Genomic DNA, 72089 nt, shown 5'->3' on the forward strand with positions numbered 1-72089 from the left:
CAGGGGTTGGATGGGGCCCATTGGGGGATCGAAAGTTTTACATAAGAACATATAGAGAAAATATTTCTTCTCAAGTACAGGAAAGCTATGTTTAGTCATATTGATATGGAAGCATCCTCAGGTAGTGTAGATTCAAGTTCAAATGATGACCCCTGAGAGAGGGAGGAGCCACAATGGAGGATCAAATTTTTACAAAGGAATATATGGGAAAATTTTTTAAAAATCTTTACAAGTACAATAAAGCCATTTGTTATATTGACATGGAAGCATCATCAGGTAGTTTAAAATTCAAGCCCCCCCCCCTCCCCCCCAAACCCCAGGTAATCTTTTCAATACTGAACTGATTTGTGCTTTTGCCTAGCCAATGTACTCAGGTGAGCGATGTGGCCCATGGGCCTCTTGTTGATTTGATTGCATGACTGAGCAAGTTCTCTTTAGACACAGTCATTTTTAGCTCACCTGAGCCGAAGGCTCAAGTGAGCTTTTCTGATCACTTTATGTCCGGCGTCCGTCTGTCAGTCTGTCCGTCTGTCTGTCTGTCTGTCTGTAAACTTTTAACATTTTCGACTTCTTCTCAAGAACCACTGGGCCAATTTCAACCAAACTTGCCACAAAGTATCCTTGGATGAAGGGGATTCAAGTTTGTTAAAATGAAGGGCCACGCCCTTTTTCAAGGGGAGATAATAAAGAATTAGTGAAAAATTAATAGCATCTTTTAAAAATCTTCTTCTCAAGAACCACAGGGCCAGGAAAGATGAAACTCAAGGGGAAGCATCCTCAGGTAGTGTAGATTCAAGTTTGTTCAAATCATGACCCCCGGGGATAGGGCGGGGCCACAATGGAGGATCCAAGTTTTACATAGAAATATATAGGAAAAACCTTTAAAAATCTTCTTCTCAAGAACAGCAAAGCCATGATGAGTCATATTTATATGAAAGCATCCTCAGGTAGTGTAGATTCAAGTTTGTTCAAATCATGACCCCCGGGGGTAGGGCGGGGCCACAATGGAGGATCAAAGTTTTACATAGAAATATATAGGAAAAAACCTTTAAAAATCTTCTTCTCAAGAACAGCAAAGACATGTTGAGTCATATTTATATGGAAGCATCCTCAGGTAGTGTAGATTCAAGTTTGTTCAAATCATGACCCCTGGGGATAGGGCGGGGCCACAATGGAGGATCAAAGTTTTACATGGAAATACATAGGAAAAACCTTTAAAAATCTTCTTCTCAAGAACAGCAAAGCCATGATGAGTCATATTTTTTTGGAAGCATCCTCAGATAGTGTAGATTCAAGTTTGTTCAAATCATGACTCCCCGGGGGTAGGGCGGGGCCATGATTGACTATCAAAGTTTTACATAGAAATATTTAGGAAAAATTTTTAAAATCTTCTCAGGAACAGCAAAGCCCTGATTGATCATATTTATGTGGAAGCATCCTCAGGTAGTGTAGATTTTATTTTGTTCAAATCATGACCCCCGGGGGTAGGGTGGGGCCACAATGGAGGATCAAAGTCTTAAATAGAAATATATAGGATAGTATCTTGGAAGCATCCTCAGGTAGTGTAGATTCAAATTTGTTCAAATGATGACCCCTGGGATAGGGAGGAGCCACAATGGGGGATAAAATTTTTACAAAGGAATATATTTTTTTTGAACATCTCAAGTACAAGAAAGCCCCCCCCCCCCCCCCCCCCCCCCCCCCCCCCCCGGTGGTAATCTTTTCAATACTGAACTCGTGCTTTTGCCTAGCCAATGTGCTCAGGTGAGCATGTGGCCCATGGGCCTCTTGTTGACATTCTAGGGTAGTTGTTTTTTGAGTCACTCTAGAGCATGTCCATGTTGCAAATGACACTTCTTCATATAAATAAGTTTTCTCACGTGTACCACCAGGTTGTCTCTTAAAAGCCTGATCATGAGCAGAATATTATATTTCTTTTTTGTATATTTCAGTGTCCATTTCGTCAGCTGCTACATCTGTTGTCATTAGTAACCAGATCTGTCATGTGGACACAGTGGAGGTGTCTCTTTGTGGGGACCACAAGGGGATTGGTCTGACAGTGGATGGGGGCCCACCAGAGGGCATCACAGTGTGTTTTATACATCCTGGGAGTGCTGCAGAGAGGTGAGAAATGAAGAAGGGTGGGGAAAATATTAGGCAATGTACATGAAATGATATAATAATAGCTGGATGTGATGTGGAGACTTTTTTTGTTTTTTTTAAAATTAATGTATTTTAATACTGTGCATTCTGTAATTTTGTGATGGAAGTCAGACAAGGTTTTTACTCTTACATGTACATACATGTGTATATTATCAATCCTCATTGATGATTTTAATTTCAATCTGCCTTATTATCTTATGACTAGAGGTTATTGTATTTGACAGGTGTGGTGTAATTCAGGAGGGCGATCGAGTGGTGGGCATTAACAACATTGAAATAACCAACCAATCAGCAGAGGAGGTGAATCAGCTGATTAGAGAACACAGGCACCGATGTGACCTCACCATTGAATATGATGTCGCAGGTTAGAATGGGGCACAGCTTTGATGCATTTAAATATTTTATGTCTGGTGTATTTTTGGAGATGTATGGTGAAACTTCTCAAAACTGGCTGCCTGCCAGACCAGACAACATGACCAGATTAGAGGGTTGCTGGTTTTGTGAGGTTTTCAAAGATGTAGCCATTTTATAAGGAGCTATGTCTTTTGCCACTTAATATATATACCTGTCACTTTATATATATACATGTATATTTTTATATGTATATAATATATAACTACAAATTGAAGTTTATTACTTTTAGTAAAATTATTTTGATTATTTACATTTATTTAGTTGTATAAGGAAATTTTTCAACATTTTCAAAGCATAAATGTGCAATGACAAGCTAGAAAACGATATTTACGTTGAATTTCTGCATTCTAAAAATGCACATTGAAATTACAAGTACTTATTGATATGTAAGGTTGATTAAATAAATATTATCAGTACAGAAAAGGTGTAATATTATTTTCAATCAAAATGTAGTAAATGCCTCTTTGCAAAAATGTTTCTTATTAAGGACAGATGATACAAACGAAAAAAAAATGGATGCCTGGATTGGTATATATTTTTGGACCTATTTTGGTTGTAAGTGATGCAAATATCAAATTTCTAAAATATGAAGAAATTGTAAACTTTCTATGATGTTCAAAATACTACCTTTCTGCAAGCACCCTTATAAATCTTTTCAAATTTTTATCCCTATATAGTATATTATTATGAAAATTTGAATGAAAAATTAAAATCTATGCTGTTAAACTTTTTCAAATTACTTACATTAACATGATTAAAGTTGTTATTATCATAGTTTTTAAGAAAAGTGTGTATTATCTCTCCTAAAGTTTACTTTCTTTACTTAATATTATGAATCAGTTATAAGAATTATGATCGTATTGATGTTAACATTTGTGTTCAACGGTATATAACAGGAAAAATTTATATAGTGAGTTCATGCATGTAATAGTCATACTATTTTTTTCACCCAGTTCTTAAAAGCAATTAATTATTGACTAGATGTAACCAGTTGTGGATATACATGTTCATCATTGGTATCACCTTATTTCAGAGTCAGTGATGCCCAGTTCTGGTGTTTTTGTTGTCAAGCTTCCAAATCATCCCAGAAATCTGGGCCTCACCATTAAAAGTAAGTGTTCTTAATAATCAAAGCATGGATAGTTCCCCAACACAACACCTTGATTTGGAATGTTAACATAAAGAGCAAAAATAAGAAGCAATACTTTTAAATTTCCTCATTTTGTTGTTTTGATGACAGTTGTATATATCTTTACAGCAATCAGAAGAGAATTAATCATTACTTCAGTGAAGAAAGGCAGTGTTTCTTACAGGTAACTAAGAGTTTTCTATTCCATTTCATCTTTAAGCAGTTGAACCCAGTTATTTCAAATTGTTGTGTATTTAGATTTAAAGATTAATAGGTCAGAATTCTGTTCTTACTAGGTGTGGCTCTGTACAGCCCGGTGACAGGCTACTGGCTATTAATGACATCAGAACGGAGGGTCTGACTGTGGAGGATGCCATTCACCTCCTACAGACTCCAGAGGACATAATCAAACTGAAACTGAGGAGAGAAGAACACCCTAATGGTAGGTTTTGGAAAGGGCCAACATGGATATCACAATCAGGAGCTGTTTTCAAGTAAAACAGTGTACAGCAGTCTTTGTGACCTAACTAATCTCATGATCAGTGATTTCATTAGAGTGAGATAAATACATGTACTAGTATTTGGTGTCTCCATCTTTTATAGATATTTCAGTTTTCCTTGAGTCCTGTACTACATTTATCTACATCTACATGTAGATAAAATGTGGAACATTTATATTGTAGATGTGTATTGATGTGTCAGTGACATGTTTTCTATGTGTGTGGTGTATATACAATAGTAAATTAGAGTATCTTTGAGTCTGTCATATATGCAAGTAATGATTCTGTAGTGTGTACATTTTGAGCTGGTGTATTTTGTAATGAGAATTTTGATGAATCAGGGGTATATTTTGTAGACGAGAGTTGTGATGAGTCTGTGGTGTATACGGTGGAGCTGCACCGCCGTGGTGGACCATTAGGAATCACAATCTCGGGGACAGATAGTCCAGGTGACCCCATCATCATCTCTGATATCATTAAAGGAGGACTGGCTGAAAAGTAAGCAAATCTTCCTCATATAAAACTGCGTTTAAATGTTGAAAAATATAGATATTGGGAAGGGAAAAATATTAATTTCACAAAGAAAAACAGGTTTGATACATACATGTAAAATGCTGCTTTTCATTATTGAAGGTCCTTCGGGTTCAATGATCCCCTGACTATTTTAGGGAAAAGCCTATGCTTATTTTGGGCCTCTAACTTGTATAGTCATCATCATCATCATTGTCCTTTACACCCTGTGGTGTGTAGGGCAGCTTGTATATTGTAGTTAACACAAATCAGACAGCTTGTATTTCATCCCCTTCTCTCTACTTTTAGCACACATTTATCAAATGATCATGAATGTAAGAGAAGCTCACAAAGAAGAAATGTATCAAACAGTATAGATGTACCTATTAAAATATCCTCCAACTTTTCATAATAGAACTGGTGCCATACATATTGGAGACCTTCTGTTGGCCATCAATGGAGAAATCATGAAAGGAAGGACACTAACTGAGGCCACAGAAATGTTACAGAATACTGAAGATCTTGTCACACTGAAGATAGCTCGACCTATTGAGGCCAACAGTAAGTATGGCACAGTGAAGATCTTGTCACACTGAAGATAGCTCGACCTATTGAGGCCAACACTAAGTATAGCATGATGAAGATCTTGTCACACTGAAGATAGCTCGTCCTATTGAGGCCAACAGTGAGTATAGCATGGTGAAGATCTTATCACACTGAAGATAGCTCGACCTATTGAGGCCAACAGTAGGTATAGCACGGGGAAGATCTTGTCACACTGAAGATAGCTCGTCCTATTGAGGCCAACAGTAAGTATAGCACGGTGAAGATCTTGTCACACTGAAGATAGCTCGACCTATTGAGGCCAACAGTAGGTATAGCACGGGGAAGATCTTGTCACACTGAAGATAGCTCGTCCTATTGAGGCCAACAGTAAGTATAGCATGATGAAGATCTTGTTACACTGAAGATAGCTCGACCTACTGGGGCCAACAGTAAGAATGGCATGATGAAGATCTTGTCACACTGAAGATAGCTCGACCTATTGAGGCTAAGAGTAAATATAGCATGATGAAGATCTTGTCACACTGAAGATAGCTCATCCTATCGAGGTCAACAGTAAGTATTGCATGATGAAGATCTTGTCACACTGAAGATAGCTCGACTTATTGAGGCTAACAGTAAGTATTGCATGATGAAGATCTTGTCACACTGAAGATAGCTCGACTTATTGAGGCTAACAGTAAGTGTAGCGTGATGAAGATCTTGTCACACTGAAGATAGCTCGACCTATTGACGCTGGCAGTAAGTATAGCATGATGAAGATCTTGTCACACTGAAGATAGCTCGGCCTATTGAGGCCAACAGTAAGTATGGCATGATGAAGATCTTGTTACACTGAAGATAGCTCGGCCTATTGAGGCCAACAGTAAGTATGGCATGATGAAGATCTTTTCATACATTTAAGATGGCATACATAACGAGGGACAATTTTTATCTCTTGCAGCAGCATTTTTTTAAAATACTGTGAAACAATGTGCATGTAAATAAGGCAGAGTATTGGTTTAATTTATTCCCCCCCCCCCGAGAAAAAAAAAGACTCAGTGTATGCTTTCTTGTCAGCATTTGCAAACAATTCTGAAGAGTTGCTTACTATCAAAGACCAAAAAAGCAAATAATGCATCAATTTAATTTACTTTAACACTATGATTTCAGTTTTACATGTGTTAAAGGAGGAGTGTATGTCCTGGTCGAAATAGCTTACATTAGATGCATATTATAGTAATTATTTGTATGTTAAAGTACTGTAATGGTCATGTTTCATGAATTTGTTTACAGGATCAAGACAGAGAAAAGGGGGTCATTTTGTAAGTAGAGAAATGTCGATAATTCAGAACAAACTCCCTATTATTCATCTTTCTGCAAAATAGAAGTTTGTTTCACCGAGGATTACCTATGTGTCATTTCTTATGTTTATATTTATAGAGTGATCGATCCACAACACCAGCAGCAAGTATAGACAGTGCCATGGAATCCTGGGATAGCGAGTGTCATGACACCCAGCTGGGGGCCTCTGGGAATGGTCATGCTATTCAGCCAGTGGTTGTGTCCAGACCTCTCAGTCGATCCAACAAATACAGTACAAGTAAGTGTGCTGGTGTTCAATAATTAGTTACATCTGTTTGATGTCATACCATTGTGCTGTCTTTTCAAACATTGATTAAGAATATTTCCTTTGCATTTAAAATGCCCCCCCCCCCCCCCCCCCCCCCCGCAAGATTCAATACACTCTAAAGGAACAACTTTGAATAACAGCTTTCAATGTTTACTGTTAGTACAAGTGATACATTGTATCTGAATTAATCTATGGATGTATATTATAAGGTATCAACAGTGGTGGATCAAATAATTCCAATGTGTTGTCAAGTATGGACAGAATAGATGATCTCAGCTCTGATGACGACCTTAACAATCATGATGTCAGTCGGCATGGTCACGGTGAAAATGAGGCTGTGGAAGAATGGGTTAGGTCCTTTGAGGATTACGAAAATTCAGAAATGTTGCAGCAAATCGGTGCAAGTTTACGAGAGAAAAGCACATCTAGCCTTGATAGACGTGCCCGACCAATGACTAGGATGCACAGGAAACAGATCTCGCACAGCACAGCCATTAATTTCAACAGTGACCTTGAACTGAACAAAGTGATGTCACGCCCTAGGAAAGCCAGAAGTGCTGTGCGACCCAGCAAGTCAAACGCGGAGATGTACCAGAATCATGTCAAGACAATCTTTTCCCCAACACCAGTGCAATTACATAAAATAATGCTGATGCGGAGCACGATGGTAGAGGATTTCGGTTTTGGACTGTCAGATGGAATGTATGAGAAAGGTGTATACATCAGTGGGGTTAGGAAAGGTAGCATAGCTGACCTGAATGGATTAAAACCATTTGATCGGGTACTACAGGTAATATTTCGGCATATACATGTACTTATCATGTATATATCAATTACATGTATAAAGTCTAAAATTTGAATCTTTCATAGAAAAGTCAGTATCTCTAGTTTGGTTTTGCCTCATTTTTTGTTTAAGTTCTTTTTTTGTCTATTTTACATTAACGTAACTTTGTACACTTTAAAAAATTATCAAAAGAATTATTATTTTGCTCAGGAAAAAAAATAGGAATTTCAAAATATTATGGGTTATTTTTAGGTGAATGGCAAGAGAACAAAGGATTTTGACTGTGCACTCACTATTCCATTGATTACGGAGGCTGGAAATAGCCTACATCTCATCATCAGCCGCAACCCCATCGCTAAGTCGGCAAGTCTGGGTCACAAGCGATTCGCTGGTTCCCAGCCCTTCAGAGATTATAATTCATACGATGACGAAAAAGTGTACGAAAATTCCAGTGTGTCGTCAGCCAGTGTATATAGTCCCAAGACTGTCTGATATTATTTCTAAGCAATGTGATAATTTATTTTTTATTATTGAGAGTGGTTGAAGCTTTACATGTTTGTAGTAGAATTTGATGATGTTTGATAGACAGATTTACATTTACAAATATATAGGTTGTAGGTTTACTCTAAACTGAATGATAAAAAAAGTAATACGTGTGGATATTATTTACAGCAAAAATTTTCAGAATTGGAAAAAAATATCAGGTTTTCTTTTTATATTTAAAATTTGATTCATATTTAAACAATTTAAAATGAATTCAAATTGAAGTATTTTGATATTCTATTCAGGTACCATAAAAAATATGTAAATACACATTATTTTTTCATATATCTTTTACCGAGTATTATAAAAAAAATTATATAGCTCTACCGTTTGAGATTACTACAGTAACTTAAATCATTAGATGTTAGTTTTGTCTTCCAACATAGCTGCTTACAAGTATGCTTGCACCTTCATTGACTAGCATTTCAAAACATAAATTTAACACAGTACTCTTCTTACATGTTAATGTTGAATTCATTGCATTCCTCGACCCTTCAATCAAATATTCACTCAAAATACTAGAATTATTTTTAAGTTGTGTTCACATTTATAAATCATGTCTGCACTTTATTCGACAAAAGATGAAGGCATCTTTTTATTTACATGTTCATGCCTTCCTATGATACATGGACTTGATGTACACAATGCAATGGTCAAAAGTAATGAATTGATGTCATTTAGTGTTAATTCGTTACTGATCATATTATACTGGTGTCATAATATTCTCCAATCCTTCTTAATCCCAGCTAATACAGATCATGTTAATTGTCAGTGAATTTATGCTTTATCTCATTATTATTATATAATGTTGCCAATTTTGCAATGCCAATTGCATTTAATAAAAGTGCAGTTTTTCAGGTTATGCTGTTTCAATACACTTTTTCCCAGAAATGATCTTTTTTTTGATGGATTGGCACATTTCTTACTCTGAATATTTCTTATAGAAGCTTGAGTATTTGTGATGGTACCTAAATGTAACTTTGCATAATCATTTTTTCCCCAGGTATGCTCATCTTCTATTGTGCTTTTATTATACATTTAATACATTTAATAGTAAAACAAAAATATAAGAATCTGTTGGAATTGGATTGCTTTTAATTTATTGAAATCTAAGTGAATGACAGTTAAATGTACTTATTCTATATATATATATATATATATATATATATATATATATATATATATATATATACATTTTTCTTTACTTTAAAAGAATTCTTAAACTTTTAAGACCTCCCTCTTTTAAAGCGATAGTACGGCTGCAAAATGTGTGCTATTTCATCCAAATTTACCCAATATGTCATTAAGAAATAAGGTATAAAGTTGATGTAAGCAGTTTGAGAAACAGAAATATTCTCTACTCAAACAAAATTAACGTAATTAGAATCTGCCGGAAAATCAAGGGTCGTACGAAGTGGAGCAATCTTAGATCTGTTTATTTGTACCACGTGAATTCTAAAACAGCACGTGCCTACACTGTAGAGTTTACAGTTATAATGAATATTAGGTGAAAGCAATTTTCAAAAACACAAATTATCATAACTTTCTGATAAAATAATCTAAAATAATAATCGTAAAGATTTTAGTCTGCATTCAGGCGAATTTAACAGAATTAAAAGTACAAATGTTTACGTTTTGTGTATTGGGGTTCGAGAAAGGGAAAACCAACTAATCATACGTTATCGCGGCAAATGTCAAACAAAATATTTTTCTGCACAGTTAAAAAAAATTAGCATTTCAAATGGCAACAATGTTTATAAGTCAAAGATGTATTTTTAATGTTGAGTTTACACTATTTTTTTTCTTTGAAAGCGACGGAAAAAATGAGAAATGATAACAAGTATCAACAAACCTGTCGAATAGAACCTTCGAGAGCCCTGCGTGAGTGTCGCCGAGTTCCCGTTTCTTCCTTATCCAGCGATTTTATTAATCCCCAAACTAAATTTTAGTCATGAAAGTTGCTTTTTCAAGTTCTATTTTCAGTTTCTTTTTCTTTTTGGTCGACTTGGTCAATGTAGCAGGCCTACCGGGATTCCCTCTCTAACCATGCTGTTTTGTTTATGAAAACTACGCATGCGTGCATAGCATGGAATGTGGAACCCCGAACACGTTGCGATGTATATATTTACGTCCCATAAATAACTATTAATTTTAATGAAATAATCCAAATTATTTAATTGTAAAAGTTGTAATTTTCTGAAAGTTTATACATTTATGAGTAGTAAAAAAATTCCAAATCTTGTCAGAAAATTTTATTTAGTCAGTTTTTTGATGAGATGCGCCGTACTGTCACTTTAATATATTATTTACTATTTTCAAATGAAACATAAAAAAAATCACTTTAAGAGCAAACATTAAGGTCATTGGAGTGCTTAACCCCATTCCAAAAAATAAAATTTTTGTTGCTCAGTATCAGGTATATTTACTGTTAAACAAAATAATTACCGGTGCACATTAACAAAACTGAAATTAGCAATATATAATCATATATAATTTAATTATTTAATTCCATTTCCATGTATTGTTCATCTTTTATTACGTTTATGAAATATGTACACGTAAAAAAGTTGATTCCTTGATGCAAAAATTGATACATGTATTAATACTTCTGCATTCCTTGCTACCTGGGCATAAACTAACTACAAAGAAAGCAAAATTTACCTTACACTTTGAACATGTTGAACAACATATGTATATGATATACTTACCATTTACAAGTATTTTTTGCCATGTATATCCAAAATTGAAGTTTAGTTACATGTATTATAGTGATGGACTGCAATAACAAACATGTGGAGTAGTGCATGTAACAAATTTACAGGTTTTTTGCATAATTTTTTTTTCTTTTTTCTCAACTGATTAGCATAATAAAAATAGTTTATGTGCCACCTAGTGGTGACATACAAAGGTTGCAAAATAAATGCTTAAAATTTTTATGCATTTCAAATTATTTTTGTTGGTGCTATTTGCAAAATATTGAAATATTGTTTTTTCAATCTTGCCAGTGCTAGTATTTTTATAGACATAGATGGTATTGTTTGCAAGTTTTTGTACAGGTTTTAATAGTGAAGGGTTGTATGTTTGTATAGAAGATTGTATTTTCATTTGTTTTCATTCTCATATTTAAGAATTCAAAGTACAGTAAAACTCATTTAGTACGAACACAGATATTGCAAATTCACAGATATAGCAAAGCTTTCTTGGATACCTAGTTGTATACATTTTTATGAGTTCCTTGTAATGAACTATGGATATAACAAAATAATTTCACAGGTCCCATTGGCTTCGTTAAAACTGAGTTTTACTGTAATGTTGCATGAGTAGTTACTTCTAAAATTACTGAAGTTCATAAATTACTGAAGTTCACTGAAGTGTTATTTCTTATAGTCAAAGCACAATTTTCAGTCTGTCAACATGGTCAGTTGCATTTGAGCAAAATTTGATATATATGTGTTTTTTTGTAGAACTAGAGTGTTCCAAGGAACTTGTGTTGCCTGTGACAGAAACTTTTTATCTCACAGCTTTGATGTTAAAATTTTGTTGAATTGAAAAGGACAGTTAACATGAATATTATTTTATCTTATAATTGAACCAATGATCATTAATTACCAGCTTATGAAAATTATAGACAGTATGTTTGTATTTTTTTAAAATATGAGGTTACAGATTAAAGTCATAAATTGTTTAGGAACTCTTAGTACTTTCAAAAGGCCTGGTAACAAAAATAAAATGCATTGTAATATACTGGTAAAAAGCCATATCTACTAGAAATGAAATTGTTTGAAATATTATGTTTTTCAAAAAAGGTGAAATGTCAGGTTAAAAAAACGTGATATTTTTCAAAAACCCTTTAAATCTTTTTCTTAGCAATACATGTGCAAAATATCAAATTTGAAAAAAGATATATAAGACTCATAGATCATTGCCTGACAAAGTGATCTTTGGTGTTGCTCTGTTTCGTGGGTGACAAATTTGCATATGTTACATATAGGAACGGATGGTGTTAAGTTTTAGAAAAAAAAGCTCTCAATTCCAATGCATATATTAGCATTCATTTTATTCGTTTTGATAATATTATTTCATAAAGATGTAAACTGCTATAATATAGATATAAGAAATAAATGTACTGAAATAGCAGTAAGAAAAGTAAAATCATTTATTTTCGTGGGGTCAAATTTTCGTGGGTTGAGAAAAATATTTGTTCATGGGGATTTTATATTGTGATTGATTCAGAAGAAGAGTTGATATTTAAATGAAATTTAACATTTCGTTGCAAATGCGTTTCTTCTTATATAGAAAACAACAAAAATTAAACCCCCATGAAAAGTGTTCTCACAATAAAGTAATATGTCTTCATTTTTGACAGCTTTTTCGATTTTCGTTTGCTGCAAAAAAAGAAGGCTAATATAACTGATCTACGAAATCATTTGAATATATGCAAAAGTAAAGATACTTTTTTAACAAATATATTTTGTAATAAGGCTACGTGTATAACTTTTACAAATGTGATGACCTAAAGAGAGAAGGTTGTGATTTAAATATTACGTAAGGACAATGCAATCTGTAGCCACTTGGTCTGACTGAAATCATTCCTGTATGTGATATGTTACTGATGTCAGTCTAAATGTCATGGCTTTGTTGGCACATTAAGACTTGATGGTGTACCTTCTATGATAATAACTTAATAGTTCTCTGTATTTCAGCTTTTCATGATTTCAAATCTTCTTTAGTGTTTCAAAATGTTTGAAATTGTGCAATCAATTTACATTGATGATTTGACATTATTGTCAAATTGGATGAATGTGTAATACAAGCATTCAATTTCTTTTTCTTTTTAAACAAATATGTTAGACATTATTGGGATTGAAATTTTGATAAAGAAAATGGGTGGAAACTATCAAAGATAGAAATGGAGTACTTACAAAGTGTGTTTGTGTATGTGTACATAAAACTTACTTGAAACTGGACTTTGTACAGTATTATTTTTTTCTCCACTATAGCTCTCCACACTGATGGCCTGTATGATGATATAAATACTGATATCTGGTGAAAAGCCTGTAATTTGATAATTCTTTTCATGTCAGATGGTACCTGAATGATGATTTCCTTTGAAAAAATGCATATTTTTATTATCATTATATCATTACTGATTTGCAATAGTTATTAACAATTTGTTATTCTATAAATAAATTTGTTTTTTCCTTTTTTAATATCATTCATTCACTAGTTCTTCAGCTCAGGTTAGCTTTTTTGATCAAAGAGTGTCTGGCGTCCGTCTGTAGTCCGAAAACTTTTCACATTTTGACTTCTCAAGAACCACTGGGCCAATTTCAACCAAACTTGCCACAAAGCACAAAGGGTGAATCACAGGAATTGCTGCGCCCTCTTTCTAGGGGAGGTAATTAAGAATTTGTGAAAATGGGGGGGGGGGGGCATCTTTTAAAAATCTTCTTCTCAAGAACCACTGGGCAAGAACAAATGAAACTTACGTGATATCGACAAAAAATTTGTTATAACTGAGATTTAATTTTTACACCTTTGTGTTTGTTGCACTATAGGCATTTCACTCGTCTTGTTCGCCCATCTTCTTTGTCTTTACATTCATGCAGATATGTGAAGCACTCAAGGTTTACAATTCCCCCCAACATCAAACAGATCACTAACACTGCATCGAAACGTGTTCAAAATTAAAGATAATTGTTCAATTCCTGGATTAAATCATACGTGTTAATAAAGAACTTGGATTAATTTTGGCTACCAAAATCATTGATTTTGACCCAATTAAGTAAAACCTCTTTCCATATTTTTTTTACTTATTTTTTTACACATGTTAACAGAAAAATTTAATCCAAACCTCTTACCCATAGAGATTCAATTTTCATTCCAGTTCTGATTCAAGAAGCTTTAACCATTTTGTGTCAAAGTGAATCAGTTTTCCATGTTGATTTTAATGCACATTAAAATCCATACATGTGTAATCCTCCATTTCTAAATCTTGAATTATGCTTTTTAATGAACTTTATGTGCACTTACCCATAAAAAGTATTAATTGTCTCTCTCGAATTCCTCTGAGTTCCTTATGAGGGTTTAATTAGTTAATATCGAATGGTTCATCTTATTATCAGGGATTTAGTCAACTGGAGTAAGTTTCCTTATGATTGTCTATCCCTCAGATTCTGAAAATCAGCAGTTAAGTAACTGAGAAAGCTTGCAAAATGTAATGAATTCACAAAGTAATGTTTATTTACGCATACAATTTTCTTCATGCAGTGTTCATCATTAAAAGTTCAAATACGTTTTAATGAAATGTGAATAAAAGCATCAATTATGCATTTTGTAGTTGAAAATTGATCTACAAATAAATTCTAGAATAAACAAGAAAATGGTATCCAGACATCTGAGGAACAAAAATTGCATGTTCTTAATACTTATGTGGTATTTAACTCCATTTGTAACATAAAACGTGTAAGTAGAATGTAATACAAAACTTCTTTGGAATTAAAGACGTTTTATTGTCAATCTAAACCATTTTAGTTATTGTGAAATTAATATTCAGACCAGATACAAATGCAAAATAGTCAAATTCTCTTTACATATCATCCATACTTTGTGTTCATCCATCAGATATAATTTAAGAATTATCAGCATATTGTGAACACAGGTGCTTGAGGACAGGACCCCCCCCCCCCCGATATAGACCCCCGGGCCTGTTCGACTTTTTTCTAATAAATTATATATGGATGACCCATCTGTGATATAATCTCTATATCATCAATTCGGAAAATTGACTTAAACAAACATTTTATAAAAGTTACTACCCTACCCTATATATATATAAGTTGATTTATACATAGAGAGTGGGGTAGATTTAATAAAATGTTTGTTTTAGGTAAATTTCGAATTGTTGGTATAGATTATATCGCAAATATGTCATTGAGAGATAATTTATGAGAAAAAAAGTCGAAAAGGCCCGGGGGTCTATATCGGGGGGGGGGGGGGGGGGTCCTGTCCTCAGCACCTGTGATTGTGAGGGTTTATAGTCTTCCCCATCAGTTGTTAATTCCCCATATGTCTAAATTATCACGCAGAACTGTGATTTTAAAGTTACATCAATATTATTGATGGGTTTTTAATTCTAATTGAAAATTGATCAGCATAGTCATGTTCATGTATTTAAGATATAATAATCGATCTTATAAAAAATATAGATAAATAAATTTTAAGAGATAAATAAATAAAATAGAATAATAAATAAATAAACGAAAACAAATAGTCTTGTTTTTTTCAGTCTCTATACTTATTTAGTTTCCCAGAAAGCCTCAATTCTGATGTATTTTTTTTTTAATTTGAATTATCGAATCGTTTGGAGTGCAGTAAGATGTTACGTGTATCTCACATCACAACCAGAGTTGTCAGACAGTGATGTATTTATACAGAGCTTATTGCTCGATTGGTACGTGTAGTTATACTCCTCAACCAAAATCTAAGGAATTATGTAAAATATCATATGTACATTAAAACAAAGAAATATCGTAAACTCTCTGTCTCTCATCTTTTACATAATTCCTTAGATTTTGTATCGATTGAATAATTCGAAAGTTAAGCGTTATAAAGCGAAATTTTGGATTCAATCATTTTTGAAAGTAATCTAGCAGCATTACTTTAAATGGATGAAAAATTACTTTACTGTTGTTAAAAAAAGATATTTTGGATTTTTTGGAGGGGGGGGGGGGTTCCTCCTCACCCCTCACCCCCATTTTGACATCCTCTTTGCTACTGGACCACTAGAGATGATTCTGTACATGTATATTTATAGAATATCATAGTCATCAATAAACAAACAATTTAAAGTTCTTAAAAAATGAACTGTTATACATGTAATATTAAAAAGTATAGATACAAAAGCTTCTCCCGTCCTTACTTTATTCTCTATTGAGAAGTTGATGGCTCCTTTTAATACTCGGGGGGGGGGGGGGTAGGGTTAAAACGAGCCATCAACTTCTCAATAGAGAATAGCACCAGAATAACTGCAGAACTGTAGCGTTATGGTTTTATATATTTTAGTTAAAGACTAAAATATAAAACCATAACGCTACTGTTCTGCAGATAGAAACATATTTACATTTTTATTTATCCCATGTTTGTCTCTGTTGGCCCTCGCTGGATTTTTTTGTAAGTAATGTAAAAATAAAAGGCTGACTTAGATTTAAATCAAAATTACTGTTCCTTTAGTTTGTATATCTAGCCCCCCCCCCCCCCCCCCCCTTCCTCGGCGTCCTCTGTTCAGGAAATCCTGGATCCGCCCCTATATAAATAAGTTACATGTACAGTCCGAAACGTAAATAACCAAAATGTAAGTAAATGAAAGTATTTCTTAACATTATAGGCCAATGTATTTAGAATTCTGCATTGTACATAAAGTTACATATACGTATACTTTACATATTACAATTCAGTTAGCCTACAAGTACAAACTACACAGACAGTCATCAGAAAATATTTATTTTGGGAGGATATTTATCTTATTGTTTTAAAATCTAAATAAAAACTAAACACCTTTGGGCTCTCGCGCACAGTTGTCTGCTAAATTGATTTTTTTTTAATTTACACTTTGACATGTTCCCTAGTGATACTTCGTCCACGCAAGATCTCGCGTTAATGTTAACAAATCACGTGAACACCTCCGTTCGAGAGGTAAAATGGAGATTGTAGAGAATCCTGTCGTTATCAATGGTGACATACCCTGTATGCCTCCTGGTCAGCAAAATGAAGACGACATTGACATAGGAAAAATCCAAGATGAGGTATGTATCGTTGCTTTGGGATCGAGAGATCCTCATTCACCCGAATTGCTTGTTTATGATAAGTAGTTCGAATTATCTCTTCAAGAAACACCTCAAACAGCTGATGTTCCTATTTCGGCTGATTACGCCATACGGGAGTAGTAAAAATAACGTTGATCTAACAGATACTGCGCATTTACTTTCACACTGATTGTGCTTTGTGTAATCTTTGTGCAATTTAAATTAAAAAAAGCATGGTGTGAGTCAGACATTGCGTCCAATATTCTCGCCCGTGTTTTGTTTTGTTTACAATCTCAACATACATTTAAGTGTCATTAACCGTATTTCACAGTTTTGGTGTGAAGTGACTGAAGCTATTATGATAATAAACAAAGACCCCAAAAGAGAAATTGTTTCCAAGTGATAGCAGTTTACTTTAAACTTACATAATGTATTTTCTGTTTCAAAATAATTGCATAGAAATGTTTTGAATTCTCCCAAAATGACATGTTATAACTTAAAGTGATATGATTAATATATCAAAATGTTTTTTCAATGATATTTATCGCTACCTTTTCATTTCAATGTCACTCACCATATTTGAAATTCTATATTATACAATGTAGGACTGGGCTCATATTGTTTTGTATTAATGTAGAATGTGAAGGATATTCCCCCCAAAACTTGGTTTTTGATTCAAAGAAGAGTTTTGTTTATTACATAGAATTTCACTTGAACATTCAAAATCACAATAAAAAATGTGTAAATAATGCTCAGAATAATGAATGATAAGAACACAGATCAAAAGAGTTAATTCGTTATTTGTAGAGCTCCCCAAGTAGTTCCATTTTTCATGCATGTACTAAAGTTTCATTCTCATAGAAATTTGAATGTCATTGAAATGATTTCTTGTCTCATTTCAGTTGAAAAATATTAGAAAAGTTATTCAGCTTACAAAAGATTCCTTAGATGAATTAAACAAAACATTTGGAAATGACCAACAACCAAATCCTATGTACTTGGAGGTGAGATTGTAATAAACATTTTTGTAATAGAATTTTTTGTTCTTTGTAGACTAAAATCTAAAATAAAGACTGTCTATAATAATATCATAAGAGGCATTTAGTGAGTTGCTTTCCTCATACATTTGATGAAATCATATTTCAAAATGCTAATTTTCAGGAATATGAAACACTCACAAACAAAATCCATGACTTACAAGTCAAAGAGGAAGATTTACTGGCAAAGATGCCCAATGAGGAGTTGGAGAACACTCCACCCCCCGCTCCCTCCACACTTCCCTCCTCGGGGGGCGTGGCTCAACCTAATGTACCAAATCCACTACCAAGTCCTAAACCTGTCCATGGGATTATAAAGGCCTACTTACCAAATGAGCAGTTTTCACTGGTACACTTATTTAGTCAGAGCTTATACTTAAAACTTATGAAAATAACAGCAAGATGGTTAGTTTATACGATTTGTTCAGTTTTTGTGGCATTTTGCAGCCTGCCTTTGATAAACATGTTAGTGTAATTGGAAAGAGCATAAGAGTTGAAAGCCTTTTTTTGATCAATTCACTAAAAAATCAAGGTGCAGAAATTGAGGCATTTTACAGAATTTTCACACATATGAATGCCTTGATTATTATTAAAAAATAGAATTAGTTACTACCAAAGATGGAGGAAAGTAGGGAATATTATTTTGACTGTGCTGCCAAAAATTTATACTTGATAAACATGTGTACACAGGTAAAAATAGAGCCAGGAAAGATACTGAAGGAAGGTTTAAAGAAAACAATGTCTCGCAGAGATCTGTTACCAGAAAATTGTAATGTCTTTGACTCCACAACAAAGTAAGTCTATAACATTTACTGTTAACATGGTAAATCATATTTCATTTATGAGAATTTTGTTTAAAATTAAATTTGCAAGATTTTCTGTAGGGGAACTTAAACTCTGGATTTTAAATTTCATTATTTATGGTATAATAATTGATGATGAGGAAAAAAGTAATTAATGACTAAAATCAGGGTTTGACATTAACTTTTACAAGTACTAGACCAATCGGGCTACTTCCGATAATTTTTACTAGCCCTGACCATAAAATCACCAGGCCTGAGCAAACTTGCAAATTTACTTCTTATAATGGAAAATTTTAATGAGCTAACTTTTGAAACCATTTTTAATAAAGACATCGTGTTTTGCGCGTGTCAATATTTTTGACAGACTGTTCGATAGGTCCCAGCCAACTGAGTCGGGTTCATCGGGACATTCGAGTATTATAAGCCTTAAAGAACATTCAACAAACTTTTATGTAATAATTATCGTAAATAAATTACTTTAAAATTATACTCTACGTAACTATTTATGTTGATACTAAACTACAGTAGTGTCATTTACAGCTGCCATGGCTAAAAATAGCGATGGTGTCATGTGGGGATTTCTTTCTTTACACATCGATGGCTTTGGAAATACATGGTTTATAAGAAAATTTATTTAAAAGTTTGTAGATTATGTATTTGAAAGACTGAAATAGGAGTTTAACAGTTATTTTATTGAGACAACCAATCGGTCTAGTTCACGTACATTTTACACGATCGGACCAATCATTTACTAGACTGGGTCGGTCAGATGTGCCAATAGTGTCAAACCCTGAAAATATAAAATTTGTTCTGAAGCTTTGTTGGCTTAAAGTAACATGAAAAATTAAGAGATTTAGAATACCTTCTCTAATTAAAGTTCATTGATACTCTGATAAGAGAGATAACTTTTAATGACATTAGTGTCTATGATTCCTTTATAATCTTGTCAAGTTGAAGTGTCTTTTTTGTCCAATTTTGCACCGCAAGCTATGCTACAATTGTCTGTATTTTACTTAACAAATACATTTCTTTTGGAAAATCATAAGAGTCAAAGAAACATTTTATATGAGTTAGCAGAGGGTTTTTGAACCTTAATTATTAAACTTGGCAGAATAAGAAAACTACTTAAAGAAGACATAACCATAAAAAAAAAAATTGAGAAGAAAGATGTTTAGTAATGCACAAAATAAATTTATTATTAAATTTATTATTATTATTTAATATTTTTATGCATTTTTAAAAACATTCACAAGTTAATATTAATAATATTAACTTGTGAATGTTTTTAAAAATGCATAAAAATATTAAATGTACACAGACATGACCATTATTTTTGTTTTTTAGGATGCCCATCTCATGGGACATTGACATGGCAAACTTAGCCGGAAAACACATCAATGTCTGTGAGAAACCCAAGCGAAAGCTGGAGGGACAGTTAGCGATCACCACACATAATATAGTACGTGGGTCAAAGAGCAAAGGTTACATTAACAGGGGGTCAAATAGCAAAGGTTATTTAGGCAGGGACAGTTGCCATCACTACACATATTAAATATATTATTATTGTATAGGTCATATAGCAAAGGTTACATTAGGTTGGATACCATGCTAGGCAGGGTCAGCAGCATATCATCATATATAATAGATGGTGATCCATATAGCAGAAAGTACATAAGTAAGGGTTGAATAGCAAAGGGTATGTTATGCAAAGACGTATGAATTTGAGATAGAGTAAGTTATATTTTTGAAGATGGTGTACACTCAAGCTCAATAAAATGGTGCAAATGATGTCGCTGGGGGTTAAGCGTAAAAAAATAAAGAAATGTCAAAGAAAATACCTTTTGAATGAATGCATGAATATGTAACCTTTAAGGCAAAAATACAAAAATGAAGTGAACAAATCATATTGAGATATTTTATTTGGCATATAGTGAATTTTTGAAACGTACGTTACTGTCGCCAACATCGAATAATTACACTTAATGGCTATTTTTTGTACAAATAACAGTTGAATCTTAAATTAGATAGCATATGTCTTCAAAACATTTATTTGTAAAATGCTTTTAATAAATTATTGAGCATAATCACAAATATATTACCAAACTTTGATTTGATATCCCCATGTCGCCAGAAACAAAATAAAAACGGTCTGTGACATTAAATATAGCATGAGTATTCGGTATTGTATGCCTGTAAGATTGGAATACGTTTTATTTTGAAGGAAACTTCTTGAAAATTAAAAATAAATGGTACAAAGCCTTGTATATGTTACCAATACTTTGAAATTACATTCTATCTTCCTATTTTACATGCGTATGGATAGACATGAAACATTCGTTGTATTAGTTTAATAGATGAAATAGAATGATATCATAGTTAAACATGTGATTCTTTTTCTTCTATCCAACAACTGTATTCCATGCTCCAACCATGATTTAACAATGTCTTATTGTTAGCTTACTATTTAAGAGAAAATGATTAAATGAAACAACCGTTACCGAAACATTCGTTACCAAACCTCTTAAAAAAGAATGATTTATGAGTTCAAACATCTTCTGCACATATACGTAGTCAAATATTTTGCGCCAGTATTCAAATTTTGACATCCGGAGTACGGTACTGCCTTTATATGATTTTTTTCTAAAGTCTAGACAGTGTTGGTGAGTTTGTTTTCTAGAATGAAACAGCAATGAATCAAATGGAATGAATTAGTATGTAACTTTTAATATTTATATAACGACCGACAACAACTACGCAACCAGTATCAATCTACACCTGAATGTCCTCTATTAGTCTTGAAAGGTGTTGAAACATTCGTTACCGAAGGTAACGAATGTTACAAAATTTTTAACAAATCATATATCAAAATTGCAACAATATTTACGGAATTTCTTTCATGACTAATTGGTCGAATGTAAACTTTATTGATTGATTTGTATCATTTTAAGCTTAAGTTGCATAAATTTTAATATAAACTGATTCTAGAGACGCATTATTGAACACACACATTAATTCTGAAGAAAAACATTAATTGAAATTATTTCGAAAGACATTTTTAGATTGAATCATATGATATTGATTAAACAAAGGCTTGAGTTTCTATTCTGAATCTACATCAGGGTTTTTTGTTTCTCTCTTATAATTTTGATACTGTTAAACTCGCATTTTATGTTAAGTAACGTACGTTTCAGCATTTTATTTTAGTTGAACTATGGCATTGACCCAAGCAGAAATACGAAGGAAGTTTCCATTTATGGTCAAATGATTTCAAGCTAAAAGTCATCAGAAAAATTGTTATTTACATTATTTTAGGTTCTGTTAAAACGTCTATACAGACAATTTTACATATATCTCTTATCCGTTTGTACATATAGTACAGTTCAAGGAAAATATGACACGATGATATATATGATGCAGTTCAAATTATGATTTCTTTTGACATTTTCAATTCCATGGCACAAGTAGAGCAGAAATTACATCTCATGAATTGGTCCATTTTGTTGGAATTAATCTTAAAAACAGTAAATATTACTTCTCATGAAACATTCGTTACATACGAACGTTGTTGCATTTGAAAGTGTAAATAAGAACAAGATCACAATTCATGAACAACGTTTTATTTAACGTTTCTATAAATGGATCCTCTTTTCATTTAGAACCCCCATTTGCGCTGGGCAGTTTTGATTTTTCTTGAAGCATATTTGAAATATAAAATTTTAGAGAATGTCAAATTCATTTGAAGAAAAAAATATAATACGATAATTTGATTGCATCAATTCATTAAATACATTATGACAGTTGACCTTTTTTGTCTTATCACGAAAGTAAATAGACTGATTTGCTTTTGACATTGAGGATTTATTACAATCTATATTATTTCACCCTAAAATCTTAAAGGAAAACTTTAATATGATACGTAACGCTTGTTTCTCAGCAAATAATGATCAACAATACACCTTTATTTCAAATTGACGTAATTTCTCAACCAATGAACTTAACTTGAAAAATCTTTGGGAATACAAACTTGATATGTTGATCTATCCGAAAATGTTATTTGCAGATGGATAATCAAAAGTCAATTTTTGAAGAAAAAATATCTTGAATTGCACCAATTTATTGAGTTTGGGTGTGTAACATACATAAAGCATACCTTATAATAAGGAATAGGTATCAGTCTCGTTTTGGGAAAATCATCTTTATACTAATCTTTAACAAATGAAATGAAGTGAATCAGGAAATGGTATTGATCTGAATTGTTCAGTCTTATTAACCTTAGTGTAGCCTTCTTGAGAGAATGTTTCTATATTTTTCAGTTGTTATACATGTATTTACTGATATTTAGAGGTGTAAACTGATGACTTTATATGATTGTATTTAATAGTTTATTTTTTCTGCACAATAAGACTTACATGTAATGATGTATACATATATATGTGACAGGTAGATATTTCAGCATTGTTCAGGCAGGATGTTTAAAGAAAGGATTAACAAGATTCTTCCTACTCTTTCTTCCTTGCAGGTTAGAAAAACATTTTTACTTTTAACATTCTGTGATGGCTGTGGGAAGTCCTTGTTTCAAAGTTTTCGCTGTCAGACGTGTGGAATTCGATTTCATCAGCGCTGCAGCGACAAAATACAACCCTTCTGTTACCCTGTGTCCGATTCCTTACATTACCCGGGGATGTTCAAACCGTAAGTATTTGCAAAGTAGGAGATGTTACATGATAATCGAAGAGTTTCTGTTAACAATGCAGTGTTTTTGATATATGGTTGTTTCTCTTTGCTTTATAGAGCATTCAGTTTTAGATGAACATTTCTTACTGATTAACATAAATTTACCCTTTCATCATTGTCAGTCTGGTCTCGAATTCATTAATAGTTTTAAAGTTTATTTTCCACACTTGAGGCTTTTTTTGCATATTCATGCATATTTATGCATATTCATTTAATACTTTCAGTTATTTATAAATTTTTCTGTCAATCAGAAATGCTAATATAAAATGTATTTGGTGTGATATAGAAAACAACATCTTTTGAGTACTTGAAGATCAAAATTCAGCCAACTATAATTGGTAAACAGGAAACACTGATCAGAAATTTTCAGTCTGAATTTGAAAGTTCTGTATGCAAAGAGCAGAAGCCAAGATCTCTGTTAATAAGGGTCTTAGATATTATTACATACAGTACCTCGCAAATGGGGTATGCTGGAATCAACCTGTCCATCTGTCTGTATTTCCATATACATTTTTTGTCTGTAACAGTTAAGGTTGCTTGTGACTTATGATATGTCCTCAACCCAGAGTAATTTTAAAAAAGGTCAAGGACATAGATTTCAGAAGTGTAAAATTCATTGGGGTTCATGGCCATAACTTTGAAACCGAGAGTGTGTAACAAACCAGCACATTTAGTTGGACAGGGTCAAGGCCACATTCAGTTGGACAGGGTCAAGGTCACATTCATTGGACAGGATCAATGTCACATTCAGTTGGACAGGGTCAAGGTCACATTCAGTTGGACAGGGCCAAGGTCTCTTGGTTTGAAATGTAGAATTCTTGTCCAAACTTTGATTTTATGATTGAATAACTTAAGAAGAGCATACTGTGGTTTCATTAATATTCGTTGGCATCAATTTTCGTGGATTTAGTAAAAATCACTGTTTCGAGGATACGTAAATTCGTGGATAATGATCATACAACAACAAAAAATATTGTGTTTTCATTGTGCAGATGATAATTGGTGTTGGACTCTTATTTTGTTTGAGAATAACGAATTCACACGTTTACATTTGATTATTTATCACCCTTCGTGTTATCCCATTGATTGGTAAATGCACTGCGTTAACAGTTCTACGTGTTGTTTGTTTATCTCCGTGTTGAATATTTATACATATTGACTAAAAATTTTCAGATAATTATCTAATAGTATTTTTCTAATATTCTTAAAGTGATAAAATAAAGCCAAACTGGTGGGAAAGGGGGTGTATCAACAAAAGTCGTAATAGGCTTTTTAAAGGTTTATCATAAATCAAATGGAGGCGCAAAACTTCGATGAACATTTGATTTCGTGGATCAACTCAACAACGAAATCCACGGAAATTGGTGTTCCACGAATAATGATGAAACCACAGTACTTGACAAGGGTGTTGATTATTATCCTTGAATATGTCATGACCCTGATGAAAGGTCAGTTAAATAATGTCAAGGCCACAGGGTTCAGAAGAGTAAAATTCAGAAGGGCTCAAAAATTACAATTCTGAAAGACAAAACTTTAATTGTGTTTTGAGGAGTAGCAGGGGGTCATACTTGACACAAAGATTACTTGTGAAAAAGAGGTCTGTAAGGTTTCTTAGCAATGATTGGTTGAATTAGTTTCAAGGTGACATGGCTTAGAAGTTAAATGTTCTGTGGGCCGTTGTTATAACTTGAAAAGTTATACATTCATACTCAACCTAAAGATTGTTCACAACTGATAGTGTTTAAAACTTTTGACCAATTACATTTCAATTCAGGTCACATGACTCTAGTAACAATTTTTTGGCAAGATGGTGGAGTCCTTTTAATTTTTAAGCCATTTTAAAGTATGCCCTTTCCATAGTTGTCCCATAAGAGGTATAAGTCCCATTAGTAAGAAATATGTTGTTTTTGATTTAGAAACTGTCAGTAGATGGACTTAAAAATGAATATGCATATATATGTGTTTTAAATGAAATGAAATACTGTTTGCCTCTGAAGTATTGTTTTAATAGAATTGATGTTGTAGTAGTTTAATTTATTTAATAATTTTCAAAGTCTTAGTTTTTTCAGCTAATGTGTGACAAGCTATTGTTGTGATAAATTTGGCACAGTTGTTCAATCTATGTTTTTTATTTGTATAAGTAGATCTTCATTTTATGTACATGTAATAATTGTTATATATGTTTGTTTTTATGGACATTAATAATTTTAAGTTATTTTCTGTGTTTGAAAGCAGTGATTTGACTTGTCTCTCACATAATACTCCTGTTGGAGAAGTTACTTCCCCTGTCCTTTATTTTTTTTTGCCTGAGTAGCCTGTCGATGATGAAGGCCTATACTGCTCTAGTTTACCTCTTCCCATAAATCAAAAGCTTTTTCTAAGAGACTATGCATGTTCCAAACTTGTTTTCCATAGAAAATTCTTGTTTATCCCCGGAAAAAAAAAATGGAATGCTATTTGATGCATAGTGTCAAAAAAAAAGAAAAAATATTTTTTTTTTTTCATTTCTTGCTTGAGTAGTGAACAAAAAAGGAATTAAATGCATTAAAGCATTTGAATTTTTTAAAAATAAGAATAAAAACTCTTTGGCCTCTGAAAAAAATGAAGCCCATGAACTGCTGAAACCTCTAAGTCTCAAACAACTGAACTTTCCTTGCTTTGATAATTATAGAGAAGTTCTTGTATGAAAATTTGTCTTAGATGTCTTTTTCAGTTCAACTTGCTGAAATTCCTAGCATGACTGTCTAGATTGACCATGTGACCCGGTTTCTTTGTTTACTGTTTGTTCACGATTTTCTGTATTAATATCACTTTTATTTGTGTTATGCATATCTAGTTTTGTTGTTTTTTTCCCAGTTATTTGAGTGCCAGTTTTGTTGAAAATTGTAGCCATGCATTTTTATGTTGCTTCTGAATTTAGTGTTGTTTGGTCTTTGTTTTGCATGTTTTTTTCACAGCTTCAGTATTAGCTATTGCTAGAGCAAGAATGCTACAGAAATTGGGAAACTGTTCTTCATCTTAGACTTTTCTCCTAAATAAATAAAGTAAAAATGAATGAAAATCTATCTTCATTCTAAATTTGTGAGAGAAAAAAATAATTTACCTCAAAATCTCTATGTATTATCACAATTCTAGAAAATAATGACTGATATTCAGTAAATTTTTATCATTTTTAGGACTGAAAAATTAAACCACACTAAAAGCATAGAGTAAAATTAAATCAAAAGTAGAAATATAAAATTTGAATGAGCAAGTGATTTCATGGATTATATTGTAATTTAAAGATGAACAGGCCTTTACCTCTTTAAATGGGAATTTTTCTTTAATTATGAGAATTGTCTAACAGATGATGGTGTTAAAGCAAGTTCTGTATAACATATGGACTAAAGTTTTAGAGAAATCATCATATTATGATGAAAATTTTAATTTTGAAAATGGTGAATTAGCAATTATAGAGTTATCTCTCTTAGTCTAGAGGTTTTCCTGGCAGCAGGAAGATTCTTACTCAAATAATTAATCATGGTAGAAAATTTAAGGCAATATAGAGGGATAAGTTTACTTAACCATACTTACAGATTTAAGGGCCAGTACATTATTCAATTTAAAAATTAGCACTCATCCTCTAGGTAAAGTAACTAAGTCACTTAGTTTAGAAACACAGTGTCATGTATTTGAATCACATTTTTTGATATCACGGAGTTTTATTTAAGTACTAAATAGTTTTAGTAATCACTGTTAGTTTGGACAAAGAAAAAAAAGGACACCTTTAATAATAGACATATTTTGTTTCACACTTAAGATTTTGTTATATACCCTTCACAGTTTCTTTACAGAAATTTATCTTCAATACTGACAAAGTTGCTATCACTGTTCATATTATGTGTTTGGGTATGGTCATCTAAAGAAAAGCTATAAATATAAATGAATTGATAAAAAGATAGTCTCAAAAGTTCAATTTAATTTTGTGTATCGTCTAAATATAACACAGTGACTTTTTTTTTTTACTGAAAGCACTCCTTAAAAGATTTATTACAATTTGGTACCAGTAGATTAAGAAAATATTTAAATAAAGTTGAAAGTGTTCTATTTTTTCATATTTGAGATGACCTTATCCATTGTTTAAGGCTAGGTAACCTGCTAATTTTGCCTTTGCCATTTTTCTTGATCTGTGCTATCTTTTCTAACTCTGCATGTTTCTGACAAATATGTATATTCAAATATATATATGCATTCATATTCGAAATTTCAGCAAGTTGGCGGATCCGGGGTTTTCTCAGAACAAGGAAGATCGGTTCAGTCGCAGCCGCTCACAATCGGCACCTAATGTTAATATAAATATAACGGACACGCATCCTGACCATTCAGAGGTAAAGTTTTGATTGGTTGAGGGCAGTCCAGAGTCATTGAGAATGTGGAAAAGTTACCCCGCCCCTTCCCCATGCCCTGTCCCTATTTCTGAGCCAATACATGGATTATCTTTCCATGCATTGATTGCTTGAATTTGGTCTTAAGAAAACTGCAAATAGGTCAGTTTTAAACCCCCCCCCCCCCCCCCCCCCCCCCAAAAAAAAAAAAAAAAAAAAGAAGGGAAAAATGGGTCAAGTTAGATTTTTACAAACCCATCTACATTTCAGTTGAAGGGACGTCTAAAACTGAAATACTTTGAGAGAAGAGGTTGTTTTACATACCATATGTCTTCAGTTTACTGTGCAGGCAATTGCCATCGCACATACTAAAAAAAAAGGTCACATGCTTTCATATACACACAGAAAAGAGAAAGTAAAGTTTCCCATGATTTATGAGATACATCTATTTCCTGCCTTATACAGCCTCACATCTCAAGTAAACTCATCGCCATTGTATACATCTGAACCCAATCTACGGAACATTAACACCCCACCACCTCAAGATGATTTAAGGGTAGGTACTGACGATATCCCAAGTGGTAGGTAAGAGAATCAAAGTTCACGCTCAGGTTCCTCCTTTAAAATTGCATGGCAAGTATATTACAGATATTGTACAGAAATGTTCAAAAAAAGTATAATATTATTGTATTCTGTCTCTGAAAAAACCTTTTTTTTCTAAACATGATTGAAATTTTTATGATTATGACAGGTTTATAACTGAAACTTTTATACAGTAGAATAAAAAAATCAGGAATTAAACATTTATCAAGTACATGTATATACACCAAAGGTTTACAAAAATATAACAAAGAACATGCAGTCAAAATGTTAAATACATATACATTGTATATAGACCTGTAATGCAGAATTCTTTTTCTTGAAATATAATTTACATGTACTTGTGAAGCTTAATAATCATAATAGTTTAACTGTATCTTTGTATGTCTTTGGGGAAAGCATTTTAACTCGGACATGCTTAAGTTTCATTGATACTTTTTTTTAATATACTGATACATGTATATATTTTACATTCTGACACACAGATTTGATAAAAATCCTTTAGAAATGAAATTTGATTAGGGATTTAAAAAAAAAAAATTCTTGATATGTAGAAATTTATTTTAATGTAATGATAAAAATGTTGCATACTTTTTCCTTGTTTGTGTATTTATGTTTTCATGTACATGTATGTTTCGAAGTATCGTTATTGAGTTATTGGTAATTATCTTCTTATGGCAATATGCTTTGTATGAATTTCTATTTGAAGCTTTATTTGGAAGGGGAGGGGAAAGAAACTGCTTCTTAAACTTGAAAGTTTGCTGCAGTTGATAGTATTCCAAATAAGCACTATTTTTAGCTCACCTCAAAGTGCTTACTCTGTACCCCGTTCTCAGAATCCTGGTTAAAGTTTTAGAAGCATGTAAATTTTCAAGTAACTATAACCCGAATAGGGACCAAGGATACACACTTCAGCCTTGCTTCAAATATTGCATCTGACCTACATTTTCGAAAGGAGTGACCAGGTTAAAGCTTTTGGAGCAGGTCACTATGAACCCTCTCTTGACTTAACTTGCATGAATTATGCATCTAGAGATACACACTAGCAAGACAATTATTGCTTTAAATGGTGTATCCAAATGCATTTTTTGGATGGAACACATTAAAATTTTTAGAGTAGGTCCATTTCCAAGTAAGTATAAGCTTTTCCTAGTCCAAACTTGCATGGATGTTGCATCCAGTGATGTACACTAACAGACCTGCTTAAGATTCTGCAGCTGTCATTTTATTCCAAGTATTTCATTCCCAAATAAAACTATAAACTTTACCCATGCAGATCAAAACTTGCATGGATATTGCATCTTAGAGATCTAGGCTAGAACATTTTATTTGGTGTAAGACTTGCCTTACGTTTAGGTGACATTGGTAGAAGTGAGCTTCATAAACTTTGATTACCTATGTTGTTTTGAAGTATTCATTTAACAGTTAACATGTAAAGAGCTATTTCATACTGTGTTATTGCTAATATTATTCTATTTTGTTTCTCAGGAGAAGTTTCCATTTACTTCCCCGAATATTGAAGGTATGGACTTTTTTGATGTTTTTCAGTTTTGTAGCATCAGTAGTGATAAACTGCACCGTAACGTAGCATGATAGATATTGGAACTCGTTGTGTTTTCTGTATATTTCAATATAAAAAGTAGCTTTAACTTGATTTCTCTTGCAGATTACTGTAAATCACTTTTATTTGTGAGAACTTTATTTTCGCCTAATTACACGATACTGTTTGCTCGAAAAAATTTCATTATCATGTATATTTTACAGAGCAATGACCAAAATTCATAAAAATTTTGTCTCACTTATAAATATGAAATAAAAATCTCACAAAAATCAGGTATTGGGAAAATTAAGTGATCTACAGTAGCAGGTCTGAAACGTTTTTGCTCAATTCTGCTAAAGAATAATTACCAAGCATTTTCTAATGTGCTTTCTTCTCCTCGTTTAGAGGAGGCTTGCATTACTATTTTTTGTTTTAAGTAAAATCATTTCTGATAAATACCAATGAGATTCATTTTTAACTTGAAGATACATTATCAGAAGTTTTGGGAACACAGTCATTTAGTTTACAAAACATTACAATGAAGCTTTGGTTCAACTATAACACTATGAATTATATTTTCTATGAAATATAAGATTTCTCTGTTGGGAGAAATGAAACTGACATCACTACAAAAAATAATTTATTAGACATGGACTGTTAATTCCAGATTCGGGTCACCCTCGACATTACAAAGACAAACGTCATGCCAGTGATGGCACATGTAGCAAGCCTACACCAAAGCATCGCTATGGTAACCGTGTGTGCTTTGTGTGTGGGACTATGATTTTTTTTATTGTGGCTTTTCCTCTTCAAACACAACAGTGGAATGATTTGGTTCTTGTGTCATCATTTTTTCAAAAAAAAAAAAAAAAAAAAAAAAAAAAAAAAATTGAAGTCATGCAGAGGAACAAAAATTATTATATTTTTATGATTGAGGATTTTTTGGTATTTTTAGTTTTGTTAATAGAAAAGAAATATTTATTCATGACAATGACACAGGAGTCACATTTTCCATGTTTAAATTCTACTGACACTCGTAAAACATTTCATCGTTAGTGATGCTTAAGATGAATTCTGTACAAAGTACAACGTGGGTCCATTACTAACTCTTTGATACCAGTATCTGTGTACAGGTCCATGTAAACGTATTTGTATTCAAAATTAGACCCTTTCCCATTAATCTTATGATCACTGAAATAGTCAGTACTAATAGTATTTCCATTTAATAAGCACCTACATCAAGTCTTACCAGGTATTTTCAAGGTCTGTTCATCTAGTTCAGATTTTTGTGTAATCAAAGTATCAGAGAGAGAGAGAGAGAGAGAGAGATATTTTATAAAAGTCTTGCTGAATAATCTTTTTATATGCACAGATTTGATACAGTGAATTTTTGCAGTTGTTGAATTTTTTTTGTTAGTCTTTGATTGGCTTGTGTGATGTGATGCAGTATATAGTTTTCCCGAACAGTTATAGAGTTTATTAAGGACACAGTCTTCTAGCTATGAAGGATATTGAGTGTTTTAATAATAGACCTGGTTTGTTCTACTACAATTTCACAATCATCTCTGATCCACCAGAAGTCATTAACAAACCCATCCTCACTGACATAATATTTCTTCTTGTTTGAAAATGACATGAATACTGTAAACCAAATTTTCTATGTTTTCTGTGAGTCATGTGTAGGAAAAATCTGCAAGGTTTTTGACCTTTTACTGGAAAAAATTCCTAGCTGTGAACCATTTCTTCTGCATTAATGGTAGAATGTTTACAGTGTGTCACAAAAATGAATATCTTAATGGGGATGAATATGAAACTGAAGAATCGCAAATAAAAGTACATGTACTGTAATTTATCATGATATCATTTTAAAAATTGCCACCATTTTTTGGGTTGGATTTTATGAAATTCAATGTATTTTTGAAAGATCTTGGTGTCTTTGTCACACTCAGTTGTTCTTATCTTTTTGTTTTATTTTTTTTTTCAGGAACACAAAGAAACAATACCCTGCCTGTGTTATCCAATCAGTCCAAGCCTATACCTCAGCCGCCACCCCCACAGACGGGTCAGGAGGCCAAGGTAGGGCAGCCGTGACGACAACCATGATTCCATTTTTACTGTAAAAGACAATCAATGTGTAGGATTCTAAAAGACAATTCAAAGTCTTCAAAAGTTACAATGTGTTCATAAGCAAACTTAAAAAAAAGAACTCAAAGAGATGTTTCTTTTTTCCCCCTCCTATTACTTAAAAAATGATCTTAAATTAAGTCCCAAATATCTTATGGAAACAAGAGGCTGATTATGTTTCATCTGTTGAAAGGAAAACTTTATTCTTCATTTGTTTTATGATGTAGCATCGGACAGGAGAAAATCATCCGCGAGAGGACTGGGAAATCAACGGTGATCAGATACAAATGCACAAGAGGATAGGGTCAGGGTCATTTGGGACTGTGTATCGGGGGTATTACCATGGTCACGTGGCGATCAAACGCCTCAATGTCACAGCTCCTACCCCTCAACAGCTGAGGGCATTCAAAAATGAAGTAGCTGTTTTAAGGTCAGTCAAAAATGAACATCATGCTGATAATACTCTTATGTGATCATATAATATTACATGTAGTAATCAGTGGCCTTTTTCACAAAAATCTTAGTACGACTAAGATAAAAATTTGACAAATATTTAATTCTTTGTTTAATAAAGACATTCATTTTTTCAAAAATATTATTTACAATGTAATATAATGTAATAGAAATATAAGATTTTTTATAGCAACTATGTACAGCTTAGATGCTTGTTGGAGAATTGGAAATTTTTTTTCTTGCACTGTAGTCATAATATTTTTTGTGAAAGGGACCACAGAAGGATGTTTATTTAGTGATAAGAAGGGTTAGATCACCTTTGGTAGGTACAGTAGTTAGAAAAGTACTTATCTAGGGAGTGGGGGTGAGGTGAAATGAATACAAGGTTTACATAATTTTAAGAAAGATAACTCTTACTAATAATAGTGAAAGTGAGACACTACTTTCAACATGTTAAAAGACTAAATAAAATGCACACAGCATTGTAGGAACAGTCAGAGTGTGAGAAAGAACAGAAGAAAATGTTCAATGACCATGTAGACATTTATTTAAGTCAGATCTTATTTTCTGTACTCATCCATCCTGTGTAAAAATGCATGTGATCCAAACTTTCTTAATGTAGGAAAACTCGACACACAAACATTCTTCTGTTCATGGGATGGACGTCAAAGCCCCAGTTAGCCATAGTTACCCAGTGGTGTGAAGGTTCCAGTTTATACAAACACATTCATGAAGACGATATCAAATTTGAAATGTTGACGATAATGGAAATCTCCCGACAGACGGCGCAGGGCATGGAGTAAGTGTCATCAGGACTGTGTTTTTGCTGAAATTCATACACTGAAGCTGCAAATATAAAAGAATCGTTCTATGAATTCAGTTTAAAAATTGATTTATTTGAATTTTATTTTTCAGTTACCTCCATGCAAAATCTATTATTCACAGAGATTTAAAGTCAAACAGTATCCTTTTCTTGTACTGGGTATATACATGTAGATTTAGAAAAATGAGATAAAATGCATGCATGTTTGTCCCTCAGTACATATAAAGATTCCAGTTCCTGGAACAGGCTTTATCTAAACAAAGACTTATGTTCTTATTGTAACTACAGTATTTCCAACAGCCTTGGTTTTATTATAAAGATGTTACAGTGTATATAAAAAGTTGATATGTCAATTGTAATGTTTGAGAAAACTCTAAGAACGATTACTTTGAAAAAGGATTAGATACTTCCAAACTTTATTTTTCACGTTTTGTCTTCTGAATCATCGCATGATAGTAGAAATCAAAATAAATCTTTATGATTCATAGAAGAGAGAAAAAGAATTCTTTAACTATAAATCAGATATATTTTTAACGGAAAATTTAACGGTAAAAATAGGTGATTTTGGACTGGCCACCATGAAAACAAGGTGGAGTGGGTCACATCAATTCCAACAACCCAGTGGGTCCATATTATGGATGGTAGGTTGTGATGTGTTTTATCTGATTGTATTGTAGACAAGGAATGTACTGCACTTTTACAGAAAAGTATGTTTCTTATAAAACTCTACATTGAAACATTTTTTTTTTTAACATTGAACCATTTATCAAGACTAATGGAAATAGAGATTTGAAAAGTTCAAGACTTCTGAGAGTTTAATATTTTCATGGGTTCTCTTTATATTGAAAAATAAAATATTTGAAACATTTACCTATTAATTACTGTAATCACTTTTTGTTCACGGGAACTTTATTTACATGTAATTAGGCGAGACTGCCTGTTTGTGAAAATTTCATTCTCGTGTATAATTGTATTAGACAAGATTATATAGTGCAATAACCAAAATTTGTAAAAATTTTCTTTTGCTTATGAATATCAAACAACAATCTCAAATAAATAAGGTGTCACAAAAGTTGTGAAAAATTTAGTGATCTACAGTATATGTAACATATAGCTTTCATGACACAAGAAACTGTTTTTGTCTTCAGATAAAATCTAATAATGAAAGATGACCTTCCAGTAATAATTACTATGTTTTTTTTTTCTCTAGGCCCCTGAGGTCATACGAATGAAGGAAGCCAATCCCTACACGAATCAATCAGATGTCTACGCTTTTGGAATTGTGTTATACGAATTAATGACACAGTCACTTCCTTACAGCAACATAAGTAACAAAGACCAGGTCAGTTCTGATGATGTCTAAAAAGCTAAAGATAACAAAGAAGAAATATACTGTTGGACCAGAATAAGATTTTTCCCCTTGATAAGTCACCATTTTTTCCCTATGGGTCCATAGGGGGGAATGTTGTATCCCCTCCCCCAAAGTGTTGATGAAGTGTTTAGCGAGAATGAGAGAATGATAAAGAGAGTGTTATACATCAAATAGTCCAATATTAAAACTTATTGAATATGGTTTCAATATAACTTCAACTTTTATAATTTTATCTATATGTATGCTTTAAAGAACTGCAAGATAAAGGTGTGTAAGAATTTGATACTGTAAACGTGGTTATTTTGACGAGTTGAAAAATTGACGATTTTTTGTTTACAGAAATTGACGAGTGTTAATTTTGACGAAATATTGAATCAAGAGTTATGTATATCTTTGATTTCACAAGATTAAAACAAAAAATGAATACAAAGAACTCCTAAAACAACGAGTTTCAAAACTAGTATTCAGAGTAAGTTCGCCAGAAGCTAGAGGACCAAAAACTTGACGGAAACATTGGCATAATTAGTTGACTTGAGAACGTCTACGATTAAGCCGCTCTGTGCGAGTTCACGATGTTATAAGCAAGGACCGCGACTTCCTCGGGAACTCATTTACAAGCGTTCTCATCAATAAAATTTAATTTTGCTTGTAAAAACCATCTACAGTGTATAAGATTTGATTGAATTAATGGCTCTATTGTATTTTGTTTTCATTATACGAGACCGATTGCCTGAGGTGACAAAGTAGGTCAAACACGGCGTGATAATTACGCAAAATTAGAATGTTGTGACCATGGGTAATAATTGTTTATGACATACTCCATTGTTTTTAAAACTATGATTATATGTTTTCATAACTACCGTATTTACAAAAAAAAATTAAACAGTAACTTTGATCTAAAGGGGGAAGCCGAGAAAATTAAGCGGTAAAGTTGTACGACGATCAATGACTATTGTGACGCTATATATATGATATGAAGTTTGACGAGTGGAAATTTTGACGAGAAAAGAAAAATCGTCAATATAGTCAAAATTAGCACGTCGTCAAAATTTCCACGTTTACAGTAACTACATTCTAAAAAGGAGAGAAAAATTTTAAATAAGTCTTTGAATTTAAAGTATGGTACATGTACAGGGTAAATGAATTGGTATGTAAAAGACAAGAAGCCTTAGAGGTACAATTTGAATACATGTATGTGGTGTTAAATGGAAATTAAGAGTGATTTTATACCCTCTTGGTTGTAGTTTTGTCTCTGATTTTGTAGATTTTATACATGGTGGGTAAGGGGACACTGAGGCCTGATCTCAGTAAGGCAAGGAAAGACACGCCCAAGAGGTTCAAGATCCTCATGCAGGACTGCTGTAAATATGACAGAGAACAGAGGCCATTATTTCCACAGGTACATGGAATTCATTTTGGATGTGAGAAAGTGAAAAATCCTTTAAAAGATTTGTCAGTGGTTATATGGTTAGCTTCTTAAAATGCTTTGTACTTCTTTTACATGTATATCTGCCTTAGCAGGGATTTATCAAGGCTGTTTTTACTACCGGTAAACGGTACCTTTCCACTCTTAAAAAAGGTGTAAAAATTCCCCCTTTTCAGATAGAAAATTCCGCTATTAAACAGAGAATATTTAAAACATCTTTTGTAAAGTTCCCATTTTTGTCCGATTGAAGTTCAACTGTATGTCCTAATTTACTGTCCTCATCACTCAAACACTTTTAAAGTAAGATCGAGAGTCAGACATATTTAAGCTTCTAATTGATATTGATCGGTAAACATGTGCCATGTCCATGATGTTGCACAACGCACTCTTAAATGAAAAGAATTAGAAAAAAAGATGCTGTCAGGATGCCAACAATTGAGAAGCTTTTCAAGGCTTCAGAAAAAAAAAAAGAAAAGAAAGATACGTAGAGTTAAAACTTAAAGAAAGTGAAGATGAGTCAGCAAGTCAGACGGAACATGAATCGGAAGAGTGGGGCAACAACAACAACGATGTTAGAAGTGAAACAAGAAAAACAGGAAAATTGATTTGTGATGAGGAATTCAGAGAGAAAATTAAATAAAGCACTGACCTGATTTTAACTTACTTTTGTTATTTCATATTTTGTCTAAAACATGTAGTTTTTTTCCCCTTGTTAAAGGTCTAGAAATGACCCTCAGAAGCTCTCAGAATGCAGGATTTTCCTCCATTTATTTAAAAAATTTCCTGGACCCCCTAGCAGATTCGCGCCTCTGGCGCCCAGCTTGAGTCTGCGGCTCTCATTTTTCTCCTTTGTATATGAAAAGGGAAGTAAAACAAAATAGCTAGATAAATCCCTGCTTAGGCTGATATACATACATATATATACCTGCTTGTCATTTGGTTTTGATTAATTTGATTAGCTTATGAAATTTTGAAAAAAAATTATTGAATGTGATTAGGATTGTTCTGTTGTATTTTTGGATGATAAGAAAATCTCATGTGATCTAATACCTCTCTTTCCAGATTTTGTCAGTGTTAGAAAGCTTGGAACGATCTCTCCCGAAGGTTCACAGGAGTGCATCAGAGCCAACGTTAAATCTGGCCCAATCCGAAGACTTTATGTATTTATGTGCTTCACCTAAAACTCCTATAAACAGCGGCATTCATTTTCTCTTCACGTCGACATCAGGAGGGGGACTAAACTAGTGGTAGGGGCTTAGGTCTGTGTTTTCTGGCCGAGGGAGAAAAGGGTCTCCGTTACGCTACAAGTTTGCACAGATGAAGCTCTCAACACGTGTGATAGCTTGCTTTTTTTTTTTAAAAAAAAAAAAAATCTTTCCTGATCAGCATTCTAAGTTGAGCTGACCAGCTTAAAGCTTAAAGCTCAGAACAGCAAGATTTTGTGCCAGTTTTTTCATTTTGTGATGTCATTATTTTGGCACAAGCTGGTAAAATGGCCATCTCCCTACGTGTAAATAAAATTCCAGTAATTCTGCTTATGAGAACTTCCCTTTCAGCTCTGCTCCACATTCACATTTTTGTTTCATTTTCAAAATGATTGTATATACCTTTGGGAATAATATGGATAAAAACATACATTTACAAATTCATCTATGAAAGTTGAATGGACATAAACATTTGAATCATTTTTCGCCAGGAAAAAAAGCATACTGCTTGCAAGTAAAATGATTGTGAATTTTAAGTGTGTGCAAGGTTTATTTCATCTTAAATTCTTGTTATGAATTGAAATCTTTCTCAAATAATTACCAAACTGAAGGTAACTGTTTGAATGGATACAAGTATAAATGAAAATATTACATTTTGCAAGTCGTTTTTTATTCCCAAGGTGATACACATTTTGATTTACTGCATATTCCCATGATTTTTTTTTTCAAATGTCAGCAATGTAGTATGATCTCTTTGCACCAGAGGCCATAAAATTCTCCCCGAGAAAAAGGTCGAGGAAAGACGCATTCATTAACTCTTGGTGAGACTTTTCATTCAAATAGATGAAAAAGAGGGGGAAGTATGATTCACCCAATTGTGATAATTCATAAGTGCACCTGACACTGTCGTTTTTTATTGTAAGAGATGTGAATATTAATGTCGTGAAATCCTGGGTGGTTTTCGCTAAAATGTGTGTGAACTTTTTTCGGATTTTTTGTTCCTTTACATTTGCAGCACTTAACTGTATGAAATAAAGGTATTCCTTTTGTTTCATGTGGCACTATGACACATTTTTTTTAAAATAAATTCAAACAAAACTGGACTGTTCTGCCATATGGAAAAAGTGAGGAGCCTGGAGTTCAATGAGCTAGGTAAAAATTAGCACAGGCTCACTTAGGAAATATGGCACCCACTGTGTAATGATTAATTTGTAAGAAAATTTTAAAAGCCGAGTTGAAACTTACACATTAACACAGTGACAAAGTCACAGGACGGCATGAATTTCTGTGTATATTCCATGAAGAGGAAGAACGTTCCAATATTTAGCATTTTTCTCCATCGGGAAAAATGCTGCTTTTTTTGTGCAATGAACATGTACAGATTGTTTTTCTTTCTACAGAAGATTCGGTGTACATCTGTGATTTATTTCTTTGTAATATGAAGCAAGGACGTTGTGCAATGACAGCTTCATTTTTTTCTTTTTTTTTCAGTCTTGAGATCACGTTTGTTATACCAAATTTTTTTTTTACAAAGCAGAATTCTACGACATTTACTAACTTGAAGGATAATAATTTTTTTTTTAAAATGATTTAATTCGTCAATTAACAGTAGTTAACAGTGTTTGGACAAAGGAAATAAAACTGATTATTATATGATTGAATAATTTCCATCTCTCTGATTGGCTGATATCCAACAATGTTAGAAAAATGCTACGTTATATTGACCTGCACGTGACCTTCCAGGTCAATATAAGGAATTATTTCCAGGTCAATATAAGGAATTATTTAATCTACATTGGACTAAAAATAGATAATCATATAATAAAACAGTTATTGCTGTTTTTTTTTTTAGGTCAATACGATGATTTAGATATCTGAGGAGTACAATATTCACCTCGCCCTTCGGGCTCGGTGAATATTGTACTCCTCAGATGTCTAAATCCTTGTATTGACCTCAAAAAAAAAACAGCAATAATTGTATAATATATTCCTGTCTAAAAAGCAAATTCTTATTACAAATAAATTTTTATTTCTTCTTTCTGATTTATTTATTACACAATGCATATTGATGTTATTGCACAAGTTCTTGTAATTGTCAATCCCTGGTAGTTTAGAATCACCTCTCTTAAGTGTTTGAACTATTCCTTGCTTGTGAGAAGGGGGTAACAGGATTGACCACACAAATATTCTAAATGAGATGCTATTATATTTATAAGAAATGATTTTTAATGGATGACTGTTGTGGAAGTATATACTTATTTATAAAGGAGAGAATGGGAGATGATGCCTGGATGTGCAATTTATTGATTAAAAAAAATAAATGAAGGATTAATTTTTTTTCTTCATTTTTTGCTACTGTTTGTAATTTATTTGTTACATGTGTGCAATTGATGGCTGATAGGAGATGAGGAGTATTCCAGTAAAGTCTTATCTCGATGTGATCCCACATTCATACTGTACATATCAAGTTTTACCAATAACACGTTGTTGTTGTCAATCTTTATCTATGTCTGAAAATGGAACTTTTTTCTTTTTTTGCCTTTTGATTTTTTTTTCTTATTTTTTACTCCACAGTTTTGCAAAGTTTGTCACAGCTTTATGTGATTCCTATTTTTTTTTTTGAGGGATAATATGCATTTATTTTTAAAACAGCTCGTTTACAAAATCATTTGGAAATTAAGATGAGAAATTGATGTACATTTTGCATATACATATACTCTCAGCAAAGTTAATATTATTTATTTGACCACAATTTACCAAATTTCAGCATTTCGTAATTTTATAATAAAATTGTTTTGTGAATTTAAAGATTTAAATGTAGTACGTGTTATGTCTTAGCAATATAATTAATATTCAGTTTTTAACCTGTACCTTCAATTCAAGATTCCTAAAATACTTAATATTAAGAATACATGCATATTGCACTAAATATTGATAAAATAATTCACTGTTGAAAGGCCACTAGTGTTTTTACATATTTACGTAGCTGAAGATTTATTTTGTTTCTTTGCATTTAAGGATATTTTGCCGTTTTGTTTTACTTTGTTAATCTTTTCATTAGAGATCTAGGAAATCTCATTTTTTTTTCTTCTTTAAATCTGCGAAAATTTTAACTGCCTGTTTGTAGAAACCTCACAAAATCTACTTGATACACATTTCTGCTTGTTTTTGCTCATCATGGTGTACATGGAGATTGGTTGAGAATGAGAGGAGTGGATCTCAGTGGGGTGTGACTGATTTGAATGGAGAATGTATTGGCTCTTGTGATGGTTCTTTGTAAATGCAAATATAAAGAAATTTCCTCTACATTGTTTGTGTTTCTTTACAATCAGGGCAGATTAGGTAAAAAAAAGAGGCCCATTGGCCACAAAGCTCACTTGAGATACTATGGCCTTTCTGTTCTTTATATGCAGATTTTCCCATACTTTTTAAGATCCCTACCTTTCCCCTAGATGTCATGATTTGAACAAAATTGAATCTACATGGCCTGATGATGCTTCCTTATAAATTTGACTATCCGTGGCTTTGCTGCATGTTCTTGGAAAGATTTTTAACAAGATGTTTCCTAAAAATTCTTGTGTAAAGCTTCGATCACTTTTTGTGCCCCCACCCGACCCCTAGAACAAAGAGACATAGCGCATTTGACAGGCATTTTCGCCTACTCTAGTAGTGATTTCTTAAAAAACCAAACTTTTGTCATACATTGCGTAGTCTTAGTTGATACATGTGGGTGAATTAAAAAAAAAAATGACCAAACGCATAATTATCAACCCACACTTAAAATACAAGCAATGAAAATAGATTTCTATGTCTCAGCATATGTCTTTAGATAGTGTCTAAATACCTGCCAAATATCTCGTTGTTATGCCCAAAAATGATGCTAAAATTGTCAGGAGTGCAACACCTTTTTGTGACATTTTGAAATTACAATATTTTTTGGAGATATGTGAAATAAATAATAATGGTTTATGTTGAAAATAAAGACTTTCCTGATAATATTCAAAGTATTGAGCTTTAAATGTGGACTGTAGTAACTTTTATTTAATCAAATTGTGGTCATGGCTGATGTTTTTAAAAACGTTATACCATGTCAGGAGTGCAACAGAAAAAATGTAGTGTTGCCCAAAAAAAAAAAAAAAAAAAAAAAAAAAAAACATCGAAAGAAAATTAAGACAAAAAAGAATTTTCGAAGTGGAAAACAATAACTGATATACATTTTAAAACATAAAAATGTTATATAAATCACAAGCAACATTAATGAGAACCAAGTTTATGTGCATACCCAATAATGTCAGGAGTGCAACATTTGATGTTTTGCTCCCAAGCATGAAAAAAAAACTATTATCATCATAAGATTTTCTGATTTTTATTTTGGTAAATAAAGACACAAAGAACATTTGTACAAAATAGATTAATCAATTACAGGATCTGTCTGTGCTTCAGATCTATATTTCTATGGTCAGGAGTGCAACGCATTTTTTTTTTTTAAAGATTCAAGTTGTGTGACGAAAACACTTCTATTCATGCTTAGAAGTATTTACAGATCCTGTAATTGTTTAATCTGTTCTTTGTGTCTTTATTTACCAAAATAAAAATCAGAGAATCTTATAATGATAATAGTTTTTTCATGCTTGGGAGCAAAGCATCAAATGTTGCACTCCTGACATTATTGGGTATGCACATAAACTTGGTTCTCATTAATGTTGCTTGTGATTTATATAACATTTTCAAGTTTTAAAATGTATATCAGTTATTGTTTTACACTTCGAAAATTCTTTTTTGTCTGAATTTTCTTTCAGAATTTTACAATTGATGTTTTTTCAACTTATTTTTTAGTAAAGAATTGTGGTCCCCCGCTTTCGGTGTCTTAGTGGATGGGATGCCATTATTTATGGCATATTGTAACTGTCTTGTTTGTGTGTCCTGTCTTGTCTGTGCATTATACAAAAGAGATATAAATTATTGAATTAATAATAGTTATGGCAAAGATTATAGCTTCTCAAAACTACATCAAACGTCAAGGTCATGAGATCAAATATTATAGTAAAATCCGAAAGGTCTTGCCACAAGTAATGCACATGTGAAAAAAATATCAAAAAAAAAAAAAAAAAAAAGACTATACAGTCGGAAAGGTCTTGAAACAGGTAATGCACATGTCAAATGTAAGTGCCATATCTTCTCTCAATCAAAATTTATTAGCAATGTTAATTTTTTTGAAAATTAGGTTAAACTTCAAGGTCAATGTCATGGGATTAAAAATCATTTGGAAATGCTTGTCACAGGTAATGCACTTGTCAAATATGAAGGCCCTAGCATGTCATTCAAAAGTAATCACCACAGTTATTTTTTTTTAAAAACTAGGTCAAACATAAAGATCATGCTCAAGGGATAAAAAAAAACATAGCATGCTCGAAAAAATCTTGTCACTGGTGATGCTCATGTCACATATTAAAGCCCTATCTATTCTCAGTGAAAAGTTACAAGCAAAGATAAAAATTTGAAAAGTAGGTCGAATTTCAAGATCAAGGTCATGGGTCAAAAAACATAGCATATCTGGACAGGTCTCCCCACTTGTAATATACATATTTAATATGAAATCCCTATCTTTTCTAATTCAAATTTTATTACCAATTTAAAGTAACATCAACATTTTTGAAAATTAGGTAAACTTCAAGATCAAGGGTAAAAATCATAGTTTATTTGGAAAGGTCTTATCACAGGTAATGTACATGTGAAATAGGAAAGCCCTATCTTTTCTCATTCAAAAGTTATGACCAAGGTTAAAGTTTTTGTGACAGACAGACTGACAGACGAATAAAGTTTAATGTCCCCTCGCTTTCGCGAAAGCGGGGGACAATAAATGCATATGCATTACCTTGACCCTGCTGGAATCTCTTAATATCTATTTCTTTAAGAAACCCATACTTTGTGAAGACCTCTTTTAATTTTAAGTTATATGCCATGACATATAAGTTTGAGGTATCTCCATATAGTCTACATTCAAATCGCTTCAAGTCATTTTCACCATTCAGGGCTAGGGCGAGGTCATAAATTAACCTTATAGCGCTCTGATTTGTAGAGGGTGTCCGTGTGCACAGTTACACTCTTAGATACTACACTTAGAAATGGTTATTTCAAAATCACGCCATTTTCCCTGTGTGCGAATCACACGGTGTCCTTTGATTTCTATCATACGGAACTTTGGAAGAATTAGAATTTCATTTTTACAATACATTGGGAAAAAAGGAAGAAAAAATATATTTTTTTTTTCATTCATTGTTGCAAGTATTTTAATTTTTTTTCATCAAGAGTAGGATAGATCTATCAATTATATTTCTAAATAATAATAATAATTCAATATTCTTTTTTGCATATTACTCCCGTATGGTCAAGCAATCCAATTATAATAAATACAAAGGAGGAAAACACTCGAGAACGAAGAATGTACATAAATTATACAATAGGAGTATGTAATTTACTTTAAAATTATACATCGACGTTGACCTTTCATATCTTTATACATGTTCTAACAGCTGATGTAACTTCAAGTGTTGGACTAAGTACATGTATATATTCAAGTTTCTGTAGGGGTGACTTGAAGTAAAATGAAGAACAATTATTCAACATAGTTTTTAATAGTATATTCCATGGTTGTATATTTAAATTACATTGTAAAAAGAAGTGAAATTCGTCGTCAATAGCATTACACAGAGTGCATAATCTTAATCAAGACCCCCCCCCCCCCAAAAAAAAAGGAAAATAGAAAAAGATAACTATTAAGTAGAAGAGAAATACATGTATTTTAAAATGTGAAAAGCTTGTCTTGCATTCTATATTCATGCAATCTTTTGATAGCTATGATTTATGTAACAATATTCCAGAAAATGTTGACTGATAGTAGTTTCCGATATAAGTACTACCGCCATACACATGCTCTGAGGAACCATAGAGTTGTATCCATACATGGTCATTTTTGCTGACGTTGATAATTACCATTGCTGAACTGGAGTCGTCACCGCCTGGATAAGGAACAAGGCTGGAAGCCCGGGCTGTGCCTCCAACCATTAGTTGAACACTAAACGAACTACCCGAAGTAGCGATTGTCCAGTGGAACAAGTACACACCGGTGACTGGAGCAATGAAGATACCATTTTCCGTATGGTAATGATTTCCAAGGTTGAAGTGGGTCTGTTCAAATCTAATGGTTACTTTAGTACTGATGCCGCTTTGGGATGATGATTTGTATGCAGAAAATAGTACAGGCTCTAAGTGGCTGAGAAGTACACCTGCTCCAAAAAATCCATAAAATTGTATCTTTTCACAGGTTTGAATGTATGAGTATGCGTCTATGGGTGTATGTTCATTAAAATGTTTGTGTTTCTGTGTGTATCTTATTAAAACATTGCTTAACATATAACTTATGTGTATGTCTTAATCTGTTAATTATCTATTTCTATCACTCATTCATCTAATAAGTTCTAATACTTTATGATTTTTACGTAAATCATAACAATCCAGCCAGATTAACAACCAAGGGACTCGGTATAAACAGTTTGCAAAAACCTGTTGTTACATTGTAAAATAATTATCGTAGTAATTTTTTTGAATTGTACTCTAATTGTCAGACATGGTGTGTGTGTGTGTGTGTGTTTCGTATTTGGTTTTTGCTGCTCTACATTTAAAAAGTAGGGACGCCATGCATTTTTTACTCCCCCCATTCGCCCCTCCCCCTCCCCCATATAAATACAAAATCGTGTCTTACCGGCTGATCTTAGAGCCAGAACATCCAGAGACCTAATATTGGCATTACTCCTTCCAGTCAGTAATTGTCCAAGTACGCGTTCTGTGACGTTCAGACGACTTTCTATTGTTTGCTCCAGATTGGACAGACGATCTTCTACACTGGTCAGATTGTAGCCTTTCATGAGAGTCGTCAGCTCTGTTGCAGACACCACAGCGCAGAGAAAATATCGCAAAAGCAACATTTTTAAACTTGGATTTCCGTCTTAGTTTCAAATCCCTTGTGTGTATTCTTGTTATTCTTTCCTTCGTTGAATGGGAATGTTGAGAATCTGTTATATATATACATGCAGATTGTTGGAAATTTAGCTCGCCTGACAGCAAATATTTATGACACCCCTAACGAAGTTTGGAGTAGGTGGCTCAAAAATAAAACTCAAATTATATAAGATATTTTCAATCATCATTTCATTGAAGCGCGCAACAATTCAATTAAATTCTTGAAATAATTAATGATAATCTTCAATTCTGCATTATTATGCGCATTAATTCAGTTGTAGATATCATAAATTAATTTCCATTATAATTAAATTGTTGCTCGCTTCATATGAATTATGATGGCGACAATGGAAATGATGCGCGCAATAATTCAAATTAGCTTCAAAATAATATAAAGTTCATCCGTCAATCCTATATCAATACCAGCATTGTTACCACATTCTACATTTTCTACTAGTCACTTCTTTCTTCGTCCTGAGAAAGAACGGCGAGGGCAGTTGAGAAATCATGTCTTCCAGCATAGTTGCGAAGATCTTTGACAAGCAAAAGGGGCAGTTTATATATTTGACATTTTAATTTCGGATGTCTTTACTATTCCTAGCAAAAACAGACGACACACACATATTTTCCTCACTTTATTAATATGGGTAGGGGGCATAAGCCCTCATCCCGGACCTTGTGACTACACGCTTATTGCAAAGTGTTACAAATACATACATGCACCATGATTTTAAAAAGGATTCAACTGAAATAAAATGTAAATATTAATTTTAATGCATTATTTCTATGTTGATGAAAATGTTCTCTTTTTATGCCTGCGGGCCATTTTCTTTGTCATTGACACAAGTAGTCTACATTCTTGTTTGCAATGTATGGCACGTAAACTAAAACTGACATTCCAATTGATAAAAGTAAAGAGCTTCCTTTACAGGCACTTCATTGTGCATCAATAATTAATTATTTCCTTATTGCATTTTTTTACGAAAAAAAACATGATTGCATAATGCGCTTCTTTTAAAGTGGAAAAATATATCTAAACTACGCTCGGCTAAATAGTTATACCAGAGAAAGGTAGCTATATTATAAACATAGTAGACCTCTAGTATTCGATGAAGATTCTGTTCTCTTAATGGCGAATAATGAAAAGCCATTCAGATGGCAATGTACGGCGCTCCACAACACGAGTATACATATGTATACAGATAAAATAGTGACCAAAATGACAGTAGAGACTCAACAAGACGAAGATAATAGTCGTCTAAAAACCATGGAAGGTCTACTTTTTACTTTACATTCTTTTCATTCAATATAATCAGAAATTCTTCATAAAAAAAGTCAGAGAAAGAAAAACAAGGATTCCGAGAAACATGACATGCCTGCAAAAAATATTTAAAATGATATTATGATTTTGAGAGAGAGAGAGAGAGAGAGAGAGAACTTATTTTTCATCTTTCATTAAAAATTGAAAAGGTCAATTTTTTGAGACATGCTTCTATCCTAGAACTGCATGGAATAAGATAAACCAGCTATCGTCACAAAGTCGTCATTACCCCATGAATGTATCTTGGCAATAAATAACGCTACAAATAAAATTCCCATCTATTGCTGTTAAAATATGCCCTTCCGCTCAATAATTATAGAAACAACCGAACTGCAAATCTAGGTGAAAAGTCAGTAAGCATACCAGTAGTACTAAAAGGAAAGACCATTAATATACCCAATATGAAAGTTCAACTTATTCTGGTTAAAAAATACAGGGCACACAAGGTCTGTCGATACAATACCTTTATTAAAGTCGTTAACTTGCTAGATATTAAAAATATTAAAGTCCGACCTCAGGAAATTTAATTTTTTTTTTGTAAATAGGCGAAGTCAAGTTCAAGATCAAAAAGTTCGTCAACTGATCACCCATGGAAGATCTCCTGAAACACTTGCTAAATGACAATTTCATATTTCATGGCTTTAGAAGAATATGTGAGGAACTTAAATTTGAAAGGTATGTCACTGTTAAGTTGAAATTTCCAAGATCCATATAACTTTTATTTTTCAAAAAAGACGTGAACAAGCATTTTACGTCTTAAAGTCATGGCCCCAACTTAATTCATGTGTAAAAGACTATAAAGGATATTGTGTGTTTGTCATTATGGAGTATTTTTGAAAAGTAACACGGAGGTCGAAAAACCAGTAACTCTGGGATTTTCTAAAGTATACGTGCGTCTATCTTTTTACGCCCAATACGGTCCAAAGGCTATAGGATGTTACAGGTAGACATGCGAACGCTTGGAAAAATAGTCCCTTATTGTCGCTCTGCTGAACTTCGTTTTAGCTAGAGAAGGCATGTAAAAAGTTTCTATCAGACATCCCTTTCATTAAATATCAATTAGTAATGAAATTTCGGGTAAAAATGATCTAGACAATTGCTTTATGATCACCACAGCCAATCAACAGAGTGAATTTTCGAAAGTACCATACGCTGTCGGATTGTCTCCATAAGCATTTTACAAGTCCAAATATTAATATGATATCATTTTCATATATATTGGACCGATGGGCTGTTGCATTAGGGCTTCAATCTAAAACATCAAAGACGCTGGTATGCTTTATGGGAAATATTTGAGCTGAACTGTATATATAATGATAATAGATGAAAATGAAATGGTTTCTATTGTCTGTATATACAATAAAACATTTTAGACAATTTGTATGCTTTATTGTCCAAGAAATATATATTTAGCGCATTACTCATTCATGAAGACCATGCACACAAGTACATACATACATACATATACATACATACATATATATATATATATATATATATATATATATATATATATATATATATATATATATATATATATATATATATATATATATATATATATATATATACATATATTATATTATATAATCACCCAACATAAAAATTTAAAGAAATTTGAAATTTAATGTTTTTACATCTATATCACGAGCTACAAACAATCAGTGCATCTTTTCATGATTTTAAAATTTCGAACTTCAGAAGGAGGTCGAAATAGACAGGAATCCACTTATGTTCTTCGTAAAAGGATTCCTGAAAATGTAGATTGGTAATTATTTCCGATAGAAAAACTGTCCCCGTAGACATACTCTGAAGAGCCATATAGTTGTATCCACACATGGTCATCTTCATTGACATTGATAATTACCATCGCTGAAGCGGAGTCTATCCCGCCTGGAAAGGGAATTAGATTGGAAGCCCTTGGTGAACCTCCAACCATCAGCTGAGTGGAAAAAGAGGAACCTGCAGTGGCGATGGTCCAGTGGAACAGGTAGACACCCGTCGCTGGAGCAATGAAGATACCATCCTCTGTGTGGTAGTGGTCCCCAAGGTTGATGTAGGTCTTGTCAAATCTGATAGTTACATGGGAACTAATGCCGTTTTCAGAAAAAGATTTATAGGCAGAAAATAGTACAGGTTCCGAGTTACTGCCCAGTAAACCTACGACACAAGAGAAGCCATTTGTAAAATAGTAAATTGGTGTTTGTTAAAAAGCAATTTCTTTGTCTTTTCGTCTATCTGTAAATTCAAAGCAGTTTAACCTCTATCTATCAAATCGAAATTGCAAAAAGAGTCTAGCGTTGCAGTTTTGTCTCTTGAATAATTTCACATTAACTTAACATTAACATTCAAAGTGCAACTGTAAAACTAACTAGGACTATAAAATGTACTTCTGAATTTTTTTTCTAATGAAGACTAAAGAATCGTAGCATACCAGATCTAAGAGAGAGAACATCCAGAAGTGATATATCAGCACCAGTTCTTCCTGTCAGTAATTGTCCCAAAACTTGCTCTGTAACATTCAGGCGACGGTCTATCGTTTTTTCCAAATTGGACAGGCGCTCCTCTAGACTTGTAATATTGCGGCCTTTTAGGAGAGTCGTTATCTCTGCTGAGGAGACTACTGCACAAACTAAAGATAAGACGAGTATCGTTTTCATATTGGACCTTCTCCTGGTATTTAGTTCCTCCGCTACAGTGAAAGTATATATATGAGAAGAGCTTTTATATATATATACAACATATACTTTTACATTTTAGCTCACCCGGATGTTTTATCTTTTCATAATTCCTCTGTGAAGGCCGAAAACACGCATATGCATATACCGGTTTAACATTGTGCTCATCGTGGGTTGGGTAGGTATTGATTTATATATTTCTTAAATATTAACCATCTTGCAGTCCTAAGGACAGGTAATGTATTCAAAACTGATGTTAAAAAGTAATTGTGTTTATAAGAACATTTTTTATCAACTAGAACTATTGACAACAACTGCTGAATGATATATATACATGTATATGGAAAACAAAATCTTCAGTCTTACTGCTGGTCAGGTAAGAAGTAAGAGAAGGGAAGGTCTTTATAACAGAAATATTTTCAGGGCTAATAATATTCCTTTCATAAGAATTGGGTTTTTAAAATCTTATGAAATTCTTTGCTGTGCCTAAATTCTATGAAATAAAAAAAAGTTCATTTTATGCATTAAATGGAACCCTTAACATACAAATAAATTATTGAAGAGGAAAAATAAATATACCTAACATAAAATTTCGATGAAAATTCCCCTTAACTAGTACTATTATCTTAAATTTATTAATATCATGTCCCCAAAGCCAGAGAAAGGCCACAATATAGGGGACATGTCTAAACAGAATGAGGAAAAGCTTATCCCAATGACAGAAAAACAATCAGTCAGAAAGTATTTGTAACTATGATGTAGAAAAAATTTAAAAATTGTTCAATTATGATCCCGAAGGATTTGAGTGGGGTCCTTAATATGGTGCAAAATTTTAAACAGGAACATATAGGACAATTTTTTCTTCTGAAGAACTGCATCTTATTTATTTGAATTAATACCCAAATATCCCTGTATTGTTTCCATTTAAAGGGGGAGGAAATAAGCACCGCCCTCAAATTTACCTGGTCTGTGAACCCCTGTCAATCAGATGAAATTAAGCCTGATATTGGATACTGAAAATTGATTGACACTTTATTACCAGCCTTTGTGTATATCTTGTATACCTTGGCTGGGGATCGTACCGATCATTGAACTAACATTCAGTCTTTTGATGCCTACCGCATAATTATATAATATCGGGATAAAGAAGGAGCCAGAGCTGATATTTTATTTTTACTTTATGATTAAGAAATGAGCTATATATATATATATATATATATATATATATATATATATATATATATATATATATATATATATATATATATATATATATATATATATATATATATATAATCAGTCTGTCAAGTAATCAAATAAATGAAAAGAAAAAATCAGTCATATCTATTTACATTGTAATTACGAGGGGGGGGGGGGGTCATTTCGAGATACAATCAATAATTCAGTATATTGTCCATCCAAATTTACACGTACATCGACTTTACTTAAGCAGAAAATACCGAACTTCATTGGAAGCATCATGTAATTTAATAAAATAATAATTCATTCTTTATAATCATGAGATAGTCATATTGTCCAAGTAAAAATTTATAAGACAAGTGTAAAATTTCTTCGAGACATGGTAATGAAAGTTACGGTAAAATGACCAGTTTTAAATAGAAATAGCAGTATTATAAAAACTGCCTTTGCATACACATGTTAAGTTTAGAATTAGTTTACGGATCCTGAAGAAAAAAAGCAGGAGAACGAATGATAAAATTCCCGATTCGTCAACCTGTCGAAGAAGCAACACCCTGATGCAATGACCATTTTTACAAAACATGCGTTATGGAAAAATCACGTAGAAATTATATTAAGAAATATTTATCTTATTTATCATATATTTTATACAATTTAGCCTTCAAACAGGATTTCTAAGTTTTAGAGACTTATTCTGGACCGCGCTTTTTTCTACTTTCGTTTTGCGAGTGAGACTTTTTCCCTCGGTGTCGCCAGTTTACAACCCAGGATTATAGAATATTTGAAATTTATTAACGCACAAAATAATACTAAAATTGTCTTCTTTATTCAATCATGTTTTGAAAAAAAGAATTGAACTATAGGAATCAATCTACAACAAAAATTTATCATGTTTTATTTCATAAATTTGACGATCAACATTTCGATTGACTAACACGCGAAGTTTTACCAAGTCATACGAAAACATTTACAGGTAATATACAGGTAACATCCTGTGTATATAGGTAGGTATACACAACCCAGCCTGGTTCCCTCGGGGCTTCACGGCCGCTTCAATTAAGCTCACACCAAACTTACCTGAGGAAAACCGACCGGTTGAAAACCTCGGCCTTTAAATGTGTACCAACTGTAGATTTAGGTATTACGTAGGAAGAAGAGACTAAGCTTCAAATATCGTTTTCTTAAGAAAAGAAAAAAAAATTAGACCTATGTAAAATATATAAGCATGTTCTTGCGGTATAGATTCAGGTTTATTCAATTCATGATCAATGGAAAAATCTTTAAGAATGAAGGAACTGCAAGAAAGGATCCCTGTGTTTAGAGAAAGATGACGCGAAATATGAGGCGAGCATCCTGGCCCACCTGGTTAATAAATGAAAATAAATCATTCTCTTACATAAGTAGATACAAAGAACTAGAAATTAATAATTGTCACAGAGACAAGACCCTTTTTCTAATTAGTGGGCGGTTACATATTGACCAGTTGAAGGTTTAATGAACTTACAGAAAATGACATTTCTCAGGTGACATTTTTTATGTTTGTATATATAATTTTTTTTAAATTGACATGATATGGTCAGAAACAACTACACAGGAGATATATAATTCTGTAAGTAAAACGCTGTTATTTTGTAAGAAATAAAAGAAATACTATCAAATGTTTCATTGTTGATTTCATTTCTAGAGATAAACAAGTACTCAGTGGAAACATGTTGCCTCTTCGATAATCACGTAAAGTAGTTACTCTAGAGGCTCATTAAGTCAGTACTTATATCTTTAAAACAATAAATAAAAACTCAGTAAATTCAACAAGTTCCTAGTTTTCTACTTTACAATGGATGTGCCATTTGAAATCTCTTCCTTCTGTGCACTAAATGAACACATTCATCTCAGATTTAAAACACATTTTTCCCTTTCATTTTAGGAAAATTGAATTCAAAGTCATTAAACAGATCACAGAATACATATTCATTTATTAATTTTTACCTTGTTGGTGACCTATTATCAATATTGTCTTCCCTCACTTGTATATTTCCAAGTGATCTCGTCCGTTGTTTGTAACCCTGATATGAACATATTTTACATGCTGATGACCATTTAGCTTAATATGTAAAACTTCACATATTCACTTTATCCTTGACATCTCATAAAAATCTAGTAGTCTCAAATTTTGGTATTGTTTATTGTTGATTGTTCATATACGGATGGTAGCATTATTTAAAGGTTATCGGTCCTTTCTCAAAAATCAGCTGTAGTGACCCTCTCCTACTTTTTTCCTTGCAATGAAGTTAATGTATTGGTAAGTAATTCAGAAGTCCACCAATATGATTTGTAGGAGATTAGATGTATTTTAGATAAATAGATATCTGTTACTCAGGAGTCTCTAGTGAGACTGTACCTTTACTGCTGTGTATTTATAAAAAAGGAACAGAATAAAGCAACTGAACCTGTAACATTTTCTTGAAGCATACAATTTCATAATTATGCATTCTGCTGTTTTCTAAACTTTGTACCAAGATTCATTGCAATCAAATCAAACAATTGAAGGAGTCGAATTTTGCAATTTTAATATGTTTGAAATTAAGAGTTACATATATAACTGACAAAGAAGGTGCGTGAACAAGGCGGGCGAAATGCCTATGGTGCGATGAAGAAGAAGGTTAAAAATCAAATCTCCATAATAACAATTTTTTTGATATTTCATCTAACATTAAAGTATACTTCATGTAAAATCTGCAAGATTTGCAGAAATCTCACAAAGATTGAAAGTGCATTAGTGTAAATGTATTACTGCTAAAGATGTGCTTAACCAAGCTGTCTCTGTTACAGGAACCCTGTTTGCTTTGTTTTGTATTGGGTATTCAGGCGCGTAGCCAGCATGGAAATAAAGTGTACGCAGAGAACGGAAGGGGGGCGGGGGGTCCAACTTTCAGAAATCAAAATGTTATTAATACATTACCAAATTGCCATGATTTAACTATACTACAACAAAAGGGGGGACCACCCTTAGCTTTCAATAAACATTTTCAATAGTAATAGGTTAGGTATGGAAATAAGTGGGAGCAGGCCACCCCCCTGCCCCCCTATACTACGTGCCTGCTGGTGAGGGCCCAGAAGCTCCGAGTTTTACCAAATATTTCATTCATTTTCTTGCAAAATATAAATATTGTCAATTAGCTTTTGTTTAGAAAATAAAAGACATTATATTAATATTTATTGTTTTAACGCAAAGTTAATACTTCCTTGGAATCTTATTGCATAGGCGTAGGGGGGGGGGGCTAGGGGGGCTTAGCCCCCCCCCCCCAACTTTTTTTTCAAAGAAAAAATATAGGCATTGAAACCTGGGGCTTACCTTTTTCCGTTGGTTTAGCCCCCCCCCCCCCACACTTTCAATTTGCTTCCGACGCCTATGTATTGTACATGTAGTTTAAACTAAATATTTAACCGACATATTGGTATCATATACTCTTTTTTAACGTTCAAAAACACGTAAACTAAAAGTTCATTATATATCAACAAAAATATCGTAATATAAATCATATACTAGTAGATTATAGCATTCAACAATGTGTTTGAAATTTAAATTCTAAAAGATCTTTTAAAAAAATTATCAGTGTATTAAAGAACAATTAAAAATTAATGGATGATTTATTTGGATTTGGCAATGATTCAATAAAGGATTTCAAATTTTATTATATAAATGTGATAAAATTCAAATCAAAACAGTATGACACAAACACGGATATTTGTTAGATGGTACAGAACGGAGATTTTTTTTCTTCGAATACTCCCCCCCCCCTCTCTCTCTCTTTTTCCTTTTTGAAAATGATGTGTACGCACTTGCGTATTTGCGTATAGGCAGCTACGCCCCTGGTATTTTTAAGAGTTATGGTAGGACCCTTGGTCAACCTACAACAATGGTGTCAGAAGTGGGAGAGTAAATCCATTCGTGTTCAGCATTCAGCAGCTCGTCTGCAATTATGTCAAAAAGCATCTGTTTCATTTTCCACCGCTGATCTACATTGTTTACAGTACATGTAGTTGGACTCTGGAAACAGCATCCCGTCTGTAGTTATTCATTGCAACCTTCCCTTTGGCTTAATTGGTTACTGGAAGACGGTACACATAGTTGAAGTATTTTACAGTCTTCGAACTATGCACGTTGACTAAAAAGGTTGGTACCTGAGAAAAGCAGGGAAGGGAATCGTGCTGTTTTAATAATTGTTGTAATTGGATATTATAGATGCAAATTACCTCCTAACTGATAAAATTTTGTTCGGATTTTTGGAAAAAAACATTCGCAGACGGGATTTTGATTAATTGTTGCGCACAAATGGGAGGTAACAGCTTGAACTGTCCGACGAACTGCCATATCGGAAATTGAAATAAAGTCACCAATTCGTTGGTATTAGATAGAGGATAGAGGAAACATAATGCACAGAAGTGTAAAACTAAGAGAAGTTACAAAAGAGGTGTGACAAAGGACAACATCTCTTTGTTTTGTGGCTTATGTTTTCAGAGATCAACCCGCATACGAAAAATAGTGGGGCAGCGATGTTGCTGAAAAATCTCTCAACTTTTTATGAAGCTTCCAAAGGATTGAACAACTGTCTAGGATTGCTCATCATGTTCCAAAGGAGCACTCTCCTGGCAGTAATTTTTGTGTTTAGTTTACTTCTGAGACAGCTACCTAGCAATCTCAGATATGTTGAGAAAACCTCAAGAAAAAACTCTAACTGAGCAAGACTGTGCTCATCTTTCCGTTTTATTCATGCTTTTCTGCAGCATAACATGAAATTATGATGTAATTTTAGATATCCTGCTGAGAGAAAACTTATGCAGACTTTAAAGAACTACAAATGTACCAGGGTTTTTCGGAAAGTTCGTGGACTATGTCAATCACCAACAAAATTTACCCTAGATGCGGATGATTTAATCGAAATATTTACAAATCGGGGACACATAAAAATTAAATGGAAATATGAAAAGGAAGAAGAATGTGTAACAAATTTATTGATTATGCATATTCCATGTTTTCTTATGCTTTAGATAAATAATCACGCGAAGTTTAAGCGAGGTGAGGCAGACGACGAGAAAAGAGTTGCAAGTCTTCTCTCTTTTTAATATGTATCAGTCGAAAACGGTATATTTAAAACAGCTACTAGAGACAAAAGAGTTACATTATTGATAACATATAGTGCATATTAGAATACAAAAATAGGAAAAAGATGACTCGACCCCATATTTTTAAAAAAAGAAAAAAAAATTGGAAAGGGGGGGGGGTTCCATACCCCAAGTGCCTGTGTGTGGTTTAATAGAATTCATGTTATTTAATTTTAAAATCAACACATTTTGTAACCACGGAGCAAACTCTACAACACTCTAACGTCAAAAACATTCCGACATGAGGTTCTCAAAAATACTATCTCTATACATTTCACAATTATTGCCCAATACCAGTGCACTCCACTACTGTAATGATGTTCCCCTTAGATTCCAAAAAATCCACTGACGTTCCCCTGTCTGTCCCTGACATTTTCCTGGTTCCCCCTGACTTTCTCCCATGATCCCCTGTTGTTGTCCCTGACTATACCCTGTCTACTCCCTGACGTCCCCTGACTTTGCCCCTGTTACCACTGTCTAACCGCTGATGTCCCTTGACATTCCCTGGCGTCCATGTCAACTCCCTGATGTCCCCTGAATAAGTCCCTGACCACCCAAAAATACTATTTCTATACATTTCACACGGTATTGCCCAATACCAGTGCACTTCGAGCTCATTAAAAACGTTTCTCTATAACCCTCGTAGATAATATGTACACATAGATACCCTTCAACGATAGCTTCAAGCACCCTTGTTCCAGAAAAAAATAAAAACATTGGAATGATTAGGAGCAGTGCATTCTTTTGGAGAAGGTGTCGGAAAAAAGCGACGCTTTTTGGAGAGCTGCAAATTTTGACCTATACTCGGTACTCAGGGCCATTAAGCAGTGAGGTATCTTTGTCGTGCCAGCACCTACTGCGACACGGGACCTCAGTTTATATGGCCCTATCCGAAGGACGGGTCCCAAAGTGGGATTCGAACCCGCAACGTAAGGATCAACTCCTTACTTTGCGACTGTAGAGCGAACGCTCTCTCCACTGCCCCACGCGGGCGAATTGTTAAAAAGAGAGAGATAAAAAGAGAGAGATATCAAGATGATCTGTCAAGATCACTTCATCCACTAACTCACCGTTGACAGTGTCCATAACATGCATCGTGTCGATCATGTTACGAGATAGTGAAACACAAAGCCAACCCTAGCTATAGCTTACAATAGCACATGATTGCCCACAGGCCCGAAGCAAATCTGAGTAGAGTAAACTTTATTTTACTCTCCTGAGTTTCGACTCTAAACGCTAAGGAAACTCAACTCAGCAGAGTAACAAAACTCTACCTAAAACTTAAATAATTTTTAATGTTCTAAGCGGCCGTAGCATAAAAAAAAAAAAAAAAAAAAAAGAAAACTTTTAAACACATTTTCTATATTCGTATTGCTTTTCTGCATCATAACAAGAAAATATGACGCATTTTTTTGGTTTTGATGACGTTGCATCATCCGTATGGAACGCCCGTCTATTCAAAATGGTAGGAATTTCCTTTGATCCAGTTATTTACGATATTGTTCTGCGAAAGACACTCTACAAGATAAAAATACCAACAGACCTCAAAGAATACGTACAATATGTAGATAATATCTATACGTAGATAACCTACAACGATAGCTTCAAGTACCCCTGTTTCTAAAAGAAAACCAAATTGGAGTGATTTGGAGCAGTGTTTTCTTTTTGAAAAAGTGTCGGAAAAAAGAGAGACACTCGCTGCATGATAAGCTGACATATCGATTTTGTTAAAAAGCGAGAGATCAATTAAATTTTAAGTTTTTAGTTTCGAAAATGTAGAGTATGTCAGAAAAGAGAAAAGTGGTTGAAAATGGGGAAAACAACATCCAATAACAAAACAAAACCGTCCTTTTATCATAATATATCGTTTTATTTTTTTGAGATGGACCTAACAACCAGGTGAAGCGAGCAATGTGCAGCATCTGTCATATTTTTCAGACAAGATATGTACCAATGTCGTTACGTATACCGTACAGTTAATTCCCAAAAACTGGTCCATAATTAGCTAGTAATGTGATCATACAATCTCTTCTTCACCCCCCTCCTCCCCGTGAATGTCAAGATCACTTCATCCACTAACTGACCGTTGACAGTGTCCATAACATGCATTGTGTCGATCATGTTACGAGATAGTGTAACACAACGCAAACTCCTACAAAAAGCACATGCTTGCTCACAGGCCCGTAGCAACGGTTTCAAAAGTGTGTGTGTGTGTGTGTGTGTGTGTGTTTTTTTTTTTTTTTTGGGGGGGGGGGGTTGTCAGCATCTAAATTAAAATTTACTATAATAGCAAAATACTATACTCAGAAAAAAGTGGAGCCCCTCCCCCCCCCCCCTTCTACAGGCCTGGCTAATGTTGCACTCGCAAGATTTTTGAGTTATATATATTGTTGCTTAAATTTTATAATTAATGGTCATGTCATTTTTGACCTGAAATGATGGAAGGATTATTATACATTTTAGTTTTATTATTAACTTCTATATGGCACATCGATCTGGAGACAAAGAAACCTCTTTAAAATTCCGAAAGACTGCTCTATTATTTTACACTACAGCGACAAAGAGCAATGTAAAAATTCTCCTCAGCTTTGTCTGATGGAGCCAGGTAGGGAGCCATATACATGTATATGTTTCTTCATTAAATACATAAACTGAATCTCTCCGTATTAGTCCTGTATCAGCACCTGATAAAAAAAATGGTATTTTACCTGTGCTTTGTTATATTTATTTACAAAATAGAAAAATTATTATTTGTGAGAATGTTTCAATGGCATACTCGTTTTTAAGTACCGGTATATATTTCCCAATATCAGTCTTAAATAATCTAACAAGTCATGTACACTTCCGGACCATTTGCTACACAGTTACGAAATGAAACGTTGCATCACAAGTCGACTAAGTAGATAGACTAATTTTTTGAGTTTTAATTATCAATAATGTCAGTGACTAATCCACTCTATAATATACAGGAAATCGGATAGGTACTTAATGCTAGCACCGGGATTAAATACAGGACATAAGTAACACATACACAAATGTTAAATGTTAATTAATACACATATTGGATATTATTATACCTCTATTAAGAATACTCAGATATGATTGGCTTGTTAGAAGGCTTTTAAACTCACTAATGACTCCAAAAAGTACCATTTACAGCAATAATGACCTAAGAATCATTGCACGTGGGGTATAATGACCCGGTCATTATAAGTAATGACCTGTTAATCTAAAATCCATTCAAATTTAAAAATTAATGCATACAGCATTGACTGTTCATTACAAAAAATGCCGTTATAAAAATATGTATAGTCTTTTTATGATACGGAGATGTCACTGGGCCGAAATGTTAACGGGCCGAGGTGTCGTTGGGCCGAGGTGTCTGACTTTCATTCAATGAATGCAGACTTGGTTCTTTTGTACAGTAAAAGTCTGCACCAGATTGTCATTGTACTCTGAAATGGTATTTGTAAATTTATAAAAATGCATGTTACTGACAATCACAGAGTGTTTTAATAAATCGGCGGTGCAAAAACTTACCACTCGGTACACCTCGGCCGATTCCTACCTCATCTAACCTCGGCTGTATCATGTAGACCTCCATTGAACCGGAGCTACTTTATAAGCAATATGGCTGCGCCCTACATTTAAACGTGCACTGTGTGCTGAATTTGATTCTTTAACAAACATGTGATTATGTAAAGATACTAAGTCCTTGTTTCTTGGTAAGTGTTATTCTTAGTGTTACCTAAATGCTTTTGAAAAATTTCAACGTATATCAGATGCATGTTTATTATCGTTTTCAAAGCGTTACGTTTTCCCTAAGCGGTTAACAGGCAGCCTTATCACCAATGATAAGCGGAGACGCATATCAAGTTTCCTCGTACAGCCGAGGTTTGATGAAGGTGACGGAATCAGCCGAGGTTTGCCGAATGAAACTTACAAGACTTGCAGGCGAAAAGTAGACAACTTCACTAGCGATTCCCGATCCCGAGGAAACACTGATAATAACAGTTCGTAGGTCTAATACACAATTGATTATTTTAGTAATTAAGCCTACAAAAATTGTCTTAATTTATATCGGTATAATAAAACAATTGATTACCCCTTATGAGTTCAACATGGTAAAATAAGGACCCGAGACCTGGCCCACTCGCTGACCTGACCTGACTTCGGCCGCTAAGCGGCCTCAGCCGGTCAGGTCAGGTCACCTCATGGGCCAGGTCTCGGGTCCTTATTTCACCATGTTGACCTCATAAGGGGTAATTAATTGTATATTGTAAATATTCCGGGCATGTAGCATCATTTTTTTAAAGGGGGGGGGGGCAAAAAAATAGTTGACAATAAAATCTAAAAACATTTAAGTGTTTAGTGCGGGGGAAGGGGTAGGTGAGTTCAGCGACAAGGAAAAAAGCTATTTAGTATCAAGTACGTTGCTACTGAATTTTAAGTTTGCCATTTCGCAACAAAGACGTGGGTCTGTAACCGGGCCTTCACCTTGTCAAAGAAAAAAATATTTGTAAGGAGGCCATTTTTCAAATTATGTTTGTTTGACCTCTCCCGACTCAGGGTAGAAGAAAAAATGGGTCGGTAGGTATGTGGGAATTTTTTTTCTCCAGAAAATATCAACATACTTGTTGACGGGATTAGAAAAATTCAGGAATGAGAGTGGAAAAATTTCCTTTTCTGGAAGTTAAAAAATTTGAATCGGACTGTTTTAGCCAGTTGGTCGGGAGAGGGCAAACAGCCATTTTTTTTAAAAAGATGGCCTAAGTTAAATTTTTTATTGTATTCATCAGAAATCAGTAATGAATTGTAAATACTGTCGTATCGGGCTAGCTGAAAAGAAAAAGGGTGGCAGAATCAACTCATCGAAATTTATTTACAAACGTTCACAAACGCATGAATATTTTAGGAATAATTGCTGATGGAATTCGAATCACAAGGGGGAAAGTGCTTTCTTCGTTATATTTAGACAGGGTGTGAAGTTTTGAATAGATTAATAGAACATGACCAATAAAAATTTAATATTCTCTATGTCAAAATGCAGTGACAAAAGTTAAAGTCTGAAGTTCTAATGTACATGGAAAAAAAAATATTCATATTAATGCAGTAATTTTTCAATATTTGTAGAAATACCTATTATAAATGGCATACAAATTTTGAATACTATCAGATGAATATCGCTCCGCCGGCACGTATTACTTAAAATTTTAATTTACAATGACGAGTGATCTCCCTTGGAAAATGAGGTTGGTTCCTGAGAAGAACAGGGAAGGGGGTCGTGCTGCTTTACAGATTGTTGTAATTTGGATACTATAAAAAAAAAATTATGCAGAATACCTGCTAACTGATAAAATTTTATTCGGAATTGTGAAAATCATTAGCAGACGGAATTTTGATAAATTGTTGCGTCAGAGCGCACAAATGGGAGGTAACCGCTCGAACTGCATGTCCGACCACCTGCCGTTTTGGAAATGGAAAGAGAGTCCCCAGTTCGTTGGTATTTCACTGCTGGTAGTAGAAACCAAATGTATAGAAGCGTATAACTACGAGAAATTACAAAAGAGGTGACGAAGAACAACATGGCTTATGTTTTCAGAGATCAACCCGCATATGAAAAAATTGACGCGGATATAAAGCGATTTCGCTGAAAAATCTCTTAACTTCTATCTTAACTTCCAAAGGATTGAACAATTCGTCAGGATTTCTCATCATGTTCCAAATGAGCACTCTCCTGGCAGCAATTTTTGTGTTGAGTTGACTTCTCAGACAGCTACCTAGCAATCTCTCAGATATTTTGAGAAAAACTCAAAAAAAAAAAAAAAAAACAAAACAAAACAAAAAAACAAAAAACAAAAAACCTCAAATTGACTGAGACTCAAGTTTCGTGGCACACTTTATTGTGTTCAATTATATATTCAGTGATTTGAGAAAAAAAATCTCAGATTTGAGTAATATATAGCCCTTGAGATTGACTCAAGACGTTCGTGGCCCCGGGGCCAGGTATGCACGAAAAGCGACATATTTTAGCTGAATTCGACGTCCTTTTAACTGTGACATTATTGTATTCAATTGAGACGGCAATCAAGAGTACTGTGACGTGTCTCAAACAACGCTGCGTGAAAAGGTATGAGCAGATCAAGTAAATTGGGCCTCGTTAACAAATCATTTTGTCGCAAAAAGATGATAATACCACTTGTAACTTTTGATCTTAATATTAAAGGTCGTTTTAAACATCTAGTTACGCGACAAAGCAACTTTAAAGATATATCTCAATATCATGAATGAAAACTGTGCATTATATATCTAAAATTTTCATACATAATGCTGGAATATTCTCCGAATTGTTCCGTTTCTGAAATGCATTATTAAAATAAAATATTATAACATTATCAATTATTTCCGCGTCGTATAATTGAAAAAAAAATGACCATGGAATGAAAGCTATTCTTGTCAACAAACTTAATAAAATGCCAGGCACCAAAGAAATGTTTCCTAGTAGTGTCATCTTGTGCTATGAATGGTATCTTTCACTATTTTAAATCTTATATTCTATCATATATTTTTAATTGAACACATAAATCAAACGTCGTAAAATGCTGAATCTCAAAAATTATGAAGTTTAAATGAACGTAAGAGCAAATTTGTTGGACTCGAGGATATTTTAAAATAAGTTTACCCATTTATATATTTGAATTTGAATATACGTTAATATACATTTGAATTAAGGACATGTTTATCATGTCAAACAATTCATGATAACATATCTAACATTCCAAATTTGAAAGAGAAATGTTTCTACACAAAAAAGTGAATAATTTATTGTACTTATGTGGCAGATACCTATTTTAATAATTTTCTTTGCATACATGTATATTTCATGTACATGCATGGTGAGTGCGATATATAAACTTAATTGATTTAGAAACGAATAATTTAATTATTCAGTTTATATTTAAACCCTTTGTGTGCTTTCACCCATGGTCTATTTAATAGGTGTATGTAGGTACATGTAGCACTGGCCTTAGATCATTATTTATATCCAGGCCTAATTTTGGGTGTATCTCTAAATTTCATTGGTGTTATAGTTTGTATTTTACTTGCGGATTATTGGTTAATGTTTTTCCCTTCAGAAGATTCTTGTTTTTCTGTACATTCTTTGTCCAGTGTTTGGTCAGTTTGGTGCATAGATAGTCTCTGACATTGACCAAAGACTTGTTTATTGAGACTGGTTTTTCGTCTCTTATTGGTAAGTTAATAATTTATTACGAATGTTAATATGCTTCTAATATTTCAATTTAATGTCAAATCTGTAATTCTGCATACTTATATTTCCCAAGCACTTTCCCTGAGTCAATGAGATCAGTAAATACGATATTATAAAACATGATGTAAAAGAAAGATCTCATTTTTACCTATTTTTTAAGACAACATATTTTTATGATCTCGTGTGTATTATTGTGTAATTAATTTACAGTTCATTGTGAATATGCAGAAGTTAGCTGTTACACACCTATTCCCATAGAATGATATGTATATAATGCTTTTATAACTGTTAAATGATTTTTAAAGTTCATATACATTATGATAATAGTTATTGCAAAGTTTTTATTACAATAATTGATTGTTCTTCAATTGCAGAGAAATATCATATAATTTCTATGTGTAAAGAATTATCTCCCTCGCAAATATAGTTGTGTATTTTTTTTTTTTTTTTGCTTAATGTTTATTCTTGTTAATATTGTAGGTTTTTGATTGATTGACTGATTGAGTCATCTAAAGTAAATAAAGTCTTGTCCAAACCCCTTAAAAGGCTCGGTGTCATTTCTTTAACAAAACCTATAACACTTATCAAATAAATGTACTTTTATTGTACTTCGCCTAATTTAAAACAAAACGTACGACATTAAGAAAGATAATGCGTTTTTTCGGAACAATTTTGAATGGTATCCCTTAAAAAATAATAGTTTTGCCGCAATTGAGTTTGTATGAAAAAAAATATATTTTAATATATAGAAAAAAGAAAACAAAAATACTCCGACAGTATATTCATAACATTTGCTAAGATAAATTGATGAAAAAATAATCTTGTTTTAGAGAGGATCAAAGGAATATCTTTAAGATGTACAACATTCAATATTTTTATGCCTAAAAAGCTGAAATGTTTCCTAATCGTCTGCATCTTAAGACGAAAATATGTTTCAACCTAAGAAATTATATTACGAGGGTAGTTCGGAAAATTCGCGGACTTCTGTCACATCTTTTTTTACTTAACATCATATTATAACCAAATTTGGTAAAAAAAATTTCAACAAATAAATTCAAGTGAATTGTATTATAAATTTTAAAGATGTCATGGCTTATTTCAAACTTATTATTAACTAAGTTAAAAACTGCGAAAATCGGAAAATCTGGTCAAAATTTAGTAATTAAAAAACAGTACACTAAATAATGTTTGTACAAAATCTAGTCATATATCCTCTTTAAAATGGCTCATAACCGAAAAAAAAAATTCAGACGTTCAAATTAATAATTGTTGCATCGTTTCATATTCCAAATTATGAATTAATAGTTTGCTTCGTGGAAAAAAAATCAATTTCAGGAGAAAGGTATTCCTCATTGAAAATGGCGAAAAAGGTGACGCTGTATAATGTCACGGAGCAGCAGTTGATACAATTTTGTGTTGTACTCTTGAAAACCCAAGAATAAACTCTCAACATACTGGAGGTAGCAAAATATATGTCAAAAGCGAGTCGTGCACGTAAGTGTTAATGGCTCAGGCGGTATTTGAATGATATACACATTGTATCAGACGAGGACGATCTGTGAGGAAACGGATTATTTGTAAAACTCTGACCAAAATCTTAGCAAGGTCATGGAAAGAGAAAGGCGCTTCACAGTTGCTGATGTTGTGAAAGCACAGCTACGCGGTAAAAAAAAAAATAAAACATTGACAAACAAAATTATACTACTGGAACAACTGTTAGCAAAATAAACTTCAATTGATAAACATAATAATGAGTGGATATGGGACCAGACTGGGAAATGTATAGGGAGAATATTTTTGAGAACCTCTTGACGCTATGTTTTTGACGTTTTAATGTTCTCCGGGGTTACCAAACGTTGATTTTATAATTAAGTGAATTGATTTCTATTAGATCGAATTGAATGAAACTTCACCTATCAACAAAAATAAATATTTATACATATGATCACGTGCTCATTTTTAATTTTTAAATTCTTGATAGTATAACGAAGATTGACATGTTCCGCGAACTTTTCTAACAACCCTCGTATAATTTAAAATCAAAATATTCTGAATTTTAATGGAAAATATCACTGGTCAATTAGTGAAAAAGTTAGACGCAAGACATGACATATATTCTGTGGATAATCAAAACCATAAATGTGTCGGATGAAAAAAAACCATAATAGTAAACATTTCTTTGAATACATGTAATAACATAAACCAAGAGTCTATCTCCAGACTGATTTCTGGAAAAGGATTTGTTTGTATGCTTATACATTTTTTGAAAAAAAATCTTTTCACAGCAGTATAAAGGTTATTTGCAAATCCATTTTCAGATTATATATAGGGATGTCAAAATATTTATTTTCCTTAGTCGATTATTCGATTGCATTATTCGAACGATAGTCGAATATATTCGGAACATTTCCTGAAAATAAAATTGTATTTGAAACTCCACTGGTACATGATTTATTTTTAATTCAGAAACCCTTTACTTAAATCTATTTAAAAAGTAACATCAAAATTTATGCAACGCGTGGATAGAATGATTATTTGAATTTCGAAACCTAATTTTTCAAAATGTATGATTTCCCCGTCAATAGAATTCATAAATCGGTTTGTACATGCAGTCAGTTTTTATTTTAGTAAGCAAAGAAAAAAATTGGCAGAAGATATTTTTTAAAGATTATTATGAAATAAATTGGGGGAGGGGGGTTAATCTCACACTATCCATACATCAAGTGCCTGTGAAATTGTTAAACAGTTAGATACTGCTTATTCGATTATTGTTTGCTCTGGCTATCAAAATGTCCCTATACAGTTTAAAATGTAAGCGAATTGTTTTGATAATTATCGAAGTGTCAAAACATGTCACAGTTATGGGTTCTTCCTTGCGCTTGAGCGATCTTAAAATAACAAAAAATAATCGGTACATGGTATAAGATCAAGTCTAATTTATAAATTTACAAACAAAGCCTAGTGAATTGGTGGGTAATTAATTACAAAAACACACATGCAGTGACTGATAAATAATTCCCGCAGTACGCGGCAGTAGTGAAGCACTTATAATTACTGTACTTTCTATACGTACATGGAAAATCAACCGTTTTTTTTTTGTTGAGGAAAATTATCTTATCGACTGTCTCTGTGGAAAGACGGTTTCTCAATTTTGTGACGAGAATTCCATCACGTTATCACCCTTTTATTGCATTTATCTAATTATGATAATATTCGAATTTCGTTTCATTATTCGATCGTCGGTCCATTCGACTGATAGTCGAATAGTCGACTATTCGTTGACATCCCTAATTATATATACATGTATATAAATATATATATATATATATATATATATATATATATATATATATATATATATATATATATATATATATATATATATATATATATATATATATATATATATATATATATATATATATATATATATATATATATATATATATATATATATATATATATATATATATATATATATATATATATATATATATATATATATATATATATATATATATATATATATATATATATATACTGCTAGGAGACAGATTCGGTAACTCGAGAGTTCAACCTCGGGCTGGGGCGGAAGTTGGTATCCTTATAAAAGTGAATTTCTTTGTGCTTTCTATATTAATATTTCTTCACTTAATTAGGGCAGTTATGTTAGCTTAAGAGTTGTTGTAAAATATGCTTTATATTAAATAAAAATTAATTTCATTACAACGTGTATTGGTAACGATCCTCTAATAAAACTTTTGTCCAAATAACTGTATCTCACTTCCATTCCAAATGACCGTGTAGTGTAGGGCAACGCCGCGAGATTTCCATCGGCATCGAAAGCAAGTTTTTTGACTTGCCTAGATAGCCGAGCGGTCTAGCGCGCTGTTCTTGTACAGCTAGGAGACAGATTCCGTAAGTCGAGAGTTCAACCCCGGGCTGGGGCGGAAGTGGATATCCTTATAAAAGTGAATTTCTTTGTACTTTCTCTCTCTGTCTCTCTCTCTCTCTATATATATATATATATATATTATGCTTTGTAAAAAGAAAATAAGACAATGACATTTCTGCTATATGAAAACGTGTAGCCAGCAGCTCGATAAAGGTAATATATATTATGCTTTGTAAAAAAGAAAATAAGACACTGACATTTCTGCTTTATGAAAACGTGTAGCCAGCAGCTCGATAAAGGTAAACAATAGCACACTTTGGAAAATATGGCCCCCACTGTGTGTTGATTTGTTGACATGAAATAAAACTCTAAGGACAAGTTGAAACTAATACATTAATTAACGCAGTAGTAAGGTCACATGACAGTATAATTTTCTGTTTATATTCCATGAGGAGGAAGAAAGTTTCAATATTTTTCTCTGAATATGTAAATATTGTTTTTCTTCTACAGAAGATTCGGTGATTTTTTTCTTTGATGCAAGAAGGTTGTGCAATGACAGCTTCATTCCCTTTTATTTTGTCCTGAAATCACGTTTGGGATATCAATTTTTTTTTTACGAAGCAAAATTCTACGACATTAGCTTACATAAAGGATGATTATTTAGAAATGAAATAATTGGTCAACCATCAGCAGTTAACAATTTTTCGATAAAGGAAATAAAATATATTCCGGACAAAAAAGCACATTCTTATCAGAAATCGAGTTTAAATTCTTCTTTCTGATGAATCTAATACACATTGTGCTACACGTTTCTGTAATTGTCAATCCATGGTAGTTTAGAATCTTCTATAAGTGGTCGACTACTCCATGCTTGTTTAAAGAGGTAGGAGGATTGACAACACAAATAATATAACATGATACAGTTATATTTACAAGAAATGGTTTTAAATGAATGCCATATGTAACCTGATGATGATAAACGTATTAATAAAGGAAAGAATGTGAGATGGTATCTGGATGTGCGTTTTGTTGATTTAAAAAAAACGATGAAAGATTTAAGGTTTTCTTTAATTTTTTGCAACTGTGTGTGACTAATTTGTTACACGTGTGCAATTGATGACTGATAGGAGGTGAGGAGTATTCCATTAATGTCTTATCTCGATGTGTTCCCACATTCATACTGTACGTATGGCGTTTTTTCCACTAACACAGTCTTTTTGCTGTTGTCAATCTTTATCTCTGTCTGACAATTGAACTTTTTTTTTGTCTTTGAGTTTTTTCTAGAAGGGTATATATATTTGATATAATCAGAGGATTTTTGTGATTTAGTAACATTTTCTTCAAAATGAACTTTTTTCATCCATGCTTTAAGAACACTTTAAAACATTCATGTATTCTAAAAAAATGATTTTCACCTGAGGATGAATATCACAAATCGATTCATAAGTCAGGAACAAACCCTCTTCATTATAACGTCATTAAGGTATCTAATATTAGAGTGATACATGGATTTATAGAAAATTACTGTTCCCCCAACAAGGATGTCGAGAATGTAAAATAGTGGAGTGTTTGTTGTTACTGTAGTTGGGTTTTGTTTATGATGTAGCTCAATCCATGAGTCAAATACATCAACCCAATTAAAGCGTCTGTTCTAAGGTCGCGAAGTAAGGAGTTGATCCTTACGTCGCGGGTTCGAATCCCACCGTGTGACGTGGAGACAGGTCTTTCGGATGAGACCGTAGAAACCGAGGTCCCGTGTCGCAGTAGGTGCTGGCACGAAAAAGATCCCTCACTGCTCAATGGCCGTAAGTGCCGAGTATAGGACAAAATTTGCAGCTCTCTACCGGCAAATGGTGGCGTCTCCATATGAGTGAAAAAATTCTCGAGAGGGACGTTAAACAACATACAAACAAACAAAAACCCAAAATTTGTTTTTCAGAGATTTCTTTATTTTTTGATATATTCAATTCCTCATGTTGTAACTTTATTTAGATCTAGATTTGGTATAAAATCATGCAGACCTCTATTTGACAATAAGAGTTGTCTCATCCAAAATAACTTTAAAGAAGTTATAAAAGCCTTAACATTTATCAACTTTAATCCCCCATCTTTTTTATTTTTTTAACAATTGTGTCCTTTTTTATTCTATGTTGAGAGTGGTTCCACAAGAAGGAAAAGAAAACTTTATCCAATTCTTTATAAAAAGTTTTTAACTGGATTTGGAATTTGCCATAAAAATATGATTTAAAAGAGGCAAACCAAAGTTTTGATAACAGTAATTTTTTTCTATTGGTGTTAATTGTCTTCTCTCCCATTGATGCAAGATTGATTGTATTCTACTTTATCCGGCTGATAATTCAGTTTAGACATATTTTGAAGTTCTCCATCAAGAAACAGCAATGCATATTACATGAACCATTTAGAACACAATGTTTGCATTTACATATGAGTGAACAGATTTGTACCTGCCCAGGACTAGGTGCAAATATGCTTACAACAGTATTTTTTGCATATATTTCAATGTATTAATACAGCGAGATATGCTTACATGAGTATATTTACACATATGCAAATTATTTGCTGATGTGTAAAGTTCCCTATATAAAGAGATTAAAAATTTGGAATAACACGAAAACATATCTCTGACACTGATTTATACCAGTCAAAAGTGGTTCATGGATGGTTGGACCGGTTATCCGATGGAAGAGAAGTTTGGTAGACTAACAAAAATGACGACAAACGTAAAGACAGAAGCTGGATGTAATAGGTTTAATTATGCCAGCAGTTAGGCTAATGATTAGGTTGGGTAATTATCTACTAAAATAAACAATTCCGCAATCTTTTGGTGACTCTAGCATGTGTGAAATGGTTTACTCAGTATCTAGAAGAAAATCAAATGCAGTGTCAAATTTGGACTTCAAAAGAAATTTTAAAAGACTAACAGACTTATATAGGCCACGAACTACGTTTCAAATGTCGTCGGTAGTGTTGTGTCGACAGGTATTCTGTATGATTCGTTTAACTGAGTGAAAAAAAATTAATAGAGACATTGTTTTTAATAATGATTAACATTCAATGTAACTGAAAATTAATTGATTTTGTTTCTCTGCATTTAAGGATTTTTTGCCATTCCGTTTGTCTAATTTTTTTTTAAACCTCTTCAATGGAATCTAGGAAATCTCATACTTTTTCATCTTAACATCTGCAAACATTTTAACTGCCTGATTGTAGAAACCTCACACAATCTATTTGAATACACATTTCCGTCCTGTTTTGTGCTCATCATGGTGTTACTGTACATGGAGATTGATTGAGAATGAGAGGAGCGGATCTCCGGTCCGTCGGCGTGATTGATTTAAATAGGGAATGTATTGGTTCTTGTGATAGTTCTTTGTAAATGCAAATAAGAATAAATAAAGAAAGAAATTTCCTCTACATTTTTTTACTGTTTCTTTACATTTAGATCAGATTAGAAAAAAGGGAGGTGTACTGGTACAATGCAAAATGAATATTCATACAAATTTCATACTGATTTGTCTACAGATTTTCCCGTTTCATAACAAGGAGCACACGGCAGTTGTGACTGGTCGACAGGATATGCTTACTCCTCCATTGCACCTGATCTTACCTCTGATGTTTCAAGAAGTCTGTGTTTGCTCTGCTCCAAGTTGTATTGTTTCAATGGACTTTTGAGCTTGATCACTGTTTATTATATTCATATTTTATTTGTGAAGAAGTCTCAGAGTGATGAGAGAACTTGTCATTGAGCGAAAATTTAATTTTTTGGCTCAGAAAAATTAAAATGCTTTTTTGTATTTAGCAAAAAGTGATTGAGGTCCCAAGTACTTAAGAAAATGTATACCTCTTACTATCAAAGGTTAAAGGGAAAGGGGGTACAGTCTATAAAGATAAACTGTAGAGAAATTTCAGAACCTCCAGCACAAAGATTTCTAATGACTGAAGTCTCCAGACCTTTCCTCAAAGTCGCCGAGATCGATCAAGTTCACATAAATAAATTCATAGAATTCAGAAGATGCTGAACAAATACAAAATAATTTTCAAGATTTGCATTGCACACCATATTGCATTGACCTTGTTCATACATAAGTTTGTTAAAGTTTCAAAAAAACCCTTATTAATACTCAACCTCTTTGAATTATATATAGTCCTCGAAACATAAAGATAGCCAAGAGCAAGTTTACACTTCTAATGTAGTTTACTGACCTTAACTCAAGGTGATGACTCAAGTTTAAGTATGAAGTAAGGACGTCTTTCCATAATAAAAAAGACCAAGAATTCGTCATTTTTGACTCATGTGACTTTCACCATGTTCAAATGTCATCGACCTAGGATTGAAAATTTATATGATATCGTGGCCTTTAATGTACTTCTATGTTAGTATTAAATACTTAAGCATGAATGTGATTTTCCTATATAATATCATTATCAATTTCTTCCATCAAACTTTTTATGGAATAACAATCTCCAAACAATATGTTTCCTGATTTCCCATCTAATGCTACTAATTTTAAGTTTCCCTGTTGTGAAAACTAAAGAAAAAGTAAACATATAATGAGCTCATTTTGGATTTTGTAGAGTTGAGAAGGAAAGCAATATCAATTAAAATTTAAAAAAAAAAACAAATTTATTAACACGAAATACAGACAGGAAACACCATCTTTCTCAAACAAACACTCCACATACTTGCTTTTTTTAGTATCAGATATTACATATGTATATCAAATAATTCACCAAATTTGCCTTTTAAAATAATATTCCGGAAAAGCTCAATTGAATTCATATAATAATGAAATGTGTAATATTTAAATATGAACGTTTTCTTTTATGAAGCACTGAAAGTTAATCAAAGTTTCTTTTCACAACAAGTGCTGTGAACACCACGTTCTCTGGAAATCACACATCACATGACATGTCTATATCGCTCGAATAGGATGTGTATCGTCACCATATGATAGTACTTTTAACCGCAGCCCCGGGTTTATCGCCTCCCACTTCGGCTATCCTACCAAACCAATATA

The 72089-nt window shown here is 33.0% G+C and overlaps 4 protein-coding genes across 8 annotated transcripts in view; 2 read left to right on the forward strand and 2 right to left on the reverse strand.

The window, feature by feature from the left end:
- The window catches only part of LOC133195976 (glutamate receptor-interacting protein 1-like), a 20757-nt gene extending 12407 nt beyond the window's left edge, over positions 1-8350 (forward strand). For both annotated transcript variants that reach the window (XM_061331965.1, XM_061331966.1), the window contains 11 exons: positions 1953-2124; positions 2388-2527; positions 3611-3688; positions 3836-3890; positions 4003-4148; positions 4563-4704; positions 5132-5277; positions 6556-6584; positions 6703-6862; positions 7102-7682; positions 7929-8350. In XM_061331965.1, the coding sequence (XP_061187949.1) occupies positions 1953-2124; positions 2388-2527; positions 3611-3688; positions 3836-3890; positions 4003-4148; positions 4563-4704; positions 5132-5277; positions 6556-6584; positions 6703-6862; positions 7102-7682; positions 7929-8168 (1889 nt within the window). In that variant the 3' untranslated portion in view covers positions 8169-8350. The remainder of the gene's footprint in view (positions 1-1952; positions 2125-2387; positions 2528-3610; positions 3689-3835; positions 3891-4002; positions 4149-4562; positions 4705-5131; positions 5278-6555; positions 6585-6702; positions 6863-7101; positions 7683-7928) is intronic.
- Positions 8351-16885: 8535 nt separating this feature from the next.
- Positions 16886-37652, forward strand: LOC133195978 (serine/threonine-protein kinase B-raf-like). Of its 4 annotated transcripts, none has more exons than XM_061331971.1 (17): positions 16886-17023; positions 17926-18027; positions 18185-18409; positions 18751-18854; positions 20208-20322; positions 23383-23555; positions 27847-27964; positions 30050-30083; positions 30769-30852; positions 32086-32177; positions 32453-32655; positions 33301-33477; positions 33594-33640; positions 34024-34142; positions 34712-34843; positions 36138-36272; positions 37362-37652. In XM_061331971.1, exons 1-17 carry the CDS (start codon positions 16919-16921, stop codon positions 37542-37544), a joined length of 2148 nt encoding a protein of 715 aa, XP_061187955.1. In that variant the 5' UTR covers positions 16886-16918; the 3' UTR covers positions 37545-37652. The 4 variants fall into 4 exon arrangements, with proteins under 4 accessions (XP_061187955.1, XP_061187952.1, XP_061187953.1 ...); XM_061331968.1 differs by lacking the exon at positions 27847-27964 and adding an exon at positions 28427-28517 and having other exon boundaries at positions 16907-17023; XM_061331969.1 differs by lacking the exon at positions 30769-30852 and having other exon boundaries at positions 16907-17023.
- A 6601-nt stretch (positions 37653-44253) lies between these two features.
- Positions 44254-45518, reverse strand: LOC133194855 (adiponectin-like). The gene is made up of 2 exons (XM_061330764.1): positions 45267-45518; positions 44254-44790 (listed from the first exon to the last, which is right to left on the reverse strand). Exons 1-2 carry the CDS (start codon positions 45487-45489, stop codon positions 44360-44362), a joined length of 654 nt encoding a protein of 217 aa, XP_061186748.1. The 5' UTR covers positions 45490-45518; the 3' UTR covers positions 44254-44359.
- Positions 45519-48442: 2924 nt separating this feature from the next.
- On the reverse strand, positions 48443-49521 carry LOC133194854 (complement C1q tumor necrosis factor-related protein 7-like). Its single transcript, XM_061330763.1, has 2 exons — positions 49279-49521; positions 48443-49004 (listed from the first exon to the last, which is right to left on the reverse strand). The coding sequence occupies exons 1-2, from the start codon at positions 49502-49504 to the stop codon at positions 48574-48576; spliced, it is 657 nt and encodes a 218-aa protein (XP_061186747.1). The 5' UTR covers positions 49505-49521; the 3' UTR covers positions 48443-48573.
- Positions 49522-72089: the final 22568 nt, after the last annotated feature.

The sequence above is a fragment of the Saccostrea echinata genome, unplaced genomic scaffold, assembly GCF_033153115.1.
Source record: "Saccostrea echinata isolate AGI-Se365-2 ecotype Australia unplaced genomic scaffold, CSIRO_AGI_Sech_v1 ptg000029l, whole genome shotgun sequence".
NCBI lineage: Eukaryota > Metazoa > Mollusca > Bivalvia > Ostreida > Ostreidae > Saccostrea > Saccostrea echinata.

Excerpts from the sequence above, each read along its gene's own strand:
- LOC133194854 (XM_061330763.1), bottom strand. The coding sequence starts at position 49,504 with ATGAAAACGATACTCGTCTTATCTTTAGTTTGTGCAGTAGTCTCCTCA. Across the intron at positions 49,005-49,278 it reads TGTTCTCTCTCTTAGATCTG|GTTTACTGGGCAGTAACTCG; the intron begins GTATGCTACGAT and ends CTTGTGTCGTAG.
- LOC133195978 (XM_061331971.1), top strand. The coding sequence starts at position 16,919 with ATGGAGATTGTAGAGAATCCTGTCGTTATCAATGGTGACATACCCTGT. Across the intron at positions 18,028-18,184 it reads CAAATCCTATGTACTTGGAG|GAATATGAAACACTCACAAA; the intron begins GTGAGATTGTAA and ends GCTAATTTTCAG. Across the intron at positions 18,855-20,207 it reads GTCTTTGACTCCACAACAAA|GATGCCCATCTCATGGGACA; the intron begins GTAAGTCTATAA and ends TTTGTTTTTTAG.
- LOC133194855 (XM_061330764.1), bottom strand. The coding sequence starts at position 45,489 with ATGTTGCTTTTGCGATATTTTCTCTGCGCTGTGGTGTCTGCAACAGAG. Across the intron at positions 44,791-45,266 it reads TCTGGCTCTAAGATCAGCCG|GTGTACTTCTCAGCCACTTA; the intron begins GTAAGACACGAT and ends TTTTTGGAGCAG.